At 45.6% G+C, this 72089-nt stretch overlaps 1 protein-coding gene across 1 annotated transcript; it reads right to left on the bottom strand.

Annotated features, from left to right (window-relative positions):
* Nucleotides 1–28849: 28849 nt before the first annotated feature.
* On the bottom strand, nucleotides 28850–46183 carry LOC140730230 (uncharacterized). The gene is made up of 3 exons (XM_073050404.1): nucleotides 45832–46183; nucleotides 32826–34070; nucleotides 28850–31416 (listed from the first exon to the last, which is right to left on the bottom strand). Exons 2-3 carry the CDS (start codon nucleotides 34050–34052, stop codon nucleotides 30607–30609), a joined length of 2037 nt encoding a protein of 678 aa, XP_072906505.1. The 5' UTR covers nucleotides 34053–34070; nucleotides 45832–46183; the 3' UTR covers nucleotides 28850–30606.
* Nucleotides 46184–72089: the final 25906 nt, after the last annotated feature.

The raw sequence follows: 72089 nt of genomic DNA, 5'->3' as shown, positions 1-72089 counted from the left end.
AATTTGAGTTTCTTGAAATTTTATAATAAATTATACATCCTGCGGAGGGAAGAAGAAGAAGAAGAAGAAGAAGAAGAAGAAGAAGAAGAAGAAGAAGAAGAAGAAGAAGAAGAAGAAGAAGAAGAAGAAGAAGAAGAAGAAGAAGAAGAAGAAGAAGAAGAAGAAGAAGAAGAAGAAGAAGAAGAAGAAGAAGAAGAAGAAGAAGAAGAAGAAGAAGAAGAAGAAGAAGAAGAAGAAGAAGAAGAAGAAGAAGAAGAAGAAGAAGAAGAAGAAGAAGAAGAAGAACTACTTTTTGCACGGCCCTGACATAGATTTACCAACTCAGAGAAAACTTTTAACATTTTTAACCCGGACCTGACTGAAAGGCAGCTCTTTTTACACAATGCCTCTTGCTAATTGGTTGCTTCTCAACTCAGAGAAAGTGCCGCGAAATACTGCCTTTAAAATCTTGATCACCGTCTGCATTAAAAGGTAGCTCTTTATCTGCACTCCTGACGTGGATTATCCTCTTGCTCTGGATATATGTATAAAATGTCTTGGAATTATCTTTCACCTCGCTTGCCGAGGACTTTTCATGGCCCCGCTTGGCTTTTCTAATTCCCTTCTTAAGAACTTTACTGGCTTCTTTATGATCCTGAGGGGCTCTCTCCTAAGCTTTATGAATTTTTCCTTTTTCTTCTTAACTAAATTCATCTCCTCCCTCAACATCCAAGGTTCTCTTTCCTTGCTATCCTTGTCCTTCCTCCTGACTGGAACATACAGTTACTGTCCTGTACTCTGTGCAGTTGGCCTTTAAAAACTCTCCACGTTGCATGTTGACTTGCCCAAAACAGCTGTTCCCAATTAACTCCCTAGTTCCTGCCTAATGCTCTTGTAATTTGCCCTGCTCCAATTTAATGCTGCCCAGCACAGTCCACACTTATCCTTATCCATAGCCATCTTAAAACTTAAAGGAGTTTGATCACTGTTCCCACTCACCCACGGAAAGGTCATTCACCGGGCCAGACTCATTACCCAGCACCAGGTCCAGTACAGCCCCCTTCCCTTGTGGATTATCTACATAATGAATTAAGGAACCCTCCTGGATGCATCAAATAAATTCTTCCCTGTCTAAACCTTTTTTTAATAAGAAGGTGCCCGTTTATATTAGGGAAGTTGAAGGCACCATGAAAACAACCCTGTCGCTTTCACACCTTTCCTTGATCTGCCTGCATATCTGTTAATGTCCCAGTAGCTATTGGGGGGCCTGTGGTAGAATCCCATCAGGGTGATTGCACCATTCCTGTTTTGAGTTCTATCTATATAAACTCAGTGAGCGAGCCCTCCATTATGTCCCCTCTGAGAGCAGCTTCCCCACTCCCCCCCCACCCAACCTTTTACCTCCCTCTCTATCTTTTCTTAAACATCAAAACCCTGGGTCATTAAGCACCCATTCCTGTCCCTCTCTCAACCAAATCTCCGTAATGGCCACAACGTCATAGTTCATGCACTGATCCATTCTCTAAATTATTCTCTGTTCCACATAAAACACCAAGCATTAAAATACACACACTTCAAACTATCCATCCTGTCGTGTCTATCACTTTGTTCCTGCCTATTTTTTATTAGCCCTGACATTGACCTTTCTTTCCATCCCTGAACTGCTGCTCTGATTCTTTTCCCATTGCCAAGCTTGTTTAAACTCTCCTGAGTTGCCCCAGTGAACCTCACAGCTAGGATATTGACTCCCTGATAGTTCAAGTTCAATCTGCCCCTCTTATACAGGCCACTCAACCTCAGAAGAGGTTCCAATGATCCAAGAACCTGAAACCTTGCCCTCTGCAGCAATTCCTCAGCCTCTTGTTCATCTGTGCTGTCACCATGCTACTGCCTTGACCAGCACGTGGCACAAGGAATAATCCAGAGATGACTACCTTGGAGATCCTGCTCTTTAGCCTCTTCCCTAAACTCACGATACAAAACCTCTTCCCCCTTTATAACTATGTCAATGATGTCGATGTGCACAATGTCTGGCCATTCACCCTCCCCTTGAGAATATTCTGCAGCCACTCTGAGATATGCTGGACCCTAGCACTTGGGAGGCAACTCTCCATCCAGCCTTCTCTGTCACAGCCACAGTACCTCCTGTCTGTCCCCCTAACTACTGAGTCTCCTATCACTATCACTTCATCTAACTTTACCTTTCTCTCCATAGCCTCCAAGCTGGTCACATTGCAACAGGTGTGGCTGCTGCTATGCCCTGATAGGTCATTCCCTGCACCCCAGGAGTATCCAAAGGAGTATACTGAGAGGAATGACCAAGGGAAACTCACCACTGACTTACTTTTCCTGCTCACCCAGCTACTATCTGAAGCCTGCACTCTGGGTGTGAACACCTCAGTAAAAGTTCATCGATGAGGTTTTCAGCCTCCCAGATGATCCTGAGTACATCCAACTCCAGCTCCAGTTCCTCGACCTGACCAGTGAAGAGCTGATGTTTGGTGAACTTCCTGCAGACGTAGTCATCAGGAAGATTGTTAGGTAAACTGATACCCCACACCCTACAGGAGAGAATTCCACCACCCTCACTACCACACTGCCTGCACTGAAAAAGGACATTGGGCTTTCAGGCATCAAAAAGAAACTTACCTGTGCCTTCTCTCTGAAACCTCTCAGTTTTATACTCACCTAGGCCACTTACTCAGCCTCTTCTCAGCTGAACTAGAGTTTTATGAAGCTGTAAAATAACTTCCTGAAATTTGAACTTACTGCCTCAACTAATAAAGGCAAATATACCATTTGCCTTATTACCATCTTCTCTAACTGTGCTACCACTTCCAGGGAGATATGAACTTGGACCCAACGTACAAAGAATATACTTTGTATCAAAAGGACAGGCAAGAAGGCATAGTCAGTGGTATGGCTCCGTTGGTAAGATATGGAATTACATCTTTAGAAAGAGGTGGCATAAGGTCAGAGAATGTTGTATCTTTCTAGGTGGAGTTAAGAAACTGCAAGGGTAAAACAAACCATATTGGAATCATATATAACCCTCCAAACAGTAGCCAAAAATGGGGTTGAGATTGCAAAGGGAGCTGGAAAAGGCATGTAATAAGAGTAATGTCACAATTGTAATGGGGAACTTAAATATACTGGGTAGTGGGAAAATCAGATGGTTGTCAGATTGCAAGAGAGGGAATCTGTCAAATGGCTTTTTAGAGCAGCTTGTGCTTGAGCCTACCCAGGGAAAGGTCATCTTAGATTGGGTGTTGTGTAATAACCCAAATCTTATTAAAGAGCTTAATGTAAATGAATCCTAAGGAGGCAGTGATAATAATATGATTGAATTCATACTGCAATTTGAGGAGACGCATAAGTCACATATATCGGTATCACAATGGAATAAAGGGAATTACAGAGGCTTGAGAGAGGAGCTTGCCCAGGTGGATTGGTGGGGGATACTGGCAGGGATGACAGCAGAGCAGAGGTGGCTGAAGTTTCTGAGAACAGTTCACGAAGCGCAGGATAGATATTTCCCAGAGAAGAAGTTGTTCTCAAACAGCAGGGCTAGGCAACCGTGGCTGACAAGCGAAGTCAAGGTTTGCATAAAGCTAAGGAAAGGGCATATGAGGAAGTTGGATGATTGGGAAACTTTAAAAACCAACAAAAGACAACTAAAATGTATAAGAAGAGAAAAGATTAAATATGAGGGCAGATGAGCCAGTTATATGAAGCAGGATACTAAAGGATTTTTAAAGTTATATAAAGGGTAAAAGGAAGGTGAGAATTGATATTGGACCACTGGAAAATGAATCTGGTGAGGCAGTATTGGGGACAAAGAAATGGCAGATGAACTTAATGGGTACTTTTCATCAGTCTTCACTATGGAAGACACTAGTAGTGTGCTGGGGTCTGTGAGTGTCAGGGAGCCATGGCTACTACAAAGGAGAAGGTGCTAGGCAAACTCCGAGGTCTGAAGGAAGATAAGTCACCTGGACCAGATGGACGACATCCCAGAGTCCTGAGAGAGGTTGCTGAAGAAATAATGGATGCATTGTTCATGATCTTTCAAGAGTCTTTTGATACTGACATGGTCCCGGAGGACCGGAAGATTGTAAATGTCACTCCATTCTTTAAGAAGGGAGGAAGGCAAAAGGAAGGAAATTATAGGCCTGTTAACCTAACGTCAGTGGCTGTGAAAGTGTTGGAGTCCATTACTAAGGATGATATTTTGGGGTACTTGGAGACTAATGATAAAATAAGTCAAAGTCAGCATGGTTTCTGTCAAGTGAAATCTTGCCTGACAGATCTGTTAGAGTTCTTCAAGGAAGTTTCAACAGGGTGGACAAAGGAGAGGCAGTGGATGTCATTTACTTGGATTTTCAGAAGGCATTTGATAAGGTGCCACACAGGAGGCTGCTTAACAAGATAAAAGCCTGTGGTGTTACAAGAAAGATACTGGCATGAATAGAGGAATGGCCGACAGGCAGACAGCAGCAACTGAGAATAAATAGGGACATTTCTGGTTGGGTGTCAGTGACTAATGGTTTTCCTCAGGGGTCAGTTTTGGGACTGTTGTTTGTCAATGATTTAGATAATAGAATTGATGGCTTTGTGGAAAAGTTGTGGATGATACGAAGATAGGTGGAGGGGTAGGTAGTGTAGAGGAAGCAATTTGATTACAGCAGGAATTAGACAAATTGGAATGGAGGGCAAAAAAGTAGCAAATAGAATACAGTATTGGAAAATGTATGATAATGCCCTTTGGTAAAAGGAACAATAGTGCAGACTATTACCCAAAAGGGGAGAAGATTTAAATATCAGAGGTGCAGAGCGACTTGGGAGCCCTTGTGCAAGACACCCAAAAGGTTAATTTACAGGTTGAGTCTGTGGTAATGAAGATAAATGCAATGTTGGCATTTATTTCAAGGGGAATAGAATATAAAAACAAGGAGATAATGCTGAGCCTTTATAAGACCCTGGTCAGGCTGCACTTAGAGTATTGTCAACAGTTTTGGCCTTATATCTCAGAAAGAATTTGTTGTCATTGGAGAGAGTCCAGATGATGTTCATGAGGATGATTCTGGGAATGAAGGGGTTAACATAAGAAAAGCGTTTGGCAGCTTTGGGCCTGTACTCACTGGAATTTAGAAGAATGTGGGGGTATCTCATTAAAATGTACCAAATGTTGAAAGAACCAGATAAGGACTAGATAAGGTGGATAGTCTGAAAAGTGAGGGGCGACCTTTTAGAACAGAAGTAAGGAGGATTTTTTAGTCAGAGAGTAGTGACTCTGTGGAATGCTCTGCCTCAGACTATGGTGGAGGCCAGGTCCATGGTATATTTAAGGCGGGGGTTGATAGTTTCCTGATCGATCAGCATCAAAGGATATGGCAAGAAGGCAGGTGTATGGGGATGAGTTTGGATCCAGGAATGGTGGAGCAGACTCGATGGGTTGAATGGCCTAATTCTACTTCAGTGTCTTATGGTTTTATGGTCTCTGTTCATCATCGCTGTTGAAGGTCTTGTCATTAACAGTGTACTGTTTCTTTACATTTGAACTACCAAAGTGCAACTCTCCATGTTAGTCTGGGTTAAACTCCCTCTGGAATTTCTCTGCCCACAGCAGCAACTGATCCGTATCTCGTTTATTACACCTCAGTCACTTCTGTGACTACTCCACGATACCTTAAACCTGTGTCCTCTTGTGGCAACCATTTCAGCCCTGGGAAAAAGCCTCTGAATATCCACACAATCAATGCCTCTCATCATCTTATACACCTCTATCAGGTCACCTCTCATCCTCTGTCGCTCCAAGGAGAAAAGGCCAAGTTCACTCAACCTGTTTTCATAAGGCATGCTCCCCAATCCAGGCAAAATCCTTGTAAATCTCCTCTGCACCCTTTCTATGGTTACCACATCCTTCCTGTAGTGAGGCGACCAGAACTGAGCACAGTACTCCAAGTGGGGTCTGACCAGGGTCCTATATAGCTGCAAAGTTACCTCTCAGCTCCTAAATTGAATTCTACGATTAATGAAGGTCAATACACCATATGCCTTTTTAACCATAGAGTCAACCTGAAAAGCTGCTTTGAGCATCCTATCAACTCTGACACCAAGATCCCTCTGATTCTCCACACTGCCAAGAGTCTTATCATTAATACTATATTCTGCCATCATACTTGACCTACCAAAATGAACCACTTTACACTTATCTGGATTGAACTCCATCTGGCACTTCTCAGCCCAGTTTTGCATCCTATCGATGTCCCGCTGTAACCTCTGACAGCCCTCCACACTATCCACACCTTCAACCTTTGTGTCACCAGTAAACTTACTAACCCATCCCTCCACTTACTCATCCAGGACATTTATAAAAATCAAGAAGAGTAAGGGTCCCAGAACTGATCCCTGAGGCACACCATTGGTCACTGACCTCCATGCAGAATATGACCCGTCTACAACCACTCTTTGTCTTCTATGGGCAAGCCAGTTCTGCATCCACTTTCTCAATAAGCCTTGCATGGGGTACCTTATCAAATGCCTTGATGAAATCCATATGCACTACATCTACTGCTCTTCCTTCATCAATGTGTTTAGTCATATCCTCAAAAAAAATTAAATCAGGCTCATAAGGCATGACCTGCCCTTGACAAAGCCATGCTGACTATTCCCAATCATATTATACCTCTCCAAATGTTCATAAATCCTGCCTCTCAGGATCTTCTCCATCAACTTACCAACCACTGAAGTAAGACTCAGTGGTCTATAATTTCTTGGGCTATCTCTACTCCCTTCCTTAAATAAAGGAACGACATCCACAACCTTTCAATCCTCCGGAACCTCTCCCGTCCCCATTGATGATGAAAAGATTATCGCCAGAGGCTTAGCAATCTCCTCCTTTGCCTCCCACAGTAGCCTGGGGTATATCTTATCCGGTCCTGATGACTTATCCAACTTGATGCTTTCCAAAAGCTCCAGCACATCCTCTTTCTTAATATCTACATGCTCAAGCTTTTCAGTCTGCTGCAAGTCATCACTACAATCACCAAGATCCTTTTCCATCGAGAATACTGAAGTAAAGTATTCATTAAGTACCTCTGCTATTTCCTCCGGTTCCATACACATTTTCCCACTGTCACACTTGATTGATCTGATTCTTTCATGTCTTCTCCTCTTGCTCTTCACCTACTTGTAGAATGCCTTGGGGTTTTCCTTAATCCTGCTCGCCAAGGCCTTCTCATGGCCCCTTCTGGCTCTCCTAATTTTCTTTTTAAGCTCCTTCCTGTTAGCCTTATAATCTTCTAGATCTCTAACATTACCTAGCTCTCTGAACAATTTGTAACTGTTCTTTTCTTCTTGAATAGATTTTTTACAGCCTTTGTACACCACCTGTCCTGTACCCAACCATAACTTCCCTGAAACATACCCGTACAGAACTCTACACAAATATCCCCTGAACATTTGCCGCAATTCTTCCGTACTTTTCCCTGAGAACATCTGTTCCCAATTTAAGCTTCCAATTTTCTGCCTGATAGCCTCATAATTCCACTTACTCCAATTTAATCGCTTCTCTAACTTGTCTGTTCTTATCTCTCTCCAATGCCATTGTAAAGGAGATAGAATTATGACCACTATCTCTAAAATGCTTTCCCACTGAGAGATCTGACATCTGACCAGGTTCATTTCCCAATACCATATAAAGTACAGCCTCTCTTCTTGTAGGCTTATCTTCATATTGTGTCAAGAAACCTTTCTGAACACAACTAACAAACTCCACCCCATCTGAACCTCTCGCTCTAGGGAGATGCCAATCGATATTTGGGAAACTAAAACCTCCCATATAACCATATAACAATTACGGCACGGAAACAGGCCATCTCTGCCCTTCTAGTCTGTGCTGAACGCTTACTCTCACCTAGTCCCACCGACCTGCACTCAGCCCATAACCCTCCATTCCATTCCTGTCCATATACCTATCCAATTTTACTTTAAATGACAATATCGAACCTGCCTCTACCACTTCTACTGGAAGCTTGTTCCACACAGCTACCACTCTCTGAGTGAAGAAGTTCCCCCTCGTGTTACCCCTAAACTTTTGCCCCCTAACTCACAGCTCATGTCCTCATGTTTGAATCTCCCCCACTCTCAATGGAAAAAGTCTATCCACGTCAACTCTATCTATCCCCCTCATAATTTAAAATACCTCTATCAAGTCCCCCCTCAACCTTATCTGCTCCAAAGAACGAAGACCTAACTTGTTCAACCTTTCTCTGTAACTTAGGTGCTGAAACCTAGGTAACATTCTAATAAATCTTCTCTGTACTCTCTCTATTTTGTTGACATCTTTCCTATAATTCAATGACCAGAACTGAACACAATACTCCAAATTTGGCCTCACCAATGCCTTGTACAATTTTAACATTACATCCCAACCCATATACCCAATGTTCTGATTTATAAAGACCAGCATACCAAAAGCATTTTTCACCACCCTATCCACATGAGATTCCACCTTCAGGGAACAATGCACCATTATTCTTAGATCACTCTGTTCTACTGCATTCTTCAATGCCCTACCATTTACCATGTATGTCCTATTTTGATTAGTCCTACCAAAATGTACCACCTCACACTTATCAGCATTAAACTCCATCTGCCATCTTTCAGCTCACTCTTCTAACTGGCCTAAATCTCTCTGCAAGCTTTGAAAACCTACTTCATTATCCACAACGCCACCTATCTTAGTATCATCTGCATACTTACTAATCCAATTTACCACCCCATCATCCAGATCATTAATGTATACGACAAACAACATTGAACCCAGTACAGATCCCTGAGGCACCCCACTAGTCACTGGCCTCCAACCTGACAAACTGTTATCCACCACTACTATCTGGCATCTCCCAGCCAGCCACTATTGAATCCATTTTACTACTTCAATATTAATACCTAACGATTGAGCCTTCCTAACTAACCTTCCATGTGGAACCTTGTCAAAGGCCTTACTGAAGTCCATATAGACAACATCCACTGCTTTACCCTCATCAACTTTCCTAGTAACCTCTTCAAAAAATTCAATAAGATTTGTCAAACATGACCTTCCATGCACAAATCCATGTTCACTGTTCCTAATTAGATCCTGTCTATCCAGATAATTATATATACCATCTCTAAGAATACTTTCCATTAATTTACCCACCACTGACGTCAAACTTACAGGTCTATAATGCTAGGCCTGTTTAGAACCCTTTTTAAACAATGGAACAACATGAGCAATACACCAATCCTTTGGCAATGTCCCCATTTCTAATGACATTTGATATATTTCTGTCAGAGCCTTCTATTTCTACATTAACTTCCCTCAAGGTCCTAGGGAATTATCCTGTCAGGACCTGGAGACTTATCAACTTTTATATTCGTTAAAAGCGCAAGTACTTCCTCTTCTTTAATCATCATAGTTTCCATAACTTCCCTACTTGTTTCCCTTACCTTACACAATTCAATATCCTTCTCCTTAGTGAATACCGAAGAAATTGTTCAATACCGAAGAATTGTTCAAAATCTCCCCCATCTCTTTCGGCTCCACACATGGCTGTCCACTCTGATTCTCCAAGGGACCAATTTTATCTCTCACTATCCTTTTGCTATTAATATAACTGTAGAAACCCTTTGGATTTATTTTCACATTACTTGCCAAAGCAACCTCGTATCTTCTTTTAGCTTTTCTAATTTCTTTCTTAAGATTCTTTTTACATTCTTTATATTCCTCGAGCACCTCATTTACTTCATGCTGCCTATATTTATTGTAGATATCTCTCTTTTTCCTAACTAAGCTTCCAATATCCCTTGAAAACTATGGCTCTCTCAAACATTTAACCTTTTCTTTAAACCTAACAGGAACATAAAGATTCTGTATCCTAAAAATTTCAACTTTAAATTACCTCCATTTCTCTATTACATCCTTCCCATAAAACAAATTGTCCCAATCCACTCCTTCTAAATCCCTTCACATCTCCTCAAAGTTAGCCTTTCTCCAAACAAAAATCTCAACCCTGGGTCCAGTCCTATCCTTCTCCATAATTATATTGAAACTAATGGCATTGCGATCACTGGACCCAAAGTGCTCCCCAACACATATGTCCGTCACCTGACCTATCTCATTCCCTAACAGAAGATCCAACACTGCCCCTTCTCTAGTTGGTACCTCTATGTATTGCTGCAAAAAACTATCCTGCACACATTTTACAAACTCCAAACCATCCAGCCCTTTTACAGTATGGACTTCCCAGTCTATGTGTGGAAAATTAAAATCTCCCACAATCACAACCCTGTGCTTACTAAAAATATCTGCTATCTCTTTACAAATTTGCTCCTCCAATTTTCGCTCCCCATTAGGTGGTCTATAATCAACCCTATAAGTGTTACTACACCTTTCCCATTCCTCAATTCCTCTCAAAGAGCCTCCTTAGGTGAGCCCTCTAATCTATCCTGCCAGAGCACCGCTGTAATATTTTCTCCGACAAGCAATGAAACACCTCTCCCTCTTGTCCCTCTGACTCTATCACACCTGAAGCAACAAAATCCAGGAATATTTAGTTGCTAATCACTTCCCTCCTGCAACCATGTTTCACTAATAGCTACAACAAAGTATTTCCAGGTATCAATCCATGCTCTAAGCTCATCCACCTTTCTTACAATGCTCCTAGCATTAAAATAAATGCATTTAAGAATTTCTCCACCTCTTACTCTCTGTTTATCACTAACAGTGCAAACAACTTTACTATCTTCTTTTTCTTCCTTCTCCCATACATCTGTTCCTACACTCTGGTCCCCCTCCCCCCTTGTATCTAGTTTAAATCGACTGGAGCCTCTCTAGCAAACCTACCTGCAAGAATATTTCTCCCCCTCGAGTTCAGATGTAAACTGTCCTGCCGGAACACATCCCACCTTCCCTGGAAAACTGCCCACTTATCTGTAAATCTGAAGCCTTCCCTCCTGCACTATGTCTTCAGCCACATGTTGATCTGTGCTATCTTACTATTTCTAAACCCGCCTGCACGTGGCACTGGTAGCAATCCTGAGATTGCTATCCTAGAGGTTCTGTCCTTCAACTTGGCCCCTAACTCCTTAAACTCACCTTTCTGGACCACCTCACTCTTCCTACCCACGTCATTGGTCCCTACATGGACCACAACATCCAGCTGCCCTCTTGAGACTATTGAGAACTCGATCCGAGGTATCGCGGACCCTGGCACCAGGGAGGCAACAGACCATCCGGGATTCTCGATCTCTTTCACAGAACCTTTTATCTGTTACCCCTAACTATCGAATCCCCTATCACTACTGCTCTCCTCTTTTCCCTTCTTCCCTTCTGAGCTGAGGGTCCAGTCTCGGTGCCAGAGGCGCAACCACTGCAACTTGTCCCTGGTAGGTCGTCCCCACCAGCAGTATCCAAAACAGTATACTTATTGATGGGAACGGCCACAGGGGTGCTCTGCTCTTCCTGTCTATTCCCCTTCCCTCTCCTGACAGTCATCCAGTTACCTGTCTCCTGACTCCTAGGGGTGACTATCTCTCTGTAACTCTTGCTTATTCCTGCCTCTGCCTCCCGAATGATCTGAAGTTTATCCAGCTCCAGCTCCAGTTCCCTAACTCAGTTTGTCAGGAGCTGCAGCTGGATGCACCTTTTGCAGGTGTAGTCATCAGGGACAGCTGTGCTCGCCCTGACTTCCCACATACTGCAAACGGAGCACTCAACTGCCCTCACTGCTGCCTCCATTACCTACTCCTAAGCTAATTAGATTTATTAAAGGAGCTTACCTGGCCTTACCTCACTGGGAGCAAGCTCGTCCTCAGCCTCTGCTTGCCGAAGCCTCTCGAGCCAAAACCTTGCTACTCTGTCTCCCACTACTCCGTCACTGGCTCCGTTAAACTGCTCGCTTTTTAAACTCTCCCGCTGCCTCACGGGCTGACTTTTGCTTGCGCAGTTGTGCCCCGTCCAAACTGCCGAAGAAACTTGCCCATCACGACAACTCTTACTATTACAATCTTTCCAGGATCCATTTCCCTATCTGTTCCTTGACATCCCTGTTACTATTGACCGCCCTATAAAAAACACCCAGTATAGTTATTGACCCCTTCCTTTTCTTAACCTCCACCCACAGGGACTCCGTAAACAATCCCTCCATGACTTCCACATTTTCTGCAGCCATGACACTACCTCTGATCAACAGTGCCATGCCCCCGCCTCTTTTGCCTCTCTCCCTGTCCTTTCTGAAGTATCTAAAACCCGGCACTTGAAGTAACTATTCCTGTCCCTGACCATCCAATTCTCTGTAATGGCCACCATGTCATAGCTCCAAGTACTGATCCACACTCTAAGCTCATTCACTTTGTTCACAATACTCCTTGTGCTAAAATAGACACATCTCAAACCATTCATCTGAGCGCATCCCTTCTCTATCAGCTGCCTATCCTCCCTCACACACTGTCTACAAGTTTCTCTGTTTGTGAGTCCAGTCTCTTCAGTTCTGTTCCCACCCCCCAAAAATTCTAGTTTAAACTCTCCCCAGTAGCCTTAGCGAACCTTCCCACCAGGATACTGGTTCCCCTGGGATTCAAGTGCAACCTGTCATTTTTATACAGGTCACACCTGCCCCAAAAGAGGTCCCAATGATGCAGAAATCTGAATCCCTGATGCTTGCTCTGATCCCTCAGCCAAGCATTTATCCTCCACCTCATTCTATTCCTATACTCATTGTCACGTGGCACAGGTAGTTATCCCAAGATTACTACCTTTCCACTCCTGCTTCTCAAATTCCTTCCTAACTCCCTGTAGTCTTTTTTCAGGACCTCTTCCCTTTTCCTACCTATGTCATTGGTACCAATATGTACCACAACCTCTGGCTGGTCTCCCTCCCTCTACAGGGTATCTTGGACGCAATCTGAAACATCCCGGACCCTGGCACCTAGGAGGCAAACTACTCTCTGAGTTTCTTTCCTGCATCTACAGAATCGCCGGTCTGACCCCCTAACTATAGAGTCCCCTATCACTACTGACTTCCTCTTCCTTTCCCTACCCTTCTGAGCCACAGGTCCATAATCTACCGGAGGCACGGCCACTGTTGCTTCCCCCAGGTAGGCTGCCCCCCTCAACAGTACTCAAACAGGAGTACTTATTGTCAAGGGGTACAGCCACAGGGGTACTCTCTAGTACCTGACTCTTCCCCTTCCCCCTCCTGACTGTGACCTACTTGTCTGTCTCCCATGGCCCTAGTGCGACCATCTGCCTATAACTCCTTTCTATCACCTCCTCGCTTTCCCTGACCAGACAAGGGTCATTGAGCTGCATCTCTAGTTCCCTAACGTGGTCCTTTAGGAGCTGCAGCTCGACACACTGGGTGCAGATATGACCGTCCCGGAGGCTGGGAGACTCCAGGACCTCCCACATCTGACACCGAGCACAGAAAAACCGGCCTCACACATATACTACTTCCTTTCCGCAATGAACACAGGTAGACCTACCTCGCCTCTTTACCGCCTAAGCTCGTTGAGCCAAAGCCCTACCACTCTGCTGCCTCTCACTCCACTGCCCACTGGATATGACTGGGCCGTCGTATTCCAGCTGCTGCCTTACTGGGAAAGGGATCAGGAATTGTCCAGTCAGACTTACAGACTGAATATCGGGGGTTGGACAGAAGTATGGAAAGCAGCTGCTTCTGGTCCGACCATGTAAAGGATTCAAAGTACATTTATTATCAAAGAATGTATAAATTATACAACCTTAAGATTTGTTTGCTTACAGGCAGCCACAAAACAAGAAACCTGAAAGAACCCAATTTAAAACAAGACCAATACCCAATGTACATTGAGAGAGGAAAAAAAAGTGCAAATCATGTGAACGAGAGCATTCCGAACCAAACTGAGCCCATAGTCCTGAATCCCAGAGCCTCAGTCTCAGTTCATCACACGGCAGACACGAAGCATGAAGCAGTCACATAGCCTCAGCACCGTGGAGAGGAGTCAATTTCACATTCTGCCTTTTCAGTCTAAGTGGGCCGGCATTTAATTCAGCCAAACACCAGGCCCCACTACAGTGATACGCTCTGGGCTGGTACCCACCTCCCAGAATTAGGTCATTCTCGTCCTTTCCAAATCGGCACAGCACTTTGATCAATCCAACACCACTCGTGGTTTAGGTGGGTGGGCTGCAAAATGCCTCTGCACCAACTCCTCTCTGCATCGCTCAATCCAACTCCACCTCAACTCCGGCTCCTTCTCAAAAATGTCTTGACTTCGCTTCTCCTCGAATGTGCAACGCTCGGACTTTGCAACGATCAACCCTCGAGTCAACCCCACCTTCTCTCACCTCTTCATTGTTTGTGGTGATAGTTTACCCCAATTTTGCACTGACAAGAGTTATTAATGAAACATTTAGTCATATTTCTTGCCTTATTAACCAGATGTAAACAGTCACCCAACTTCAGTAGTGCCATCTTAACTATCTTAAACCAGAACCTAGCCATGAAGGCTCACCAGCACCTCTACATCCTCAAGTCTGGGTGTGAATATCACCAATAGTCTGTCCTGGACCACCCACATTGATGTCATGGCCAAGAAATTTCACAGGCACCTCTACTTCCTCAGGAAACAAAAGAAAATTGGCATCTTCCCATCAACCCTTACCAATTTTTATTGAGGCAATACAGATGCTGTGTGACAACTTCTCTTCCTGTAATGGATCATTGTGACAATTGCTCTTCCTGTAATGGATCAGTGTGGTGACTGTTTTGCCCATAATGGCTCAGTGTGTGGCAACTGCTCTTCCCACCACGATTTGATGTGGTGACTGCTCTACCTGTGACCATATTTGTTTGTTTATTTATTTACTTACTTTTTTATTATTTGCATGATTTGCCTTCTTTACCATATTTGCTGTTTATCAGTCTGTGTGTAGTTTTTCATAATTTCTATTGTGTTTCTTCATTTTCTTGTAAAAGCCTACTGTTATGTACACACAATGGTTTAAAGACCCAGCAGCAATAGAGCACACCTGGAGTTTGGTTTCGATGTTAAAAACCACTATTTATTAGTAACTACTTAATACAGTAACTTAAACCAGGTAAACCAAAAGTTAGCAGTGATATGCATATATATGTATGTAAATATAATTCCCAAACTTGTTCAAGCTTGGGGGGCAAGGTTTAAAGTCTTATGATGGTACTATAACAAAGTTCAGTTCAATGCACAGTGTTGGTGTGAGATATTTGTAATCCTAATTGAAATTCATGATAGGAGAAGAACAAGTAAACAGGGGCTGTTGGTCCTCGTCTCCAGACTCTGAAACCATTCTCGAGTTAGCCAAACATAGCTTATCACTTCAAGGGAACACTACCACCCAGGCAAGGGTAAACATACCGGTAGCCTCCACAGGGTCAGCCCTTCTACACACCGTGATAGCTATTAATCGATTCTCCTGATTGATCCTCAACCCACCCTTGTGGGCACTCAGAAGTTCTATCCAGTGACTCTTTGTTACTGGTGTCCTTCCACTGTCAATTCCAGCTGCGACTCTGACTATGTGTCTGTGTGAGAGTCATCTGACCTTGCTTAAATAAACATGTTGTGAAGCAACTTTAAACATTGATTGTCCATCCAAATAACTCCACCTCTCTCTTCTCCATAGCAACCTAGAAATGGGCAGCAGTTCTGTAGTCAATTTCTTGCTCATTCTTTTAAAGGCACAGTCCATAGCCATCACACCTCCCTCCAAAAGAGAAAATTTTGATCAAGGAGCAAAATTTTAACCGTAAATTACAGAGTATGACGTAAAACATATGTGATTATCATGTAGCACATTACAGAAGCATATACAAACTTTAACTTAACACCTGGATAAACAATCTATGATTATATTATCGGTACCTTTTACATGTTTTATTACCATGTCATATTCCTGCAAAATCAGACTCCAGTTTAGCAACCTTCTATTCTTGTCCTTTATCTTACTCAAAAACACTAACTGATTATGATCAGTGTAAACCATAAGTGGTTTCTGCGTGGGGGAAATGTAGACATCAAAATGTTAAAAGGCCAAAATGAGTGACAACGACTCTTTCTCGATAGTGGAATAATTCTTCTGATGTTCATTAAATTTCCTTGAATTCCAGAACATAACTCAACAAGCTGACATGCACCTTCTCATTGGACCACTGTTACCTCAGAAAGGTCAAGAAGCCCCTTACCCTATAATCGAATATGAGTTCAAATGGGCTATGCCCTAAAGATTCATGCACTGAGTCTCTTACAACAAATAAGATCAAATGCACCCGCTCATCCCAGTCTTTCTTATGTTCAACACAGTATTTCTTAATCATTGTCTTAAGGGTAGAATGAAATCTCTCCAAAGCTCCTTGGGATTCTGGGTGATATGCAGATGATGTAATTTGTTTAGCTCCCAGTTCGTAAACTATCTGCTGGAATACTCCTGATGTAAAATTACTGCCTTGGTCAGATTGAATCTCTTTGGGGAGACCAACCAAAGTAATAAACCTAATGAGGGCTTTCACCAGTTTTACCCTTAATATTCATGAGAGGGATCACTTTGGGGAACCTAGATGCAGTGCACATAATGGTTAACAAATACTGATGGCCAGCTGCAGTTTTTGGCAATGGGCCAACACAATCCACTATGATTCTGGAGAAAGGTTCTCCAAAAGCAGGTATTGGCCGAAGTGGAGCCACTGGGATGGCCTGGTTAGGTTTACCAACAACTTGACAAGTGCGACAGGTCCTGCAAAAGGTCACATCTTTCCTTAAATTAGGCCAGTAAATTTCCTTCATAATCCTGTTCACAATCTTATTCACTCCAAAATGTCCACCTAAAGGCATACTTTGGACCTGTAAACTTTTGGGACCACAACTTGGTGTACAATTGCCCAGTCCTCACTCACAGGCACATTAGATGGTCTCCACTTCTTCATTAACACTGCGCCCTTATCATAATAACCTACTGGCATATTCTGAATCTCATCCTCTGAGAGAGCTGTTTCTTTTAAAGCTTCAATCTCAGGATCTCGGTTCTGCTCCACTATAAATTCCTTCCTGGATGAATATAAACCTTTCTTATCAGACTTACTACCTACATCCTGTTGAAACATAGAGGGTAGTAAAGTCTCTGTTAAATCATCATAACGTGAACCCCAATTTTGGCTATCATGGGCATCAGAATCAAACTGTCCAGAATTGTCTGTGTTGGCAGACCTTTTAGTCATACTTCGGGTTACTGCGCAGTTGGGATAAATATCAGAATCTGTGTATGGATCGTCAGTAGCAGGCTTGCTTGTTAGCTGCACTGCTGGATAAACTTCACCACCTGAAAGGTCATTGCCCAACAGCAAAGAAACGTTCTTCAGCGGTAATTCAGGTTGTACCCCTATCTTAACCTGTACTGATGCCAATCCGGACTCCAAAATCACCTTATGCAGAGGCACGGAAACAGTCCCTTTCCCAATACCTCTAACAATATTGATTTCACCAGTTTTTGTCTCATCACCTAACTCCATAATACTGTCCAATATTAGGGACTGAGAAGCCCCAGTATCTCGATAGATCCTCACTGGGACCCCAGTTGACCCCTCCTTTGTGGACACAAACCTATCTGATATGAAATGGTCGAATCCCTCTTTAACTTGGTCAGACCCCTCCGTCCTTAGTGGTGCCTCAACAGGCTAAACACAGGCATTCGGGACTGCCTCCTTTTCCTTTCTCTTCTTCAGAATGGAACAATTAGTCATCATATGACCAGGCTTCTTACAAAAGTAACAAGTAAGACTGGAAGATTTCTCCCTCGACTGCTTCCCTTTGTCCTTGTCCCTGATTTAATTTCCAATTTACCCTGTGGGTTATCCCTGCTACTCCCTTGGAAGCTCTTGTTCAGGGTAAACCTAACCTTGTGGGTTAAAGCATACTCATCTGCTAATCTGGCAGACTCCTGCAAAGTGGTAGCATCCTTTTCATCTAAATATGACTTTATCTCATCAGGGACACACCTTTTGAATTCTTCAATCAAAACCAACTCTTTCAAGCTGTTAAAATAATTATTTACGTTTTTAGATGTGCACCACCGATCAAAATACACAAACTTCTCTTAAGCAAATTCCACATAAGTTTGGTTCATAGATTTCTTCAAATTTCAAAACCTTTGTCTGTAAGCTTCCGGAACCAGCTCATAACCTTTAACCACTGCCCATTTCACAACATCATAATCAGCTGCATCTTCAAGTGATAGGGCCGAATAAGCTTGTTGGGCTTTACTCTTAAATACACTTCGTAACAAAACAAGCCAGTTGTCTTTTGGCCACTTTCGATTCTGAGCCACTTCTTCCAAAATGCAGGAAGTATTTATCAACTTATGCTTCATCAAATGGAGGTACCAACTTAACTTCTCGACTGGCACTAAACCTATCACGAAGGTCTAACACTAGACCTCCTTGCTTCAATCTCTCTATCTTTTCCAGCTCAAACCACCTCTGTCTTTCTGCTTCTGCCCTCAGTTTGTCCACTTCCTCAGCCTCAAATTGTTTTTGTCTATCCTCAAACTGCCTTTGCTTTTCCTCAGCCCCTAACTTCAGTTGTTGCAATATTATTTGTTCCAACTGTAACTGCTGCTCAGAGTTAACTGGTTTACTTTCAGGAACAATTCTAACTCTGCCACTTTAAACACATCTGTAGATACATAGAGCTCAGCTATTATCTTCTGAATCTGTGCCCTTCTCATTGTCGATTTCACCTTAGTAAGTTTTAACTTTTTAGCAATACTCAACAACTCAAACCTTCTGGTGTCCTCTAATGCCTCAGAGGTTGGCGCTTCCATAAATTTATCAACATCTATTGCAGCTGATTTTCCCACACAAATAAATCAAAAGGGATTTCCCAATCAAATTGGTATTTGATCAATCAATAAGCCCCCAAATTTGTTCATATCCCGGACGAGCCCCCAATTATGTTACAATACGCAACGGTTTAAAGACCCAGCAGCAATAGAGCACCCTGGAGTCTGGTTTCGATGTTAAAAACCACTATTTATTAGTGACTACTTAATACAGTAACTTAAACCAGGTAAACAAAAAGTTAACAGTGTTATGCATATATATGTGTGTAAATATAATTCCCAAACTCGTTCAAGCTCGGGGGCAAGGTTTAAAGTCTTATGATGGTACTATAAGAAAGTTCATTTCAATACACAGAGTTGGTGTGAGATATTTGTAATCCAAAATGAAATCCACGATAGGAGAAGAACAAGTAAGCAGGTACCGTTGGTTCTCTGTCGCCGGCCTCCGAAACCACTCTCGAGTTCGCCAAACATAGCTTATCACAAAGGGTACCATCTTCAAGGGAAAACTACCACCCAGGCAAGGGTAAACGCACCGGTAGCCTCCGCAGGGTCAGCCCTTCTACACACTGTGATAGCTACTGATAGATTCTCCTGATTGATCCTCAACCCACCCTTGTGGGAACTCATAAGTTCTATCCAGTGACTCTTTGTCACTGGTGTCCTTCCATGGTCATTTCCAGCTGTGAATCTGACTGTGTGTCTGTGTGAAAGTCATCTGACCTTGCTTAAATAAGCATGCTGTGAAGCAACTATAAACATCAATTGTCCATCAAATATCTCCACCTCTCTCTTCTCCACTGTAACCTAGAAGCAGGCAGCAGCTCTGTAGTCAATTTCTGTCTCTCTCTCTCTTAAAGGCACAGTCCATATCCATCACACTACATGAACAAAAATCTCAAGGTAGAATATGGTGACATATTTGTACTTTGATAAGAAAAACACTTTGACTTTAACTATCTCTGGAAAACAATCTCACATGCAAAGTAGCATCCCGGACCAAACTGGAATCACTGAAGGATGCTCGACAGATTAGCAGGAGTTGAATGCTATCAGTTCCAACAAAGTAAAACCATTTGTACATGCCTGGTTCATATTGTTACTGTTATGCTGTATGTATTTCATTTAGCTGCTCTGTAAGAGGAGTCAGTTCTGTTTTCAGCTTGTTTGAATTACTGTTGAAGATAAGAGATGAGGAGAAATTGGTGCCATCCAATTAGGATGATTGAATTAAGGTAAGGTTTCTCTGGTGAGGGATACTAATGGGTAGGAGATTTTGTTTGAGGGGAGATGAAGAGGAAAGATGCAGGAGAGAAGATGTCATAGAATATGACCCAGAACGTGATCATGATGTGACAGAGCCAGGGGCAAGATCGATTGAGGGTTGGTGACTATAGAGAAACTTTAAGCTTAAACTTGTGTACATTTGACTGTTTCATTAAAATGGGCCCTTTTCCTTTTTTTTGTTCTTTTCTTTACTAACCCTTTAGTCAAATGAAATTTATAAATCTTTTAATCACTGTGAGGAAGTGCTTTCAGAGGTCAGGTGTTGAAACGTATCAGCTCATACTTGGGAAGTGACTCAGATCAACTCCGATTTGCCGACTGACAAAATAGTTAACAGCACCTGTAGTGGCATCCACACTGGACTTCAAGGTGAGTTGTTCCTGGTCTGAACCCTGCTGTTCCTTGCACACTATCCATCCATACTGGGTTGAACATTGAGCTAGCAACTCAGCCTCATGAAAAACAAATGCTAAAGAAATGGTCAGGCTGCTGCCCGAAGTGCCATGGGGCACAGAAAGACACAACAGCTACAGATGCCAATCAACTCACTTTTCGAGAACTCTTCATCTCATATTCTTGATGCCTATTGCTCAAGTTATTTTTATTGTTATTTCTTTCTTTTGTATTTGCGCAGATTGTTGTCTTTTGCACATCGCTTGTTTGTCCATCCTGTTGGATGTGATCTTTCATTGATTAGATTATGGTTCTTGGATTTACTGAGTATACGTGCAGGAAAATGAATTTGAGGGCTTTATATAGTGAGATATATGTACTTTGATAATAAAATTACTTTGAACAAAGTTGCCATGCAAGTTGATATGGTTGCTAAGAAGCTATATGGTGTGTTGGCCTTCATTAGTCAGAGGGTTGAGTTCAAGAGATGTGAAGCAATGTTGCAACTCTATAAAATCCACCTGAAATATTGTGTTCTGTTCTGAATACCTCACTGTAGGAAGGATGTGGAAGCTTTAGAGAGGGTGCAGAGGAGATTTACCAGGATCCTGTCTGCATTAGAAAGCATGTCTTACAAGGATATGGTCCACGAGCTTGAGCTTTTCTCTTTGGAGTGAAGGAGGTTGAGAAGTTACATTGTAGAGATGATAAGAGGCATAGATTGAGTGGTCAGCAAGGAACTTTTCCCCAGGGTGGAAGTGGCTCATACCTGGGGGCATAATTTTAAGGTGATTGGAGAAAGTATGTGGGGGTGAGGCCAGAAGTAGGTTTTTATCACACAGAATGGTGAGTGCGTGGAATTTCTATGGGCGGTGGTAGAGGCAGATACATTAGGGACATTTAAGAAACTCTTAGATAGGCACTTGGATGAAAGAAAAATGTAGGACTATGGGGGAGAGAACCAGTTTTGTTATCACTAACGTGTCATGACATTTCTTATTTATGCAGCAGCAGTGCAGTGCAGTAATAAAATATATTGTATATTATAACAAGAAATATATTCTGTATGAAAATCACAAATACTGTGAATAGTGTACAATTGTGAGGTCGTGTTCATGGGTTCAGTGTCTGTTCCTAAAATGTTGACTGTGTGGCTTCAGGCCCCCGTAAGTTGTCTCTGACGGCAGTAATGAGAACAGAGCATGTCCTGTGAGTTGGGGTCCTTAATGATGGATGCCACCTTTTTGATGCATTACCATTTAAAGATGCCCTTGTTCGTGGGAAGGGCTGTGCCCACCATGAAGCAAGTTGTAACTTCTGTAAAGAAAGACGTAGAACGTTGAATACAGAAGAGTACAGCACAGGAGCAGCTCTGGAAAGAGTTCCTCATTCTCAATTCACTGTGAACTCAGGGATAAAGTGATGTCCAAAAGACTTAGAGCCTAGAACATTGTCATCTTGAGTCAGTTTTGACCAAAGCAAGGATTCACAGAGCTGCAAAGTTACTTCCTTATTCTGATTCATAATGCCCAACCAATAAATGTAGACATGCCACTCACCTTCTTTCCCATACAGTCTTTTAGATCATACAACATGGAGCACTACAACACGGAACAGACCCTTTGGCCCATGATGTTTTGCTGACCTTTTAATCTTCCCTCCTCATTACTACCTTCAGCAAGGAAGTACAGGAGCCTGAAGACACTCACTTATCATTTCAGGAACATCTTCCCCTCCAGCATCAGATTTCTGAATGGACAGTGAACCCATGAACATTTTTTCAGTAGTTTTCCTCTCTCTTTTAGCATTACTTATTTAATTTATTTTTTATATATACTTCTTATTGTAATTTATAGATTGTGCGGCCAGTGACATTAGATTTGATTCTGATTCAGTTCCTTGGCTCCTTCAAACTTTGCTTTTCGAGAGATATTGAGACCTTGGTTAAGAAGATAGAGGTGCATAGCAGGTAGAGAGCACATGGAACTAACAACATACTTGAGGAGTATAAGAAATGGTAGAGAACACTTAAGAGGGAAATCAGCAGGGCTGAGAGAAGGCATGAGGTTGCTCTTACAGACAAGGTGAAGGAGAATCCCAAGAGCTTCTACAGAAATATTAAGAGCAAAAGGATAGCAAGGAACAAAATTGGTCCGCTTGAAGATCAGAATAATCATCTATGCACAGAGCAGAAAGTGATGGGGTATATATCTTAAATATATTTCTTTGCATCTGCATTTTACTCAGGAGACAGATACAGAGTCTATGGGCTTCCATTCCTACAACTATTCTCTCAAGCACCACTGAGAGTGTCCTGTTTGGCTTCATGCACCCTGATAGGCCACAGCCCAGTTCAGGAGGATCCTTGCCAAGGTAAACCCATGCAAAGCTGTGGGGCCAAACAACATGCCTGGTCAGTTACTGAGCGATTGTGTGACCCAGTAAAGGGGGTCTTAATGGATGTCTTTAACATCTTTCTGAAACTATTCACTGTCCCTGCAGGCTTCAAGGCAGCCGCCATCATTCTGGTGTTCAAGAGGGTGAGGATAATTAGTTTAACTGATTATCGCCCTGTGGCATTGACTCCAACTAACATGAAGTGCTTTGAGTGGCTGGTAATAAATCGTATAAAATCCCACCTTCCAGCTACATAGGACCCTATATAGTTTGCCTCAAACTGGATTCTTGACGATAAGACCATAAAACATAGGAGCAGAATTAGGCCATTCCGCCCTTCAAGTCAGCTGTGCCATTATGTCATGGTTGATCCCAGATCCCACTCAACCCATACACCTGCCTTCTCGCCATATCTTTTGATGCCCTGACTGATCAGGAAATGATCAACTTCGGCCTTATATATACCCATGGACTTGGCCTCCACCACAATCTGTGGTACAGCATTCCACAGATTTACTACTCTCTGGCTAAAAGAAATCCTGCTTACCTCTGTTCTAAAGGGTCGCCCCTCAATTTTGAGGCTGTGCTCTCCAGTTCTGGACTCCATCACCAGAAGCATTGCTAAGGATTCCCCCACCACCCATCCCACAATTTCTTTGACCCACTGCCATCAAGAAGGAAGGAGTATCAGGACTCGGACTGCCAGACTGGGTAACAGCTTCTTCCCTCAGGCTGTGAGATTAATGAATACCCTGCCACCACCAAGGTCTCGTAACTAGGACAGCGAGCTGTTTACCGGTGCTGTGCACTTCATGCATTTTTGAATTATATTTATTGACCTGCTTATGGTACTATTTTGTTTTTTGTGCTGTGTGTGATATATGCTTTGTGGGTGCACTGTGGTCCAGAGGAATGGTGTTTCGTTGGGTGTGTGTATGTAGTCAGATGACAAGCAAATGTGAACTGTTTGCTGTCTTTAGAAAATTAGGTTGGATAAATCCCCAGGGCCTGACAAGGGGTTCCCTCGGACCTTTGTGGGAGGCTAGTGCAGAAGTTGCAGAGATCCTCCAGTAAGGGTGCTGGTGACTAGTGGTGTTCCACAGGGTTCTGCGTTGGGATCAGTTATTTTTACCGTACATGTTAATGATTTGGATGATGGAATTAATGGTTTTGTTGCAAAGTTTTCAGACAATATGGAAGTTGGTGAAGGGGAAGGTAGTTTTGAGGAAGTAGAAAGGCTACAAAAGGACTTCGACAGATTAGGGGAATGGCAAGGAAGTGGCAGATGGAATACAGTGTCTGGAAGTGTATGGTCATGCACTTTGATAGAAGAAATGAAAGGGTTGACTGTTTTCTAAATGACAAGAAAATACTAAAAACTGAGGTGCAGAGGGGCCTGGGAGTGCTCGTGTAGGATTCCCAAAAGGTTAATTTACAGGTTGAGTCTGTGCTGAGGAAGGCAAATGCAAGGTTAGCATTCAAGAGGACTAGTATATAAAAGCAAGGATGTAATGTTGAGACTTTTTAAAGCACTGGTGAGGCCTCATTTGCAGGATTGTGCACAGTTTTGTGTTCCTTATCTTAGAAAGGGTGTGCTGAAACTGGAGACCATTCAAAGAAGGTTCACGAAAATGATTCCAGGATTGAATGGCTTGTCATATGAAGAGTGTTTGATGGCTCTGGGCCTGTACGCACTGGAATTCAGAAGAATGAGGAGTGACCTCATTGAAACCTGTCAGATGTTGAAAGCCCTCCATAGATTGGATGTAGAAGAGAATGTTTCCTATGGTGGACAGTCTAAGACCAGAAGACACAGCCTCAGAATCAAGTGGCATCCTTTCAAGATGGAGATGAGGAAGAAATTCTTTAGCCAGAGAGAGGTAAATCTGTGTAATCGTTGCCACAGGCAGCTGAGGAGGCCGAGTCTGTATGTATATTTAAGGCAGAGGTTGATAGGTTCCTGATTGGTCAGGGCATGAATGGATACAGGGGAGAAGGCAGGAGTTTGGAGCTGAGAGGACTGGAGGATAGCTAATGTCGTTCCATTGTTTAAGAAAGGCTCTGAGAACAAGTCAAAAAATTATCAGCTGGTGAGCCTGATATCAGTTGTGGGTAAGTTATTGAAGGTATTCTAAGGGACTGGATATATAAGCCTTGGATAGACAGGGACCGATTAGGGATAGTCAACATGGCTTTGTGTGTGGTACGTCATGTCTAATCAATCTTGAGCTTTTCAAGAAAGTTGTCAGGAAAGTGGATGAAGGCAAAGTAGTGGATGTTATCTACATTGACTTTGGCAAGGCCTTTGATAAGATCCCTCAAGGCAGACCGGTCAATAATAGCAATCATGATAAGGTATTAAACTGGATGAGATATTAACTTTGCAGGAAAAGCCACAGATGGGCAATAAATGGCTGCCTCTCTAAATGGAGGCCTATGACTAGTGGTGTGCTGCAAGGGTTCGTGCTGGATCTGATATTGTATGTTATCTACATCAACGATCTGGATGATAATGTAGCAAATTGGATGTTCAATTTTGCAGATGACGCCAAGTTCGGACAGCAGGGAAGAGTATCAAAGCTTATGAAAGGGAATCTGGACCAGCTGGAAAAAACAGGCTGAAAAACAGCAGATGGAACTTAATGCAGACAAATGTGAGGTGTTGCTGTTTAGGAGGACAAGCCAGCGTACGACTTATAGTGGGCATTAGAGCTCTGAGGAGTGCGGTTGAACAAAGAGGCATCACAGGTAGATAGGAACATAAAGAGAGCTGTTAGCAGTTGGCCTTCATATATCAACATATTAAGTACAGGAGTTGGGTGTTATGTACTGTGCAAACGTCTTAGGCACATATACATAGCTAAGATGCGTAATACTTTTGCACTGTACTGTAGTCATTTTGTGTATTGCATACAGCTTTATTCCTTCTACCAAAGTGCATGACCATACATTTCCTTAGTTTGACTTTATGGCCCAAAGGGCCTGTTTCTGTGTTATTGTGCTCTTTGAGTCTCAGGAACCAAGGTGAGTCTGGAAGTGTATTCATGAATTAGCAGCAGGAGGAGTCCACTTGGTCCATCCACCCTGACCCAGCATTCGGTAAAGTCACGGTTGATCTGATGGTGACCATAGCTTCCCCTTTCCATTTATTGCTGGCTTGTCCACAGATATCAGGCTCGTGTTAATTACTCTGAGTGTAGGTGGTGTCAAAGAAACTGGGTGCTCAATTATCAGTATAAACTCGGTGGGTCAAAAGTCACTTCCTGCACTGAACGACTTTCTGACTGGACTTTTACAGATGATCCCCATGGCAATCCTGACCTTGCTCCATTGGGGATGTTCCCTTTGTCTTAGCTGTCCCTGCCAACTCTTCAACTTAACACCAACTTACCTTCTCTCTTTCCTCATTCTGAGAAAGGGCTCTGAACAAGGAACATTAAACTGCCTTCCCTCTCCACAGACACTGCCTGACTTGCTGAATATTTCCAGCAGTTCCTATATTAAATCACATATTGGCAACCCTGTGTTGGCTGGGGAATGACCACTGATATTGTGTCCTGGCTGTCTATGTAATACGAAAGCTAGGGCAGTCTGATATGGACAGCAAGCTGTTGCCCATGTAAAAAGCTCCCCTCTCCACGCAGCTGATGAATCCAAAGGAACGGCAGAGACCAATACAGTTTGGCACCAGCAGTGTCACAGGAGTTGCCAGTCAGCATTGACCTGCCTTGGGGAATCCAGCTCCAGGTTTCCCCCTTGGGGTTCACTCCCAAAGCCTTTGCTATGAGTGGGTGTAACCACAAGACAGTGGAGGCTCGAGATCAGTTTTCCTTCTCAGTGATGAATTGCCAACCATGACTGACGAGCCCCATCTGCCTGACGTGACTGGTTTTAAGGCGCCAGTAAACAGTTCTGTCAGGATTAGTAGCTAAGCCACACATGAAGGCCAGGAACCAGATTTGGTTGTCCGAGGCTATTTAACCACCTTAAAAGAACCTGTAATAAACGTTTCATTTGATATCAAATTTCACAGTAAGATGCACAACATTGGGAGCACTACCTCCGTACACCCCACCCCAACCTTAAGGAACCATCGTACACCTATGAACCTGTAAGACTAAATTAAAAAAAAGCTTTCCGGAGAGACAGAGTAGAAGTTTCAGATCGAGCACCCTCCACCAGAACATTGCTCCAGGTGCTCCTGTTTCCTCTCCCACCCTACAGGTGTGTAAGATCATTGTCCCCCAATATTGGTGGGAGGAAGAATCCTGGGGCAGCTGATGAGAAGACCATGAAACATAGGAGCAGTATTAGGCCAAAACGTCTTCACCATTCCATCACGGCTGATTTATTTTCCCTCTCAACCCCCATACTCTTACCTCCTCCCTGTAACCTTTGACATCCTTATATCAATATTGATTCAATCACAAAGAAGACATGACAACAGTTATATCTTATTAGGAGTTTGCGGAGACTTGAAATGTCACCAATAACACTTTTTCTGTGGAAACTGTGGTAAACGATCAATGCAAATGATGAAGAGGTGAGGCTAACTCAAGGATCAAGGCATGCAGGTACAATGCAAGATCAGAGCGAGGTCAAGGCATGTTCAAAGAGAAGTGGTTGGAGCAAGGTTGAGACAGAATTAAGGAGTGCAGAGCCCAATGAAGGAATAGAGGCTACCTCAGTAAATATATTTTCGACAAGGTTGGATAGATTTTTTACATAGTAGGGGAATTAAAGGTTATGGGGAAAAGGCAGGTAAGTGATGAGTCTGTGGCCAGATCAGCCATGATTTTATTGAATGGCAGAGCAGGCCTGACGAGACAGATGGCCTACTCCTGCTCCAATTTCTTATCTTCTTATGGAGGAGTTTCTGAACCCATCGACCTACACAGAGAGCGAGGCTAGATCAATCCAAGTACCAGGATGATTTGGAAAGGTCGAGGACAGGATAGAATGTGGCAGCGGGGTCCAGGCCCAGATCGTATCAATGCGACAGGGCCTGGGTCCTAAGCGAAGGACAACCCAATGTTTGGACAATTTAAATGCTGGGCCAGATGGATTGAGACCGGAAACGAGCGCTGGGCCAGTTCTGCTCTCCACTGCAGTGAGGCTGAAGCTACGGGCCTCGTGTCCGTAAGCTCCGCAACCCTTTGCTCCATTGTGTGATGACCTGAGGCTGTGGGCCTGCTCCAGGCTTTGTTTCTGTGCACTCACTTTCATTCTGAAGGCTATTTGCTTACTTTTATTGTTTGCATGATTTATATCTTTCTTCTCTCTGCACTTTGGGTGTTTGAAGGTCTTTTGGGTTTCATGCTTTGTGGCTGCCAGTAGGCAGACAAATCTCAAGGTTGCATAATAGATACATCCTTTGATAATAAATGTACTTAGAACTTTGAAGGACACTGGCAAATTTTTACAGATGTACCATGGAGAGCATTCTAACTGGTTGCATCACTGTCCGGTATGGAGGGGCCTCTGTACAAGACTGGAAAAAGCTGCAGAAGGTTGTAAACTCAGCCATCTCATCATGCGCACGAGCCCCCCCATCACCTTCTCATTACCACCATCGGGGTGGGGGGGTGGGGGGGGGGAGTATAGGAGCCTGAAGTCACAAATTCAATGTTTTAAGGACAACTTCTTCCCCTCCACCATCAGATTTCTAAACAGTTCATGAACATTACTTCTGCTCTTTTCTTGCACTACTTTTTAAAATATATTTCTTAATTACAATTTTTAGTACACTTTATGTATTGTACTGTACTGCTGCTGCAAAACTACAAATCTCACAAATGACACACTATCTGTCAATGATAATAAACCTGATTCTGATCCACAGGCCAGACTGGAGCAGATGGAAGTAGAAAAAAAAACAAAATAATAAGAAAGAAGTGCCTTTAGATTATTTATTGAAGTATTCCTTTGGAGACAGAGATGCACATTCAGTGGTCCACTTTCATGTTGGGAGCAAATAATCGTTTTGCCTTATTTCTACATTTTCAGAGAGGCTGGAACCAGCATTTCCAAGTACCCAGAGTACATTCCAGATAGCCCTCCAATTTGAGCTTCGCCTCACTCTGGCAGTGGAGAAGGCCGAGGACAAACAGCTTGGTGCGGGAATGCTGAGGGGAGTTTAAAAAGTCGTGCTTTGGGAGAACTGGGTGATGATGTGGTCACAGTTCACCCAGCCCCACCAATGTGTCTTCTACAGTTTACCTTCGTAAAATTGATACCCCATCACATCTCCTCTCCAACTCACACGGACGGTAGGCCCCTGTGTCGACCTCGAGGTGTCCTGACACTTGGGCTGGGATTGTCACATGGTTTCCTGGAGTTAATCATTCAGTCACAGGGTACAGTGTGATCAACAGCACTCCGCTGGTCTTAGCTGGGTTGCTACTTCAGTGGTGGCCGCTTGCAGTGAAGCGTGGCGACATTTGTCCCCTGCACGTCCTTGTGCGCGTTGGCTGTTAATACAAGCTATGCGTTTCAATGGGGCGACGAACAAACTGAAAGATGACCCATTCTACCGTGACTTTGCCCATGGGATCTGTCTCTGCAAAGGTTCCCACAGTCTCGCCTCCAGAACGCAGAGTTCCCCCAACATTTTCCAAATCAATGCCACATGCCTAGAACCTCTGCTGCCAAGCTGACATTGCAACCGTGTCTAAACTGGGAAGTACTTTTGCAGCAGTAGAGCACAGGGATCTCTCAAGGACACAAGAGCTGCTGTGGAAATGCTGGGCAGTGCCTTGGGTCTGACTCAGTGATGATTACGCTGCTGTTACGCCTGCCTAAACCAGGACACAGCATGTCTTCCCTTGGCAAGGGGGAACTGTGCAAGACCTTCATCAGTGCTACAAGCAATGGGGTGAACACATTCTGGAGGATCAAATCCATTTGTACCTGTAAAACAAAACTCTGCCCCATCATGAATCAGGAGGAGGGACTGCCAATAGGACGTCCAGCTGGGTCATTACAAGAGGGACAGCACAGCCGAGTAGCGGTCAGCACACCACTTCACAATGAAGATCAGGTTTCAATTCTCGCCGCTGCCTTTGAGGAGTTTGTACGCTCTCGCTGTGACCGTGCGGGCTTTCCTCCGAGTGGTTCAGTTTCCTCCCCCAGTACAAAATGGACGGATTCGGGTTGGTCATTTGTGGGCACGCTATGTTGGCACCAGGTGTATGGTGGCATTTGGGGGTTACCCCTGCACAACCCTCGTTGATTTGACCCGACGCAGTACGATGCATTTTGCTGTATGTTTCTATGTTTCAATGCACACACGACATAAAGCTATTGGGCTTCTTTCTTGGGAATTATTGGAAGCTGTCCGCTGCCATAGGACGTCCAGACAACCCCTGGCACCTGCCGAGAAGGGACAGTGGTGTGTGCACTGAGCTCCCAGCACCAAGGAGTCTTCATATCTGTCAGTCTGTGCACAGAACCCCGAGGCGTTACCTGGTGGATGGGGGGGGAAGGAGGGAGGGGACCATGAGTAACCGTGTGTTGACCTGCTCAGTGCGCAGTGCACAAGGAAAGGCTTCACATGGGTTTGCACTGCAGGGCAGCTCATTCACACTCTGGTGGAGGGCTGGCTGCTGGGGGTGGGGTGGGGTTGCGGGGAGACAGTGCTGGGCAACTGTGACCTACTGCTTCATTGCCAAAGGCGTGACCTCTTGCAGCGTCGAGTTGATGCGGTCAATCCTCTGCTGTATCTGGGCCTCAAACTCCTCCTTGTTCTTCAGGACCAGCTGCCTGACGGCCTCCTGGGCGACGGTGTAGCCCTCCTGGAACTTGGTGCGCTCCACGTTGAAGAGGGGGTCCGAGGGGCTCAGGCTGATGTAGGTCTCCAGGCTGATGACCTGGTCCATCAGGTGCTTCGCGGAGACATCGACATAAGTGCTGGCGATGAGGTGGCAGAGGCTGGCCACGCTGCAGGCCTGGAAGGCCTCGGTGTAGATCATATCCTTGACGAAAGCATCCTGGGTGTAGCCGGGGATCAGCTCACAGCCCTCGCTGTCGCTGGCAAACTGGGTGACGGCATCATTGAGGGAGACCTGGATCAGGTTAGACATCATCTGGAAGAAGTTGGTCATCTTTGCCCACTGCGCCTTGACCTGGCTCAGGGCACCCAGACCCGTCACCAGCAGCTTGAGGGTGGTGTCATAGTCTATCTCCTTCACCTGGCACCTCTTCATGGTCAGCAGCACCTCATCGAGCTCCTTGGTCACCTTCTCCTTGCTCTCGGCTACCTTCTGGTAGTTCTCCCTGCTGATATCCAGCTGACACTTGGCTTGCTCCACCCTGAAGCAGGCCTGCTCCAGCACCATCTTGGACAGTCCCTCCTGCAACTTCTCCACCTTCTCCTCCCCAGCAGCGCTGCTCAGGTTGGGCGGCTGTGGTGCAATGGCTGGAGCCTTGATTGACTTCTTGACGTCCAACAGATACGCCTGCACCTGTAAGGAAAGAGTTACATTTGATTCCTCCTTGGTCTATGCTAAGATGTGTGACACAAAATGGCAGTTTGTCAGTCTGGGACATGGCAACGATTTGGGAAAGTTCATGGGGACCAGTCCACAGGGAGTGTTTTGGGAATTTAATGTGAGTAGCAGTCTACAGTAGATCATGGAGAAGTGACAGTACATATCATATCTGATAGTCAATGACAGAGTATAATGAGGCAGCATGGTAGCACTGTGGTTAGTGCACTGTTCTACAGTGCCGGCCAGTAAACACCGACCAGGGCTCAATTCCCTGGGAGGAGTCTGCACATTCTCCCTTTCACCGTGTGGGTGTCCTGCAGGTGCCCTGGTTTCCTCCCACATTAGAAAGATGTACAGATTCAGGTTAATAAGTTGTGGCATGCTGTGTTGGCACCTGAACCACGGCGACACTTGTGGGCTGTTGTGCTGAATGGATTTGACGCAAGTGACGCATTTCACTGTGCGTGTGACACGTGGCAACCAAGCTAATCTTCCTTTCGAGAAAATGTTTGCCTGGGAAATAATTAAAGGGTCTTGCGGGGTAGAAAAAGGGCCAAATCCATTGTGCATGTGCGAATCTTCTCTTAGGCTGGCTCGTGACTGGTGCTAAGACCTGGAGATAGAGACAAGGACATGGGGAGAGAGAGGGACTGGGAAAGCTGCTGGCCAGTTGTGGTTCCTTCTGGCAGTGGATTGTATGAAGTGGCTCAGTGATTGGTTGATAAGTACTATTTTGTCTCTCTTACGAATATATTAATCAGTTTTCCTTTTTTAAAAATTCTTTATACAGAATATATAGATGTGGCACGGGAGCATGGTTGTTAGCACAAGACTATTACAGTGCCAGCAGCCCGAGTTCAATTCCCACTGCTGGCTGCGAGTTTAGATATTCTTCCCATAACCATATAGGTTTCCTCCCATATTCACAGGTTAGTAGGTCAACTGGTTGCATGGGTGTAATTGGGTGGCTTGGGCAGGTTAATAATTAGCCCTTAACTCCTGGTGGAGTCGTCGGGGCGCCCTCATGACAAGCTTTTTGCACCGATTATTTTGGTGATTGCTCATCACACGGCATTTCTTTTGCAACTGATATTTTTTACGAGGTCGAGTTGCTAGCTCGACGCTCAACCCAGCACGGATGAAGAATGTGCAAGGGAGCCGGCCGGATTCGAACTCGGGACCTCTCACCCCGAAGTCCAGCGCTGATGCCACTACGCCACCAGCCGGCAAGCTTGGGCCGTGCTGGATCTCTGAATAAAATTAAGTTAACTCTGACCTCTTACAACTTTTAACACATGTTCAGTGACTTTTTCCGTTTCTGGATATCTCTTGAATCAAAAACGAACAAAGGAGTAAGTTTTAAGATCTTTTTGTTCCAGTACCTTGGTGTTCTGCTCCTGCACGGAGGAGGCCAGGTCCCGCAGCTGGGCCTCGCTCGGCTTCTCAGCCTGGCCAAGCTGCTCCAGCCGCTGGCACAGATCGACGCCAACCTGGCACAGCTCCAGGCCGGCATTCCTGGTGTCTCCCTCCTTCTCCTGCTTCAGCTGATCCATGCTGCTCTGGAACATGGCCCCACTGTCCGAGGGGATGGTGCCCAGCTTTTCCGGGTCCAGGGTCCCACCGTCCGACACCAGGTCCTGGAGCAGCGCGCTGCCCATCACCATCTCCATGGCTCTCAGACAGAGTCCCACAGAGCTCCCGGGGCCCCCGTCCCCCTTGGCCTCCGCCTTCTTGTTTTGCAGCTTCTTCTTGAAGTGCTGCGTGGCCGCGTCAGTGATCTCCAGGGCCAGGCCCACGGGCTCAGTCAAGCCCGCCGCCACCAGTTCAGTGGCCAGGCTGCTGGTGAGGTCCAGCAGGGACTGGGTCACGTAGACCCCCACCAGGTTCTTCCCGCTCGGGATGGCCCGCACAGCTTTCCGGTACAGGGCACGCGTCTCCTCCATCCCGGCACAGGCTTCAACAAACTGGGCCTCCAGCCGCCCTTTGTCCCTCTCGGCTGCCGCCTTCCGCGCCCGAGCCTCCTCCAGCGCCTGGCTGACCTCCTTGGCCTGGCGGTGGCACTCCGTGCGGGAGGCGGCACACAGCTCCAGCAGCTCCTGCACCAGGTCCATCAGCGTGGCAAACTCCCCCTCGACGGACGCCGCCAGGCCCTGGCACTGCTCAGCCACCTTCCTCAGGCTGTTCAGCCGACTGGGCAACATGGCCTTGACCACACTGGGTGGGCGGGCCAGAACTTGGACTGCGCTGGCCAGGTGCTTGGGGGCCGTCATTGTGTACAGGCGGATCTGGTCCATCTTCTTGTGGGCCTGCTGGAAGGCCTTCCATCCCTGGTCGCTCACCTGCATCAGGCAGGCGTGGAAAGAATCTGGCTGCCGCAGGGACTGCGACGAGCCGCCCACTGTGCCCAGCTTCACCTGGAAGGCCTCTGCCGCAGAGATGAAAATCAGCTCACCCAGGACGGCAATGGAGAGGGGCCCCGGCGTCAGAAACTCCTCCCAGTTGGCGTACGGCTTCATGATCAGCTCCAGGTCCTTCCTGGCGTCCTCCGCCGCATCCAGCATCGCCATGCTGCTGACCTTGGCCAGGGCCTGGGGCCTGTCCGCTGCCATGGCGACCAGGCTGTTCACCTGGCAACAGAGATGGGAAGATTGGGATGAGTCAGTAACCCAAAGATAAAGGGCAAAGTATTAAAGATTAAAGATTAGCTTTCTCAGTTATGTGCCTATTAAAATACCAATACAGTGAAATGTGTCACCCTGTTTCTACCCACTCTATCTGTTCCTCACTCCACTGGGTCCCCAGCCCCTCATGATTCCATCTGCCCTCACCACCTCCCTCCCTCAATTTCACTCTACCTTCCTCTCCTATCAGATCCTACCATCTGCAGCCCTCTAACACCTCCCAGCCTCTGTTGCTATGTACACACTCTCCTCCTCCGTCTCCCTATCACCCCTCCTCACCTCGATGCACCCATTGTCAGCCTGCCTTTTGAAGGAAAAGACAGACCTATTAGCTTCATTAGGTAGAAGGTACAGGAGCCTCAGGACCCACATCATCAGGTTCATGAATAGCTATTACCCCTCAACCATCAGGTTCATGGACCAAAGGGGATAAATTCACTCACCTCAACACGGAACTATTCCCACAACCTATGGACTTACATTCATGGACTCTTCATCTCATGTACTTAATATTTATTTATTATTATTATTTCTTTGGCAGACTGGTTGAACATTCAATTGGATATGGCTTTTCATTGATTCTACTATGGTTATTAGTCTATTATGAACTTATTGAGTATGCTCGCGAGAAAATGAACGTTTGGGGTTGTATGTGGTGACATACATGTACTCTGAAAACAAATTTACTTTGAATTTGATTTGCCACATGTACACTGAGTGGAACACATCGTTTGTGTTGATGATCAACAGACTCCGAGGATACGCTGGGGTCAACTGACAAGTGTCGCCACACTTCCAGCACTAACGTAGCACGCCCACAACTCACTAACCCTAACCGGTATGTCTTTGGAATGTGGGAAGAAACCCGAGCACTTGGTAGAAAGCCACGTGGTCACTGGGAGAATATACAAAGTCCTTATAGATGGCGGTGTGAACTGGAACCTATCCTACAGCTGGCACTATCGCGTGACGCTACAGTGTCCGTTCTGGAGTGGCGGAAGAGCGCTGGTTCACGTTGGGCGAGCGGAAGGCTGTGGCATTACGTCCCTCACCAACACACACCAGTACCCCAAGCCCCACCATTGAGGGATGTCCTTCAGACATCACCCTCTTGAGCTGTTGGATCTGTCACTATAAGACCACCAAAGGCCACTGGGTCTACTCAGTCATGACTGATCCATTCCCTCTCAACATCAATCTCCTGCCTGCTCCCCATAACCTTTCACACCCCGACTTATCAAGAAACTATCAACTGCCACCTTAAATACACTCAATGACTTGGCCTTCACAGAGACCCATGGCAACAAATTCCCGATTAACCACCCTTTGGCTAATGACATTCCTCATCTCCATTCTAAATAGACATCCCTCCAACCTGAGGTGCCCTCTGGTCCTAGGCTCCTACAATATAGGAGACATCCTCTCAACATCCACTCTATCAACATTCGATATTTCAGTAAGATCACACCTCATTCTTCTAAATTCCAGTGAGTACAGGCCCAAAGCCATCAAACGCTTCTCATATGATAAGCTTATCATTTCCAAAATCATTTTGTGAACCTCCTCTGAACTGTCTCCAATGTCAGCACATCCTTTCTTAGATAAGGGGTTCAAAACTGCTCACAATTCTCCAAGTGAAGCCTCACAAGTGCATTATAAAGCCTCAGCATGAAATATGTTTTTATATTTATATGCTCTTGAAATGAATGATAATATTGCATTTGCCTTCCCCACCTCAGATTCAAACTGCAAATTAACCTTTAAGGAATCCTGCACAAGGACTACCAAGTCACCTCTGAATTTTGAATTTTCTCCCGACTTAAAAAAATAGTCCATACTTTTATTCCTTCTACCAAATTATATCATCACAAACTTTCCAACACTGTATTTCATCTGCCACTTCCTTGTCCATTCTCCTAATCTGTCAAAGTCCTTCTGCAGCCTCCCTGCTACCCTCAATACTACCTGCCCCTCCACCTATCTTCATATTGTCCACAAACTTGGGTACAAAGCCATCATCCAAATCATTGACATATAACGTAAAAAGAATCGGTCCCAACACAGACCCCCGTGGAACACCACTAGTTACCGGCGGACAACCAGAAAAGGCTCCCTTTATTCCCACTCTTTGCCTCCTGCCACTCAGCCACTGCTTTACCCATGCTGGAACCTCTCCTGTAATACAATGGGCTCGTAGCTTGTTAAGCAGCCTCATGTGTGGCACTTTGTCAAAGGCCTTCTGAAAACCCAAGTACAGAACATCTACCAACTCTGCTTTGTCTATCCCGCTTGTTATTTCATCAAAGAATTCCAACAGATTTGTCAGGCAAGATTTTCCCTTGAGGAAGACATGCTGACTACGGCCTATTTCGTTATGTGCCTCCAAGTACCCCAAAACCTCATCCTTAACGATCGACTCCAAAAGCCTCCCAACCACCGAGGTCAGGCTAATTGGCCTGTACTTTCCTTTCTTCAGCCTCCCTCCAGTGCGGAATGACACTTGCAATTTTCCATTCTTCCAGAACTATTCCAGAATCACACGATTCTCAAAAGATCATTACTAATGCCTCCACAATCTCCTCAGCCACCTCTTTCAGAACTCTGGGGTGTACACCATCTGGTCCAGGTGACTCATCTACCTTCAGACCTCCCAGTTTCCCAAGCCCCTTCTCCCTAGTAAAAGCACTGCATTCACTTCTGTCCCGACACTCTCAAAATTCCGGCAACACTGCTAGTATCTTCCAGATAGAAGACAGATGCAAAATACTTATTCGGTTCACCTGTCACTTCCTTGATCCCCTTATTACCTCTTCAGCCTAACTTTTCCAGAGGTCTCAGATCTACTCTCGCCTCTTTTAACTTTATATATTTCAAAAACCTTTTGGCATCCTCTGATATTATTGGCCAGCTTACCTTCATATTTCATCTTTTCTTTCCTTATGGCTTTTTAGTTGCCTTCTGTTGGTTTTTAAAAGCTGCCCAATCCTCTAACTTCTCACTAATTTATTTTTACTCGATTATATGTCCTCTCTTTTGCTTTTGTGCTGGCTTTGACTTCCCTTGTTAGCCACATTAGTGGCATCCTGCCTTTGAAGTGGATGGCCTAGAACAGCAGAAGACCCAAGGTCTGCTGCTGTAGCTCATCCTCTTCAAAGTTTGATATATTGTGTGTTCAGAGATACTCTACTACACACTACCATTGTAACACTTGATTATTTGAGTTATTGTCACCTTCCTGTCAGCTTAAACCAGACTGGCCGTTCTCCTCTGACTTCTCAAAAACAAGCTGTTTTTTCCCCCACTGAACTGCCACTCACTGTTTTTTTTTGTTTATCACACTATGCTCTGTAAACCCTAGAGATAGAGGTTTTCGAAAATACCAAGAGATTCTGAGATACTCAAACCACCCTGTTGGACACCAACAATCATTCCACGGTCAAAGTCATATAGATCACATTTCTACCCTGATCTGATGTTTGGCCTGAACAACAGATGACCCTCTTGACCATGTCTGTGTGCTTTTATGCATTGAGTCGCTGCTACATGGTTGGCTGATTAGATGTTAGCAACAACAAGCAGGTGTATCTAATAAAATGGCTACTGAGTGTGGAACGGTACAGAGCAAGGACAGGCCCTTCAGCCCTCAAAGTCTGTGCTGAACACAATTCTAAATTAAACTGACCTGACTGCACGTGATCCTCATCACTCCATTCCCTGCACATTAAAGCTTCTTGCTCCCTGCCATCTCATTTGCTTGCATTTGCATCCCTGCAGCCTGTTCCAGGCACCAACCACTCCACCCACAACCGTGAAACTTTACCTTATGTTGACACTCTGACTGTCTACCTTATGTAGACGTTCCAGAGAAAACAACCCAAGTTTGTCCAGCCTCTCCTTATAGGTCATACCCTCTAACCTAGGCTGTTGCCTTGTGAACCTCTCCTGCATCCTTTCCAAAGCCTTCCAATTCCTTCCTGTAATTGGGCAACTGGTAATGAACTAAGTGTGTTAAAAAATAGTTTGTTAAAAAGGCTGCTGCTCCCTAGCATACTCCTGGCTAAAGTTCAGTCCCTGGAAAATAAGCTGTGTGAACTGAGAGCCTGAATCTCCTACCAGTGGGAAACAATGGAATGTAATGTTTTGTGCTTCGTGGAGACCTGGGCTGACGGAGGAGATACCAGATCATGCCACGGAGCCCTCTGGGTTCTCCATGTTCCGGGCAGACAGGTCAAAAAGCCTCTCTGGGAAGAGGTGGGGTATGCTTCACGGTCAATAATACTTGGTGCGATCCCCTGGAATGTGCAAGCCCTCAAGCTCTTTTGTTCCCTGGATCTGGAGTACCTGGTGATGCAGTGTAGACCTTTCTGGCTGCCCAGGGAGTTCACGGCAATTATTATCTCAGCGGTGTATATTCCGCTGCAGGCTGATACTGACCTGGCTCTCACGGAACTGTACGAGACCATCAGCACCCTGGAGACTGCACAGCCAGAGGCTGCCTTCACTGTCGCCGGTGACTTTAATAGAGCATCACTGACTAACGTCTCTCCGAAGTTTTGTCAACACATCCAGGTGAGCGCACGGGGAGACAGCATACTCAACCACTGATAATCTCCCTTCCACAATGCTTACAAAGTGCTCCTCCGTCCACCGTTTGGGAAGTCGGATCACTCCTCCATCTTGCTTCTGCCGATGTACAGGCAGAATCTGAAACAAGAGGCATCCATATTTAAAACCATCCACTGTTGGTCCGGCCAACGGCCTCCATGCTACAGGACTGCTTTGATGTCATCAACTGAAATGTCTTCCATGAAGAGGATGTCTCCGAGTTCACAGATGGGGTCACGAGTTTCATACTGAAGTGCATCAAGGACGTTGTTTCCTTCCCCCCCCCCCCCCCCCCCCCACCAAAATCAGTCAGGGTCTATCTAAACCAGAAACCCTGGATCACAGTTCCGTGTGAGCAGCCCTTACCATGCGAGATAGAAGTTACATTGCCGGTAATCAGTAGGAACTCCAGAAATGCAGCTACGATCTACACAAAGTCATCAAGGCAGCGAAACAATACAGGGACAAGATCTAGACACAACTCTCCACCAACAACTCACGCAGCTTATGGCAAAGTCTGCACACTATCACGGACTTCAAAGCTAAGTGCAGTGGTGCTGTCAGTGTCACTGCCTCTCTCCCAGATGAGCTAAATCTTTCTTAAACTCTATTTGATGTCGTCAACACTGATCCCGAGGAGAGTGGCCGAAGAGACCTACACCATGGTCATCTCTGAGGCTGAGGTACGCAGGTGTTTCCAACGAGTGGACAGTCGCAAGGCTGCGGGACCGGACGGCATCCCAGGGCGAGTACTCAGGGTGTGTGCAGCACAACTGGCAGGTGTGTTTACAGACATTTGTAATCTCTCTCTCTCCCAGTGTAGAGTGCCCTCTTGCCTCAAAACGTCCAACATTGCCCTGTACCCAAAAAGACCAAGGTAGCATGTCTGTATGACTAACGTCCTGTCGCACTCACCTCAATAATAAACAAATGCTTTGAGAGGCTGGTCAAGGATTACATCTGCAGCAAGCTACCACCCACACTGGACCCCCGACAATTCAACGACTGACAAAACCGATCAACAGATGAGACAATTGCCACAGCTCTACACACTGCCCTTACACATCTAGAGAAGGATGCTTATGTGAGAATGCTGTTCTTGGACAACAGTTCAACAGCATAATTCCCGCCAGGCTCAAGAAGAAGCTCTGAGACCTTGGCCTTCACCCTGCCTTGTGTAGCTGGATCCTGGACTTCCTGTCAGATCACCGGCAGGTGGTAAGAGTGGGCTCCCTCACCTCTGCCCCTCTCACCCTCAACACAGGAGCCCCTCAGGGCTGTGTCCTAAGCCCCCTCCTTTGCTCTCTGTATACCCATGACTGCGTTGACACCTGCAGCTCCAATTTGATAATTAAATTTGCTGATGATACTACACTGATTGGCCTTATCTCAAACAATACTGAGGCAGCCTACAGGGAAGACGTCATCACCCTGACACAGCGGTGTCAAGAAAACAACCTCTCCCTCAAAGGAGCTGGTTCTGGACTCCAGGAGGAATGGAGACAGGCTCACCCCTATTGATATCAATGGATCTGCAGCTGAGAGGGCGAAGAGCTTTAAGTTTCTCATCATAAACATCTCTGAGGATCTCACGTAGTCTGTACACACCAACTGTGTGGTGCATAAAGAAGGATCACTGGGGACCCCAGTCACTCCAACCACAACCTGTTCCAGCTTCTACAGTAACGGTACTGCAGCATAAAACGGTAAACGGTACCGCAGCATAAAAGCCAGGACCAACAGGCTCCGGGGACAGCTTCTTCCACCAGGCCATCAGACTGATTAATTCACGCTGATACAATTGTATTTCTATGATTTTTAGCTGTCCTGGTGTACATACTATTTATTACACATTACTATACATTGCACATTTAAACGGAGACGTAATGTAAAAATTTTTACTCCATGTATATGAATGATGTTAAGTAATAAAGTCAATTCAAATACACCAGCAGTCTACATTATCTATGCTTCTCATAATCTAATGAAACTCTGTCAGATCTCCCCTTAGCCTTCGCTGCTCTGGAGAAAACAACCCAGGTTTGTCCAGACTCTTGACGATAGAACATGCTCTCAAATCCAGGCCAAGTCCTGGTGAACTGATTCTGCACCCTCTCCAGAGATCTACATCTTTCCTACAATGGGGTGACCAGACTAGCAGGCAATACTCTTAGGTGCAGCCTAAGGGTTTAATCCATCTACAATACGATTTCCTGACTGTTAAACCCTATGCCCCAGGCGACGAAGGACAGCTTGCCAGAGATCTAATGGAGGGTCTCGCCCCGAAACATATTCCTTTCCACAGATGCTGACTGACCTGCTGACTTCGTCCTGCATTTTGTATGTGTAACCCTTCACTATCCTGTCTACTTATGTTGACATGTTGAGGGAGCTATAAACTTAGAGCCCAAGGTATCTCCCCATGATTTTGGGAATTGCTTTTTAGTTAATTGACCTTCTGCCCCATCCTATAGAAAGTAACTTCAAATCCTCCAAGCCCCCAAGTCCCATATAATCAAGAAAGAAAAGATACAGTACAGTGTCTCCTCTAATGCCATGGTGAGAAGCACCTCATATTCTGTCTGGACAGCCTCCAACCTGACAGCATGAACATTGACTTCTCCAACTCCTGGGAATTTCTCCCCTCACCCCTTCTGCCATCTTGCTCCCCTCTTACCCCTTCTCTTCTGCTCACCTTCCTATCACCTCCCTCTGGTGCCTCTCCCCGTTTCCTTTCTCCCATGGTCCACCTTCCTCTCCTATCAGATTCCTTCTTTTTCATCCCTTTACCTTTTCCACCTATCACCTCTCAGTTTCTCAATTCATTTCTCCCCACCTCACCCTCCCATCTTCCCCCTCACCTATCAACTGCCAGCATGTACTCCTCCCCCTCCTCCCACCATCTTCTTCCCCCAGTCCCAATGAAAGGCCTTGGACCAAAATATTGGCTTGTTATTCCTCTCCATAAATACTGCCCGTCCTGCAGAGTTTCTCCAGTATTTTGGGTGAATTACCGTAAAGTTTATTTGGTAACCGAGAGACAGACTTCTGATTCACACTGACTCCAGTCCAAGGACAGAATGTGGGAACTAAACACCCACTGGGACATCCGAGCAACGATTTCTCCAGAACCTCATCCGCCCTGATAGGAGTCCCAACACCCGACTCTCAGCACATACAAGATGGGCCCAAGGGCCTGTTTCTGTGCTGTAGCATTCTATGACTCTTAACGTCACCCACACCCGCTCTCCAGTGGGTGAAGGACACTTTGAGATCAACAGCTGCATTGAGCAGTTAACATGAATTTCAAAAACAGATGCCATGTTTGACAGAAGCTTCTCTGAGGCTCCACCAAGCAGAATGGAGAAGGGAGAACAAGCGATATAATCAGATGGAGACAAGCCAACAAGATTAGTGGCTGAGATGGGAACATGAGCACCATCCAAAGGGACATCAAGGGCAGTTTCTTCATATAAAGAAAGGAGTAGTACAACGCAGTACAGGTCTTTCAGCCAACAATGTTATGCTGACCTCTTAACCAACTTAATCTGCCCCTCTCCTCCATTTTCCTTTCATCTATGTGTGTATTTCGAATGAGCCATCAGAAATAGTGGATGAGGTGGGCACATTTGAAAGTTATCCAGATAAGCACTGGCATAGTGCTTAGTGCATACAACATTGTGGGGGGAGGAAGGGGTAAGATGTGGACCTTAACAAAATATAGGACCAGAACTAGGCCATTTGGCCCATCTAGTCTGCTCTGCCATTCAATCATGGGCTGATCTAATTCTTCCAGTCATCTCTGCTTTTACCCCATATCCTTTGATGCCCTGGTTAATCAAGAACCTATCTATCTCTGCCTTAGATACACCCAATGACTTGGCCTCCACAGCCACTCGTGGCAAGAAATTCCACAGATTTATCACCCTCTGACTGGTAATTTCTCCGCATCTCAGTTCTAAAAGGACGTCCTTCAATCCTGAAGTTGTGCCCTCTTGTCCTAGAATCACCTAACATGGGAAATAACTTTGCCATATCTAATCTGTTCAGGCTTTTTAACATTTGGAATGTTTTTATGAGATCCCCCCTCATTCTCCTGAACTTGGGAATACAGCCCAAGAGCGGCCAGGCATTCCTCATATGGTAACCCCTTCATTCCTGGAATCATTCTCGTGAATCTTCTCTGAGCCCTCTCCAATGTCAGTACATCCTTTCTAAAATAAGGAGCCCAAATCTGCACACTATACTCCAAGTGCAGTCTCACGAGTGCCTTATAGAGCCTCAACATCACATCCCTGCTCTTATACTCTATACCTCCAGAAATGAATGCCAACATTGCATTCGCCTTCTTCACCACCAACTCAACCTGGAAGTTAACCTTTAGGGTATCTTGCACAAGGACTCCCAAGTCCCTTTCTATCTCTGCATTTTCAATTCTCTCCCCATCTAAACAATAGTCTGCCTGTTTATTTCTTCCACCAAAGTGCAAGACTATGCACTTTCCAATATTGTATTTCATTTGCCACTTCTTTACCCATTCCCCTAGACTATCTAAGTCTCACTGCAGGCTCTCTGTTAGTATCTTCTTTAATATCAGTCGCCTGCTTCCTCTGATATTCATCTTTTCCTTCCGAATGACCTTCTTAGTTTCCTTCTGCACATTTTTAAAAGCTTCCCAATCCACTATCTTCCCACCAGCTCTGGCTTCCTTGTATGCCCTCTCTTTTGCTTTTACTTTGGCTCTGACTTCACATGTCAGCCACGGTAGTGTCCTTCTTCCCTTTGAAAATTTCTTCTTATTTGGAATATATCTGTCTTGTACTTCCCTCATTTTTTGCAGAAACTCCAGCCATTGCTGCTCTGCTGTCTTTCCTGCAAATGTCCCTTTCCCGTTAACTTCAGCCAGTTCCCCTCTCATGCCATTAGTTAACTGACAGGGGAGTGCAGCAATAAAAGGATTCTACAACTGTGACTGGCAGGGCGCTGCAGGGGCGGCTGGGCTGGTGTTCCCGACTGGCATCAGTGACCGGGCAAAAGGCTCAAGTATCACGATTCCAGGTTTACTAGTGATGCAACACTGGGCGGAAGGGTGACCATGTGGTGGATGTAGGGGGGCTTCGGGGCAATGACAAAAGGGAGACAAGGACATTGCAGATGGAATATAATGTCAACTGCAGGAAAGAATACAAGCAAACAGGAATAAGCCACTAGGTCTCTCAAACCTGCTCCACCAGTCAATCTGATGATGGCTGTTTTACCCCAATCTGCACTGTTTTCTTGGGTCTCTTCCCTATAATTCTCAAGTCCCTAATTTTTCAAAACTGTCTCCACTCCAGCCTCAGAGTAGGACGATCACAGAATAGAGATGAGAAGGAATTTCTTTAGCCAGAGGGTGGTAAATCTGTGGAATTAATTGCCACAGACAGCTGTGGAGGCCAAGTCACTGGGTGTATTTGAAACAGAGGTTAATAAGTTTGCGAACAGTCAGGAAACAAAGGATTACGGGAGAAGGCAGCAGAATGGGGCTGAGAGGGTTAATAAATCAGCCATGATGGAATGGGAGAGTAGTCTTGATGGGCCAAATGGCCTAATTCTGCTCCTGTGCTTTATGGACATGTGGAAGTAGTCAGAAGATGAGATAGTTTTGAAACAGAGTGGTGTTGATGTTCAGCTGGACCTGGCTGGCCTTGGACACATTTAATCGGAGATTAACATGTCTGCCCATCTTTATTGGGAGAGGACCCAGCACAAGGCCAGAATCATTTTGTTCCACTCACATGGAGGGAGGCCGCTGGAATATTCTGCACAGGTCCAGTCTCCTCACCTGGGGAGGGTTAGACTTCCCACCGGGAGGGCAACAGAAGGTTGTTCCCTGGGGTAACCACGAGGAAATCTGCAGATGCTGGAAATTCAAACAACAACACACACAAAATGCTGGTGGAACACAGCAGGCCAGGCAGCATCTATAGGGAGAAGCGCTGTCGACGTTTCGGGCTGAGAACCTTCGTGTTCCACCAGCATTTTGTGCGTGTTCCCTGGGGTACTGCGTTTGTCACACAAGTAAAGATTCTGTGTACTCAGTGTCTCAGAATGGGAGTTGATGGTAGAGAGTGAACATCTCTCCCTGATTGGGGTGTCATAGGTTGATGGGGAAAAGGGGTGGATGTAACACTCGGGCAGAGACGAGAAGACAAGGAGAACCTCCGCTTCAAATAGACCCAGTGATTTGGCCTCCACAGTCACCTATGGCAATGAATCCCACAGATTCACCACTGTCTGGCTGCTGGAGAGAACTCCAGGATCCCTGTATTTGCCTAGGTTGCTGTGTGTGCATTTCTAGACCGGTTCCATAAGGCAGTTATAGCCAGGGTGGCAATGGGACAAACTCCCCCTGCCTATTAGACGCTTCCAATGGCATGCCACTCAAATAGCCTGACAACCAAGTCCAGCTTTTCTCACCGCAAATCCATTCTCCAGTCATTCCCCTCCCATCTCCCCTCCTCACTCTCTCTCTCTACCCCCTCACACCATCCCCTTTCCCTATCCCTCTTTCTACTACTCCCTCCCTGTCCTCTCCTCTTTCTCCCTCGCTATCTACCCTTCTGACCCCCCTCCCCGTCCTCCCTCCCCTCTTCTCCTAACCCCCTCTCCACTTCTCCTTCCTCCTTTCCATCTCTCCTCCTCCCTCGCTTTCTACCTCCCCCTCCCCTTCTTTCCCTCTTCCTCCTTCTCCCTCCCTTCCTTTCTCCCTCCTTCTCCCTCCCTTCCTTTCTCCCTATCTCTCCCCATCTCTCCCCTTCTCCCTCTCTTGCTTCCCTATCCTCTCTCCCTAACCCCCCTCTCCTCCCTCACTTTCTACCACCTCTTCTCCCTCCCTACTTCCCCTTCTGTTTCCCTCTCCCTCCCTCCTCTCTCGCTCTCCCTCTCCCTTTTCCTCCCCCTGCTCTCTCCCCCCTCCGCCTCTCCCTCTTCCCTCTCTCTGTCTCTCGGACACAGACACGTACAAACACTGCCTTCACATGTCGGCGTCTGCCCGCTGTATCCAGGGCGGGGCTGCGTACAAGAAGGGTAGGAATAGCAGGATAGTACAGGAATAATGTACCTCGGGTTCCACAGACGGGGTGAGGATTGCGCTCAAATTCAGCGAGGTTCACGCCGCGACCGCTGTCCACATACAGAGTCTCCAAGTCAGGGCTTGCCGAGGCTCCCGGCTCCTCCCAGTCGCCCGCTGCCAGGGTCGGCTGGGCGGTCTGATTTCCTGTCACATGCCCAAAGGCCTCGCAGCTGCTTGTCCTGAAGTTTTAAAAAACCTTGCCGGTCCGGTTTCAGACCTCTCCCTTCTCTCATCCATCCGCAACTGCAAATCACACCTGCAAAACCGGAACCATTGCAGCTGAATTTATTCTCTCTGATGACGTGAACTTTGCAACGGCTGTGCGGTGCGGACATAAAATTACTATAGATTACAAAATAAATAGCGCGAAAAAGAAGGGAATGCCAAGGTAGCACCCGCAAAATGCTGGAGGAACTCAGCAGGTCAGTTCTGATGAAGGGTCACAGCCAGAAACACCCGTTTCCATCGATGCTGCCTGACCTGCTGAGTTCCTCCAGCATTTTGTGTGTGTTTCTCTGGATTTCCGGCGTCTGCAGAATCTCTTGTGTTTAGGGATATTAAGAGTTCAATGGGTTCATTGTGGATGCAGAAATCCGATGGCAGAGGGGAAGAAGCGGTTTCTGAAGCATTGAGTGTGTGTACCTCCTCCCTGATGGTAGTAATGGGGAGAGAGCAAGTCCTGGACCAGATGGTGTACACCCTGTTACCGTTGTCCAGGCATCGGTAATGATCCTTCAAGATCACTAGATTCTGGAATGGTTCTGGAAGACTGGAAAATTGCAAATGTCACTGTACTTTTCAATGAGGGAGAGAGGCAGAAGAAAGGGAACTATAGGCCGGTTATTCTGACCTCAGTGGTTGGAAAGATGTTGGAGCTGATTATTAAGGATGAGGTCTGAAGGTACTAGGAGACACGTGGTAAAATAGGCTATAGTCAGCAGGATTTCCTCAAGGGAAAATCAACACCTAACAAATCTGTTGGAATGCTTTGAAGAAATAACCAGCAGGATAGACAAAGGTTGATGTTGTGTACAGTACTTGGATTTTCAGAAGGCCTTTGCCAAGGTGATATACATGAGGCTGTTCCCACTTGCTTCAAAAAGGCAACAATGTTACCAGTGCCTAAGAAGAATATTGTGGCTGTCTTAATGACTATCGCCCAGTAGCACTCACATCGACAGTGATGAAATGCTTTGAGAGGTTGGTCATGTCTAGACTGAACCCCTGCCTCAGCAAGGACATGGACCCATTGCAGTTTGCCTATCGCCACAATAGGTCAACAGCAGACACAATCTTAATGACTCTTTACACGGCCTTAGATCACCAGGACAACACAAACACCTACGTCAGGATGCTGTTCATCGACTATAGCTCAGCATTTAATACCATCATTCCCAAAATCATGATTGATAAGTTTCAGAACCTGGGCCTCTGTACCTCCCTCTGCAATTGGATCCTCGACTTCCTAACCGGAAGACCATAATCTGTGCGGATTGGTATAATATTCCTCCTTGCTGACGCACCTCAGGGGTGTGTGCTTAGCCCACTGCTCTACTGTCTATATACCCTTGACTGTGTGGCTAGGGATAGCTCAAATACCATCTATAAATTTGCTGATGTTACAACTATTGTTGGTAGAATCAGGTGATGATGAGAGGGCGTACAGGAGAGAGATATGCCAACGAGTGGAGTGGTGTCACAGCAACAACCTTCCACTCAACGTCAGTAAGATGAAAGAGCTGATCGTGGACTTCAGGAAGGGTAAGACAAAGAAACACATGCCAATCCTCAGAAGGATCAGAAGCGGAGGGAGTGAGCAGTTTCAAGTCCCTGGGTGTCAAAATCTCTGAGGATCTAACCTGGTCCCAGCATATTGATGCAGCTATAAAGAAGGCAAGACAGTGACTATACTTCATTAGGAGTTTGAAGAGATTTGGTATGTCAATAAAAACTCAAAAACTTTTATAGATGTATCGTGGAGAGCATTCTGACAGACTGCATCACTGTTTGGTATGGGGGGGGGGTGCTACTGCACAGGATTGAAAGAAGCTGCAAAGGGTTGTAAATTTAATCGGCTCCATCTTGGGTACTAGCCCACAATGTATCCAGGACGTCTTTAAGGAGTGGTGTCTCAGAAAGATAGCGTCCATTATAAAGAAATCCCAGCGCTCAGGCCATGCCACTTTCTCACTGTTACCATCAGGTAGGAGGTACAGAATCTTAGAGTTATATTGGCTTGTCATTCCTGACTCCTGGAAGAACCTTAAGGATCAGAAAATAATCAGAGATCCGACAATTGGTGCCCAAATGCAGGACGATGACTTGAAAAAAAGGCTGAGGAAGGAAGTTTTAGGCGAGCAGTGGGAGGCAGGAATTTCCTCTGTTCCTTAATTGTCCATGAAAAAATATGTTCAGTGCATCATTTAAAGGGAGTTTAAGAATGAGCAGAGTCATGGTTGTACAACCCGTGTCGGGCCGGTATGAATTATTGGAAACCCAGTGTCTGATATTATAGTTACAACTGGGTGATGTGAGTTGTCTGACAAAAGGCCAACAAAAGTTTTAAGATATTGGACGAATGTTTATTTGGTTGTAACCTGATATTTTAGTCACCATGGGGTTGTGAGTTTTGTGAGATTTTTGGTGTTTAAAAGTGAAGAATACTCCTTAAGATCAAACTAATACAATGGCCAAAGCTTTAAAACAGACCAGTGGTGGGTCCCATGAATTCTCAGCTGAGAGGGACAAGTTAACTGAAATCTTAAGCGCTTACTTAAGTGATGCATATAAACTTGTTACCATTGGTAAAGAAATACAGAAGAAATGTGCTAGCGATGCTAAATTTAGTGAGGACCGGTTTACAAGTGATGCTAAGGCTGAAATTGCTAGCACGAGCGGGCATAGTTTTAAGGTGCTTGGAAGTAGGTACCGAGGAGATGTCGGGGTAAGTTTTTTTACACAGAGAATGGTAAGCACGTGGAATGGGCTGCCGACGGCGGTGGTGGAGGTGAAAATGATAGGGTCTTTTAGGAGACTCCTGGATGGATACATGGAGCTTAGAAAAATAGAGGGCTATGGGTAAGCCTAGGTAGTTCTAAGGTAATGACATGTTTGGCACAGCTTTGTGGGCCAAAGGGGCTGTATTGTGCTGTAGGTTTTCTATATTTCTATGATATCCTAGAGGATCGAAAAGACGTGGTTGGGAACTAAGTAGACAGCTTGGATCTAGCACCCTTAACAGAGTTGCAAAGCAATAAGTGTAATGAGTTGCAAGTCCAAATAGATACATTAAAAGGAGAACATAGCGATTAAAAAAAAATCAATTGGATGAAAAACATAACATGCTAAAAGGGATAATAAATCAGCAAAAAACCCCTCATTTCTGCATTAACAGAATGGGTAAAAAGATCGTATACAAAGTATATGCGGAGTGGAGAGCTTTGTTCAGAGTTGCAAAGCAAACTGACTCAAATTTGTGCCGTGAGAAAGGCAACATACTCATCAGCAGCAACACACCCAAAATGCTGGAGGAACTCTGCAGGCCAGGCAGCATCGACGGAAAAAAGCACTATTGATGTTTCGGGCTGAAACCCTTTGGCAGGACTGGAGATAAAGAGCTGAGGAGCAGATTTGAAAGGCTGGGGGAGGGGAGAGAGCAATGCCGGGCCAGAGGTGAGCTTTTTTCCTCCGGTCCTGCCGAAGGGCTTTGGTCCGAAATGTCGACTGCACCTTTTTTTTCGGAGATGCTGCCAGGCCTGCTGAATTCCTCCAGCATTGTGTGTGCGTGCGTTGCTCGGATTTCCAGCGTCTGCAGATTTTATCTTGCAGATTTTCTCTTGTTTGTGCAAGAAAGTGGGCGGTGTTAACAGTCATGTCAATCATGTTGAAGTGCAGCCAACACTGACTAGTCCCCGGAAACAGCGAAGCCTTTGAACTGCAGTGATTCTGACTTAACAGAGCCTTCTAGTGGCTGCGGTGATGATGACAGTATGGCAAGAATTGCCCCAATAAAAACTTCCACACAAGACTAATGATGGAGGGTACGAAAGGAAACAGGAGGTTTGCTATCGACCACCAGATCTTTGGCAAATGGCCCAGGGAAGTTCCACATCCTGAAAAAGGTAGCAAAGACTTCAGAACCAGAATCTGGTTTATTACCACCGCAAGTGTTGTGAAACGTGTTAATTTAGCAGCAGCAGTTCACTGCAAGACATGATAATATAGAAAGAAATATATAGATGGTATTTGAGCTATACCTAGCCACACAGTCATGAGTATAGAGGGAGTAGAGCAGTGGGCTAAGCACACACCCTTGAGGTGCACCAGTGTTGATCATTCAGCTTGGGCTGAACTTCAATGAATGAAGAATAGATACAAATTGCATCCACGTGATGGCATTCATGTTTAAGCTACCATGGCAACAACTCAGCAGATAAACCAGTTGACATGGTGAGTTGGAGATAGTATAGGAGAGGATAGATAGAATTTACCAGTTGGTTGGGAAGCAATTAAGGCATGGTTGGAGGAATGAGCCCCAAACCAGATTGATTGGAAGAAAGTGGTCGGCTGCAAACTAAAACCTTCAGAGGATATTTCTGAATATGAAGACCGCTATAGGACAGTTTGCCTCAGTTACTCAGGAGTTCCAGAAATAAACAAAGATAATATCGAAGTCGCTAAATATGGCCCTCTCAGGCCGACTTTCAATGGTTTAAACCAGATGTTGCTTATATGGTGAAGCCTACTAAAGCAAATTGGAGTAAAACTGAGTTTTTGTATAGTGACCTAGTACAAGCTGCTAAACAAGTGGAATGGGATATCGGTGTTGGAATAAAATCAGTTCAGACGGGTCAACGGTCTCAACCTGCTGACCAACAGAGCAAGTGGAGTTGGATATGCAATTGAGGCAGCACAGTATTGCAGTGGTTAGCACAATGCTTTATGGTCAAGGCAACCCGGGATCAATTCACACCGCTGTCTGTAAGCAGTTTGTATGTTCTCCCTGTGCCTGTGTGGGTTTCCTCTGGGTGCTCTGGTTTCCCTCATTGTCCCAAAGGTTGGTAGGTTAACTGGTCATTTTAAATTGTCCCGTGATTAGGCTAGGATTAAATGGTGGGATTGTTGGGCGGCGTAGCCTAATCTCAATCAATCAATAATACAGTAGAAGGGGATATTGGGCTAGATCCTGTTGGCACAAGAAATCGTCTTCAGCACAAGGACAGTAATAATATCAATGGCAAGCTCGACCCCCTACCTCACAGGGGTAGGTAAACATTGAATGGATAGCACAACTTCAGGCTACAGTTGCAGATGTAATAGAGACGTTGTTAAAACTGCAAAACCGACTGGGCCCAAGCCTTGCAACCTTCGCCTACAGTGGTAGCGCAAAAATTGGATGGTTTGTATACGCTGTTGTCAGTGGACACAGATGATTAAAATGGTCATGACTGTGGAATAACAATAACATGCCAAGAAGATGCAAATTTTCATAAAGAAGCTCCTTTATTGAACCCAGATCTGATTCTGTACCCAGATCTGATCAATGGCTCCTCAACCACTGAGGGAGGAATTAGAATGGCCATCACGGAAACAGAAGTGGTGGTCTCAGGAAGCATGGCTGCTGGTACCTCGGCACAGCAGGCAGAACAGGAAAGTGTAAGCTAGCAGAGGAAGATCAGCTAATATCTGTACGGATTCTCCAAATGCTTTCAGAGTTGTTCGTGACTTTGGAAACTTATGGAGACAGAGGATTTCTTACAGCCGTGGGAATTCCAATCAAGAGTGGTGAACTGGTACAAGAACTCGTGGAAGGCATGCAACTCCCATCTGAAGTTGCAGTATTAAAGTGTAAAGGTCACTCTAAAACAACCACCATGGAAAGCCGTGGCAAAGCATTTGCAGGTGAAACTGCGAAAAGGGCAGCGAGGGAAGGAATAAAGAAGACCAGAGAAATGGAAGAAAACCCGATAACGTGTCACCGGTGACCATGCGGGATATTCAAGAAATGCAAGATCGGTGCTCAAATGAAGGAAAGTGGTACTGGATGGAAGATGGAGGTTATGTAATGATGATGGAGCATGGAGATACAGCTGGTAGCCCCAGCTGGGCTACTTCCTTCCCTGGCACTCCTTAGGACACAATGGGGTGCAAAGGTGGATGACATTTTCTCCCAGTGGTGGTGGAATCCAAAGTTCATGATGCAAGCTCAACAAACAGTTGAGAGATATATGACATACCAGAAGACAACCTACAGACCAATGGAGAAGCTGCCCGCCCCTCCTGGTCCATTTTTACATCTACAAGTGGACTACATTACTTTATCAAAGTGCCAGGGATACTCAGATGTGTTAGAGGACATATTTTCAGGGTGGGTGGAAGCTCTCCCAGCAAGAAATGCCGCTGCCTCACATACAGCCAGAACTCTGAACAAGGTCTGTATTCCTAGATGGGGATCGCTAAGCCACATTGACTCTGAACAAGGAACACATTTCACTGGAAATGCTTGTCAAGAATTATCTTGAGTGATGAACGTTGAATGGTCTTGTCATTGCCCATATCATCCAGAGTCATTCGGATAAGTTGAAAGAATGAATGGCATCCTCAAACAACGGCTGATTAACTATGATGAGGAACATGTACCACAGCCTACAGCTCATCTGTTGCTTTTATACAGCAACAGGGCAACCTCCAAAAAGAAACCAAAACTGAGTCCATTTGAAGTGATGAAGTAATGACAGGATGACCTATCTCACTACTGGGAGCTCTCAATATCAGAGAGGCCGATGTATAAGTGATGTTAGATAGTTCAGTTGACTATTGTGCAAAACTAACACAAGCTATTCGTCTGCTTGGAGTGGTCCATTGGAAGGAGAACACACCTCAATTCCTGGCAAGTGGGTTCTGGTCAAGAAACTTCATGAGGAACCCCTGGGAGCTCAGTGGGAAGGTCCTTACTGAGTCCTTATTCAGCCTTTAAGGTAGAAGGTAAAGGTAAAGTGGATGCACACTAACGTGACTCCCAATAAAGACAAGTACTGACAAAGACTTCAAGCACAATTATAATTATCGGATATTTTTATTGGACATTATTATCATAATCTACATTTTTTATGGTTGCTTAAAAGCAATTATTACCAGAATAACTCAAACTGGTATAATGCAGTCCAAATGTATCCAATCATGATGCAGTATTAAGATACTTTTGAAAAGTAGTTTTTGATAACTCTGTAACATAGATACTTTTAAGTTTTTTGCCTCTGAATTTTCAGATTTCATTCTGCCAGAGTCCCTTATGAAATCAAAATGGGAACCACTGTTTTTAAATAATACTTTTTATCAAATACTTTTTAACAAACATACGTTTTTCACAGTACACTGTGGTTCATTGCCACTCACTGGCAGAAAGTGGTATAGCATCTAAATTAAATTTAAAAAACTTGAAATAAAAAAAAAGAGTCCTGACGAAGGGTCTCGGCCCGAAACGTCGACGGCGCTTCTCCCTGTAGATGCTGCCTGGCCTGCTGTGTTCCACCAGCATTTTGTGTGTGTTGTTGTTTGAATTTCCAACATCTGCAGACTTCCTCGTGTTAGCATCTAAATAAATTTATTTTATCACTTTTCTCATCACGTGGCTAAGTATTAGTGCATTACCCACATGATGCAATTGTTTTAATTATGTTATCTATTAACTAGTTTACATCTATCTTAAGAATTTATTGTCTATAAAAGTGGTGGATTTTCAGAGGCGCCATCTTTATCCTTCTGTCCTCGCCATTCATTCACTTCTTGGCATTGTTTCTCAGCTCTTTATTTAATTTGCTTCTTATTTGTATGTTTGCTTTTGCTTCAAAATAAACCAAAATCTTAGAATTAAGACTACGCATCATTCCTCATTCCTGGAAGAACCCTAAGGATCAGAAAACGCGACAGAAATCCAACAACGTCAATGTTGTGAAACTTCAAGATGCTCACCCTTTCCAACGCTGACCCCTGTTAAATTGCTCAGCTGTGACGGTACTAACTTGTGTTTTGGAGAAGGTGATTTAGTGAAGAGACTAGTGTTTTAACAACAAATTACCACCCTCTATCCTCTCTCCCCTTCCTTGTCAAGGTATAGATTAGATGCCAATATCTTCTACAAACCACCATCTTCCACAGTTACCTTGACCACCCCTCTTCCCACTCTGTCCCTTGCAAGGATGCCATTCCCTTTTCTCTATTCCCCCTTATCTTCTCAAGAGGAGACCTTCCACTCCAGGACATTTGAGATGTCCTCCTTTGTCGGGCAAAGTGAGTCCCCACCCTCTGCTGCTAATGATAGAGCTATCACCAACATCTGCTCTATTTCCCATACATTTGCTCTGGCCCCACCATCCCTAGACAGAACAGGGACAGAGTTCACCAACACTCCACCAACCTACGCATCTAACACATTATTCTTGGCAACTTCTGCCCCCTACAATGGGATCCCACCACCACTTTTGTCAAGTTCCACCCCAGCAGTGGCTGGATTCTGCTGGAATTCTATCTAGAAAGTTAGCAGACACACCACAGTAGTGGGCTGCATCTCAAATAACAGTGTGTCAGAATACAGGAAAGAGATAGGCAGCTTAGCTACAGGGCAACATGACAACAAATTTCCCCTCCATGTCAGCAAAACAAAAGGGCTGGTCTTTGACTTCAGGAATGGGGGGTGATGCACAAACTTCAGAAATAGTGGGGGGGGGGTGATCCACATACTTCAGGAACAGGGGGGTCCACATATTTCAATCTATATCACCAGAGCTGAGATTGAGAGTGCTGAAAGGGTCAGGTTCCTCAGAGTGAACACCAACTGACCATGGCTGAGAAAACTCACCAGTATTTTGACTTCCTCAGGAGGTGAAAGAAATTCATCATGTTCCCTTTGAACCTCCGTCACCAACATTTATCAATGCACCATAGAAAACATCCTATCTGATGCATCACAGCTTGGTGTTGCCAGGGTGTTGGAGAAGCTGATAGGGGTGTCGGAGGAGCTGATCGGGGTGTCGGAGGAGCTGATCGGGATGTCGGAGGAGCTGATCGGGGTGTTGGAGGAGCTGATCGGGGTGATCGGGGTGTCGAAGTAGCTGATAGGGGTGTCAGAGGAGCTAATAGGAGTTTCAGAAGAGCTGATCGGGGTGTCGGAGTAGCAGATCGGGTGTCGGAGGAGCTGATCGGGGTGTTGGAGGAGCTGATCGGGGTGATCGGGGTGTCGGAGGAGCTGATTGGGGTGTCGGAGGAGCTGATCGGGGTGTCAGAGGAGCTGATCGGGGTGATCAGGGTGTCGGAGGAGCTGATCGGGGTGATCGGGGTGTCGGAGGAGCTGATCGGGGTGTCAGAGGAGCTGATCAGGGTGATCAGGGTGTCGGAGGAACTGATCGGGGTGTCAGAGGAGCTGATCAGGGTGATCAGGGTGTCGGAGGAGCTGATCGGGGTGTCGGAGGAGCTGATCGGGGTGATCAGGGTGTCGGAGGAGCTGATCGGGGTGTCGGAGGAGCTGATCAGGGTGTCAGAGGAGCTGATCGGGGTGTCAGAGGAGCTGATCAGGGTATCGGAGGAGCTGATCGGGGTGATCGGGGTGTCGGAGGAGCTGATCAGGGTGTCGGAGGAGCTGATCGGGGTGATCGGGGTGTCGGAGGAGCTGATCGGGGTGTCGGAGGAGCTGATCGGAGTGTCGGAGGAGCTGATCAGGGTGTCGGAGGAGCTGGACAGGGTGCAGATCGTGTTGCTACCTGCTACTCAAAAGCATCGGAGATGGTGTGCAAAGGTTCCATGCAGTGTACCCATGGGTGATTGTCCTGGACGTTTCTCTTGTGATCACGTCCCGGACGTTTCTCTTGTGATCACGTCCCTGTTGGATTATGATAATTTAAAATGCCGCAGCCTGCTTCCCTTGTTTTGTGGTCCGCAGCCTCAGTTGTAGCGAGGATTAGGCCTCAAGCCTGAGGTGGTACAGAGTGGCATCCATGCTCGGTTGGGGGCTGGCCTCTCTTGTCAGTGCTTCCCTCCAGTGTTCAATCAGTGGAATGACAGGCTGAATTGCAGCGGCTGTGCACGGTACCATTAATTTGTGGACTTGTTGCTCTGGGTCTTGGGCTATACATGTGACAGATTTTTTTTTTGCTGGCTATTTTGAATGTGCTGTTTATGTTTTTCACCTTGGCCCCAGAGGAACGCTGCTTTGTTCAGCTGTATTCATGTAGGGTTGAATGATAATTAAACTTGTATTCGATTTGATTTGAAGTGATCTGCGCAAAATTGTACGAAACAGCAGGGCATTGTGGACATAGCACATCCAGGGGAAATCAGTATCCCTTGAAAGAACACGTTGAGTCTGTGGTGGCCAGTGCTATCATGTTTGCTGTTGTGTGCTGGGGCAGCAGGCTGAGGGTAACAGACACCAACAGAATCAACAAACTCATTCGTAAGGCCAGTGATGTTGTGGGGGTGGAACTGGACTCTCTGACGGTGGTGTCTGAAAAGAGGATGCTGTCCAAGTTGCCTGCCATCTTGGACAATGACTCCCATCCACTCCATAATGTACTGGTTAGGCACAGGGGTACATTCAGCCAGAGACTCATTCCACTGAGATGTAACACTGAGAGTCATAGGAAGTCATTCCTGCCTGCGGCCATCAAACTTTACAACTCCTCTCTCAGAGTGTCAGACACCCTGAGCCAATAGGCTGGTCCTGGACTTAATTCTACTTGGCATGATCAACTTATTATTATTTAATTATTTATGGTTTTATATTGCTATACTTCTACACTATTCTTGGTTGGTGCGGCTGTAACGAAACCAGATTTCCCTCGGATCAATAAAGTATGTCTTTCTGTTAAACTGGAAGGCAGAGTAAAGGGTTAATGGCAAGATTCTTAGGAATATGGAGGAAAGAGGGATTTTGGGGTCCAAATACGTAGATCCAGCAAAGTTGCTGCACAGTTTGATAGGATTGTTAAGAGGGTGTCTGGTGTGTTGGCCTTCATCAGTCGGATAATTGAGCTCAAGAGCCGTGAGGTAATGTTGCAACTCTAGAAAACGCTGGTTACACCACCCATGGAATATTGTGTTCAGTTCTGGCCACCTCATTATAGGAAAAGTGCAGAAGCTTGAGAGAGGGAGTAGAGATGCTACCTGGATTAGAGAGCATGTTTGTCAGGATAGGTTGAGTGAGCTAGGGCTTTTCTTCTTCGAGTGAACGAGGGTGACAGACAATTTGATAGAGATGTACAACGTGATAAGAGGTATAGATAGAGTGGTCTGCCAGAGACCTTTTCCCAGGCAAAAATGGCTAATAGGAGAGACAATGAGATCATAAGACATAGGAGCAGGGTTAGGCCATTTGGGCCATCAAGTCTGCTCTGCCTTTCAAACATGGCTGATCCTTTTTCCCCTCCTCAACCTGTTGCAAGGGGCAACTGAGGAGAACCTAAGTGCAGGACACTGGCACATTGACTGAGTTGGGGAAGCTGGCATAGACCTGAACAAAGAACAGGAAATGGGAGGAATCTTGACAAGTAGACGGGATTTGCAGGGACTCTCTAGAAACTAGAGAAGAACTTAGAACTAATGGTTCTAATCAGACAAGGGAATGAAGTATCACACGAGAATAGACCAACAAACTGGCAACCTGTGATAGAGTCGCCATCGTATTTATTTCAGTCTCTGATGAAAACCAGGTGTACGGTAATTGGGTAAACTGGCAGCAAATGAAGATCAAATGACTGAAATTGGGGCAGAATCAAGGAGAAAGAAGTGTTAAAGGGGAACAGCCAACCGGACTCATGACAGTACCCCTCCCTCAATGGGAGCCTCCAGGCGACCCCCAGGCTTGTCTGGATGGTCCCGATGGAAATCCTGGATGAGAGAGGGGTCCAGGATGAAGGAGCGGGGGATCCAGAAACATTCTTCCGGACCGTACCCCTCCCAGTCGACCAGATACTAGAGACCCCTGCCCCGACAGCGAGCATCCAATAACTGCTGGACTGTGTAAGCCGGATGGTCGTCAATGATCGGGGGGGGGGGGGGTGGTGGGAGGGGGTTCAGTCGGCGGGCACAAGGGCTGACAGAAACCGGTTTTAACTGGGAGATGTGAAATGTAGGATGGATCTGCATTGATGTAGGTAGTTTGAGCCAAACTGCCGTGGGATTGATAATGCTCTCAACCTCGAAGGGTCCCAGAAAGTGGGAGGCGAGCTTCTTGGGCTTGTTCTTGAGAGGAATGTCTCTGGACGAGAGCCAAACCATCTGCACAGGTCAATACTCGGGAGCAGGGGTACGATGGCAGTGGTCAATTTTTCGGTTGCTGTTGACTGAGCGAAGCAGGGCCGTGCGTGTGTCTTCCCAGATTTTCTGGTGCCTGTGTATATGGGCCTGGACTGACAGCACCACAATCTCCTCTTCCTGTGTGGGAAACAGTGGGGGTTGATACTCAAGAGAGCAATCAAACAGAGATTTTCTGGTAGCAGTGCTGACCAGAGAGTTGTGGGCGTATTCTCCAGATAGACCGGTTGTTGGCTGTTATACGACGTAATGCCACCTCCAACTCCTGGTTGACGTGCTCCGTCTGCCTGTTCGTCTGTGGGTGAAACCCGGACAACAGGCTAACTGAAGCACCAAGGGCTCGATGAAAGGATCTCCAAACTTGCAAAATGAATTGAGGTCCCCGGTCGGAGACAATATCCGAAGGGATTCTGTGAAGCCGGAAAACGTGGGTGACGAGAAGGTCTGAGGTCTCCTGCGCGGAAGGTAGTTTAGGGAGGGCTACAAAATGCACCGACTTGGAGAAACGATCTACCACGCTGAGTATGGCAGTGTTTCCATGTGAAGAGGGTAGACCAGTGATGAAATCTACAGCGATGTGGGACCAGGGACACCCAGGGACAGGTGGGGACGGAGTAATCCTGCAGGTGGCTGATGGGAGGCTTTTCCACGGGTGCAGACGGAACATGCAGAAACATAGGAATGGGTGTCAGCATCTATGGAGGGCCACCAGAGTCGCTATCGTATTTATTTCCCAGTCTCTGATGAAAACCAGGTGTACGGTAATTGGGTAAACTAGCAGCAAATGGGGATCAAATGACTGAAATTGGGGCATAATCAGGGAGAAAGAAGTGCTAAGGGGGAACGGCCAACCAGACCCATGACACAACCCTGCTTTCCCAGCATTCTCCCCATAACCTTTAATGCTATGTCCAATCAAGAACATATCAATCTTTGCCTTAAGTACACCCAATGACCTGGCCTCCACAATTGCCTGTGGTAACAAATTCCACAAATTCACCATCCTCCGGCTAAAGAAATTCCTCTGCATCTCTGCTTTAAATGGATGCCCCCCTATCCTGTCTGTGCCCTCTTGTCCTAGACTCTCCCACCATGGGAAACATCCTTTTCACATTTACTCTGTCTAAGCCTTACAACATTTGAAAGGTTTCAATGAGATCCCGCCTCATCCTCCCGCCTCACTCCAGCAAGTACAGACCCAGAGCCATCAAACAGTCCCCGTATGATAACACTTTCAGTCCCGGAATCATCCTTGTGAACCACCTCTGGACCCTCTCCAAAGCCAGCACATATTTCCTTAGATGAGGAGCCCAAAACTTCACAACACTCAAAGTGAGGTCTCATCAGTGCCTTGTGAAGCCTCAGCATCACATCCCTGCTCTTGTATTCTAGACCTCTTGAAATGAATGCTAACATTGCATTTGCCTTCCTCACCACAGACTCAACCTGCAAATTAACCTTTAGGGTGTTCTGCACAAGGACTCCCAAGTCCCTTTGCGTCTCAGAGTTTTGGATTTTCTCCGTTTAGAAAATGGTCTGCACATTTACTTCTTCTACCAAAGTACATGACATTGCGTTTTCCAACACTGTATTTCTTTTGCTATTTTCTTGCCTATTCTCCTAATCGGTCTTAAGTAGTTCTGCAGCCTACCTGTTGCCTCAACCAATCTTCGTATCTCTGGAAACTTGGCAACAAAGTCATCTATTCAATTCTCTTAACTCATTCTTAAAGAGTGAAGCAACATTTGCAGCTTTCCAGTCCTCTGGCACCATGCCATAGACCAATGATTTTTGAAAGATCATTTCTAATGCTGCCACAATCTCTAACACTACCTCTTTCAGAACCCTAGGGTGCAGTTCATCTGGTCCAGGTGACTTATGTACCCTTGAGCACCTTCTCTCTTGTAACAGTAACTGCATCCACTTCTCTTCCTTCACACACTACAACATCTGGCACACTGCTAGTGTCTTCTACAGTGAATACTGATGCAAAATACTTATTTAGTTCATCTTCCATCTCCTTGTCCCCCATCATTATTTCTGACCTCATTTTCTAGCTGTCCTATATCCACTCTTATCTCTCTCTTTTTTTTTTTTTACATATTTCTAAGAACGTTTATTACCCATTTTGATATTGTTTGCTAGCTTGCTTTCATAGATCATCTTTTTCCTTCTAATGATTCTTTTATTTGCTCTCTGTAGGGTTAAAAACTTCCCAGTCCTCTGTCTTCACACTAATTTTTGTTTTGTTGTATGCCCTCTCTTTTGTTCTTACATTAGCTTTCACTTCCCTTGTACTATTTTGCCATTTGAGTATTTCTTTGTTTTTGGAATACCTTTGTCCTCATTTTTCCCAGAAACTCATGTCATTGCTACTCTGCTGTCATCCCTGCCAGCAGCTCCTTCCAATTTACTTTGGCCAATGATGCAGCTCTATAAAACTCTAGTTAGGCCACACTTGGAGTACTGTGTCCAGTTCTGGTCATCTCACTATAGGAAGGATGTGGAAGCATTGGAAAGGGTACAGAGGAGATTTACCAGGATGCTGCCTGGTTTAGAGAGTGTGCATTATGATCAAAGATTAAGGGAGCTAGGGCTTTACTCTCTGGAGAGGAGGAGGATGAGAGGAGACATGATAGAAGTATACAACACATTAAGAGGAATAGATAGAGTGGACAGCCAGCGCCTCTTCCCCAGGGCACCACTGCTCAGTACAAGAGGACATGGCTTTAAGGTAATGGGAGGAAAGTTCAAGGGGGATACCAGAGGAAGGTTTTTTACTCAGAGAGTGGTTCATGTGTGGAATACACTGCCTGAGTCAGTGGTGGAGGCAGATACACTGGTGAAATTTAAGAGACCACTAGGCAGGTATATGGAGGAATTTAAGATGGAGGTTTATATGGGAGGCAGGGTTTAAGGGTTGGCACAACATTGTGGGCTGAATGGCCTGTACTGTGCTGTGCTATACTGTGCTACTGTGCTGTGCTAACTCTTCTCTCATACCACTGTAATTTCCTTTACTCCACTAGGTCAGACTTTACTTTTTCCCTATCAAATTTCAAGTTGAACTCAATCATATTGTGATCTCTGCCTCCTGAGGGCTCTTTTACCTTAAGCTACCTAATTGCTTCTGGTTCATTCCACAACATCCAATCCAGTTTAACTGATTCCCTAGTAGGCTCAATGACAAACTGCTTTAAAAAGCCATCTCATAGGCATTCAACAAAGTCATTGTCTTGGGATTCATTACCAACCTGATCTTCTCTATCAACCTGCATGTTGAAATCTCTCATGACTATCATAACGTTGCCCTTTTGACTCAGCTTTTCTATTTCCTGTTGTAACCTGTGGTCCACCTCCCAGCCACTGTTGGGAGGCCTGTAGATAACTGCCAGCCATGTCCTTTCACCCTTGCAGTTTCTTAACTCAACCCACAAGGATTCAACGTCTTCCCTTTTTATGTCACATCTTTCCACTGATTTCATGCCATTCTTTACCAGTAGAGCCACACCACCCCCTCTACCTACATTCTTATCCCTTCGATACAATGGGTAACCTTGGACAATCAGCTTCCAACTTTCCTACAACTATCCTTCAGCTACAATTCAGTGATGGCCACAACATCATCCCTGACAATCTGTAATACTGTACCAAGATCATCCACCTTATTTCTTTTACTTCTTGCATTGAGACATAACACGCTGAGTGCTGTATTTGCTACCCTTTTTGATTTTGCATTCCTAATGGACTAGTACTCAACCTGTTGACTGGAATTTTGTCCTATCATCTACCTGTCTTTCCTGATGTTCTGACTGCATGCTATCTTTGCTTTTTATTTTACCATCTATCCTAGCCTGAGTCCCTTCATTCTGGTTCCCACCCCGCCCTGCCAAATTAGTTTAAACCCTCCCCCAATGGATTTAACAAACCTGCCCATGAGAATATTGGTCCCACTTGGGTTCAGGTGCAACTGATCACTTTTGTACAGGTCATACTCCCACTAAAAGAGATCCCAATGATCCAAGAGTCTGAAGTCCTGCCTCCTGCACCAGCTTCTCAGCCATGCATTTATCTGCCAAATCATTCAGTGTCTACCCTCACTAGCATGTGGTGCAGGTAGCAATCCAGAAATTACTATCCTGGAGGTCCTGCTTCTCGGCTTTCTGCCTAGCTCCCTAAATTATCTCTCCAGGACCTCATTGCTCTTCCTTCCTATGGCATCGATACCAATATGTACCAAGACATCTAGCTGCTCTCCCTCCCTCTCCAAAATACTGTAGATGTGATCCGAGGTATCCCTGACCCTGGCATCTGGGAGGCAACATACCATCTGGGTGCCTCAATCACATCCACAGAATATCCTGTCTGTTCCCCTGACTATTGAGTTCCCTTCACTACTGCGCCCCTCTTCTTCCCTCTTTACCTTTTGCACCACAGACCCATGCTCAGTGCCAGTAACCTGGTTTCTGTGGCATTCCCCTGGGAGCTCATACCCCACAAGAGTATACTTATTTTTGAGCGGAATGGCCACAGGGGTGCTCTGTGCTAGCTGCCTATTCACATTTCCATTTCTGCTGACAGTAACTCAGTCACCTGCCTGCTGCAGCTTCGTGGCGACTACTTCCCTGTAACTTTGATCAATGATCTCCTCACTCTGTTTTTCAAGCTGCTGCTCCAGATCACTAACACGGTCCTCAAGAAGCTGCAGCCGGGTACACTTCACGCAGACGTAGTTCTCTGGAGACTCTGCGTCTCCCAGGGCTCCGGCATCTGGCATGAAGATCCCACAACAGCCATTTACTTCGCTCGGTACAGTAACAGAAAAAAAAGGGAACCTTAACAGAAGCTTACCCAGAGACAATGCCTCTTCCAAGCAGAAGCCTCTTTTGAGCCAAAGCTTGACACTCCTACTCTCACCACTAGCCCACTCCCAACGATATCCGCCCCGCTTGATACTTCTATACCTTTATTTAATTTGCTATGATCTGTTCCTGCCACTGATTAGGCCTCCGGAATGCCTGAAGACTGTGAGCTCTCCTTTTAAACAAGCGTTGCTGACCTGTGAGAAACTTCATCGCTGTGTTCTGCGCCTGCCGCTGATTGGGCATTAGACATAGGAGCAGAAATAGGCCACTCGGCTCTCCAAGTCTGTTCCACCATTCGATCATGGCTGAAATATTATCCCTCTCAATCCCATTCTCCTGCCCTCTCCCTGTAACCTTTGACACCCTGACTAACAAACATCTACTAAGCTCCACTTTAAATATATATTCACAGCCGTACATGACCAGATTTGGCATGTCATCTGAAACATGGAGAGAATAGTTACTGCTTGCATCACAGCCGAATATGATAACCCTTGAACAAAAAAGCCTACAAAATGTGGACTGTTTATTCCCCTCCATAGACTGCCTGACCTGCTCAGCTCCTTTGGCATTGTGTGTGTGTGTTGCTCTGGATTTCCAGTACCTGCAGAGTCTCTTGTGTTTACAGAAGTGGATACAGCCCAGTCCATCACAAGTAAAGCCCTCTCCACCAATGAGCTCATCTAGAAAGACCACTGTCGCACGAAAGCAGTGTCCATCATTAAGGGCTTGTTCCTGTGCTGTACTGTTCTACATTCTAGGTTAAGTTCTTCAGTGATGGATTATCTGCTGAGTCAGAGTGAGCTGAAGTTAGAAACAGCCAGTCACTATTCATTCTACACAGAGTATGTCATAGACTCTCCAATAGCTACAGAGACACTGAGGAGAAGATCAGGAGGCAGATTTTGGAAAGGTGCAAAACAACAAGGCTGTTGTTAGGGGTTACTTCATCTTCCTTATATTGATAGGCACCTACTCAGTACAAAAGGTTGAGATGGGGCAGAATTTGTTAGGAGTACCTAGAAGGAATCCTGACACAGTAATCGTGTAGGTCAGCTAGAGGAGAGGGTATACTGGATCTGCCTAAAGAGTTGATGTAGGAAGGAGGGCATAAGATTTTTTGGATTATCGGGCTCTCTTCCAAGGAAGGTGGGACCTGTACAGAAGGGACAGTTTGCACCTGAACTGGTGTGGGACTAATATCCCAGCAGGAAGATTTGTTATTGTTGCACCACACACAAAATGCTCGTGGAACACAGCAGGCCAGGCAGTATCTATAGGGAGAAGCACTGTCAACGTTTCGGGCCGAGACCCTTCGTCAGGACTAACTGGAAGGAAAGATAGTAAGTGACTTGAAGGTAGGAGGGGGAGGGGAAAATGTGAAGTGATAGGAGAAGACCGGAGGGGGTGTGGTGAAGCTGAGGGCCGGAAAGATGATTGGCAAAAGGGATACAGAGCTGGAGAAGGGAAAGGATCATGGGATGGGAGGCCTTTCAAAACAGCACTTTGTGTACGTTGCTTGAATTTCCAGCATCTGCAGATTTCCTCGTGTTATTGCTGCATGGTGGGGCTTAATCTAGAGTTGCAGGAGGATGGAAACTAGAGTGCCAGAACAGTTAGCGGAGGTAGATGTTGGTAAGACCTCAAAGTTAGGAATCGAAAGGTTGAGCATGGTGTGACGAGTAGAAGAGAGAGATAATAACACTGAAGGTAAGATAGCTGGTTTACAAACAGAGGTAATGTGTAGTGAGAAGCTGTTGATTGACAAAATTGCAGAAACAGAATGAGTTGCAATGTACAAGGTGGTCAAATCAAAAAAGGTAGGCATCACTGAATCATGGCTGAAAGAAGATTATATCTGAGAGATTAAGGTCCATGGATACATATTATATCGAAAGGACAGGCAGGAGGGCAGAGGGGATGGCATTGCTCTGTTGTTAAAAAGTTAATTCAACTCATTAGAAAGAGGTGATACAGGATTGGAAGGAGTTGAATCATTTTGCATTGAGCTAAGGAGCTTCAAGGGTTAAAAAGAACCCAATAGGAGTTGTATTTGAACCCCCAAACAGTACTGAGGATGTGGTCTACAAATTACAATGGGAGATGGAAAATGCATGCTAAAAGGGCAATGTTACAGTAGTCATGTGGGATTTCAATCTGAAGATAGATTGGGAAAATGAGTTTTATGCTGGATTCCACGAGGGGGAATTTCTAGTGTGCCTACAAGACGGCTTTTTAGAGCAGATTGTGGTTGAGCCCACTAGGGGATCAGCTGTTCTGGATTGGGTGTTGTGCAATGAACCAGAATTGATTTGAGAGTTTAAGGTAAAAGTAATATAGTACAATCATGGCTGAGAAGGGAAGTCAAAGGAATTGTGAAAGCAAAAGAAAGGGCATACAACAAAGCAAAAATTAGTGGCAAGACAGAGAACTGGGAAGTTTTTAAAAACCAACCGAGAGCAACTAAAAAAATCATTATACTGTTGGTGGCCAGTAAAAAGACTCTTACTAAGAAATGGTTATCGCAGGAGAGCCCAACTTTAAATGCATGGATGGAAATTACAATGGACATTTACAAAATGGAGAATATAACAGCATCTGTTAATCATAAGCTGGAACAATTTGATTCATACTGGTTTAACTACATATTGCCTCATAGGCCTGATTTTATTCTCACAAATCAATGAATATGTTGTAAAAAAAGATCACTCCCTACTTGTATATAGTTTTTTTCCTTTTGCTTGTTTTCTCTTTCCACTTTTTTCTTTAAGTATATACCTCAGATAAATACTATATGGAGATTTGTGACATATATGACTATATGATATATATGTACAATGTCTGAAATACATCTTATGGTTTGTTTGATGATGAACTTCAATAAAAAAATTACAAAAAAGGGAAAAGAAGAAATATGAATTTTGGAAGGAAAAATCAAGGTAGAACATACAAGGTAAATGGTAGGGCACTGAGGAGTGCAGCAGAACAGAGGGATCTGGGAATACAGATACAAAATTCCCTAAAAGTGGCGTCACAGGTAGATAGGGTCGTAAAGAGAGCTTTTGGTACATTGGCCTTTATAAATCAAAGTATTGAGAATAAGAGTTGGAATGTTATGGTGAGGTTGTATAAGGCATTGGTGAGGCCAAATTTGGAGTATTGTGTGCAGTTTTCATCATTGAATTACAGGAAGGATATTCTTTGGCAGTTTAACGGGGGCACGACTGCGCAAGCGCGTGTAAGTCGGACCGTGAGGCAGCGGGAGTATTTAAAGAGAACAGTTAGATGGAGCGGGCGACGGAGTAGAGGGAGACAGAGTAGGAAGGCTTTGTCTCGGGAGGCTTCGACGAGCAGAGGCTGAGGACGAGCTTCACTTCAAGTGGGGTAAGGCCGGGTAAGTTCCTTTAAAAGGAGAACGTTTCAAAAGTTATTTGAACTTTGAACAGAGCTAACTGTGAGGTTTTCACCTAGGGAGATCAAATGTAAAGACTTTTTGACAAGACTCTTGATGAGCAGAGAGCAGCTCCCTGAAAGTGGCTACACAGGTAGACAGGGTGGTAAAGAAATCATGTGGCATCCTTGCCTTCATTAGTCAACGAACTGAGGTCAATAGTCTGGAAGTTATGTTGCAGCTTTATATAAAATCCCCTTTGAGCCTCTGGCTAGGTGATATTAAACCTGATTCAGAATCTGATCTGGGAATTGCATTGAGTTCTGGTTGGAGTTCTGTCGACATTTGGAGAAGGTACAGAAGATGTTTCCCAGGACACTGCTTGAATGAGAGGGGATGCACCATAACAAGAGTTTGGACAGATTTGGTTGTTTTCTGAGACAACGACAGCTGAGTACAGATCATGATATATATGCCCCTCAGCATAGATAGATTACCCAATATTATCTTTTCCTGGTTTGTGAAAGTCTTATACCTGAGGGCATGTATTTGACATGAGAGGACACAAGCTGAAAGGAGGTGTGTGAGGCATGATTTTTTTTGCACACAAAGATCTGTGGGTGACTGGAATGTGCTGTCTCAGGAGGTATTGAAGAGGCTTTTAGTATGTGAATGTATATGAAATCAGAGGATGTGGCATCGTACAGGCAGAGGCGATTAGCTTAGTTTGGCATTTCATTAATTCATTTGATTAATCTGGCACATTATGGAGGGAGAAGGACTTTTTCCTGTACTGTACCCTGCTGTTCTATGTTCAAAGGATTTTATAGCTGAATAGATGTTTCCTGTTTATTAGTTTGCAGCATGATACCAAAACGGAAATAGAATGTTGAGCTGCTTTTCTGAGAAACTGCAGCGGACAGGTTTAATCTCGTTTACAAGAAAACAAAACTCTCACTCTTGTGTTTACTCCTGATCGCCTCATTATAGGAAGGATGTGGAAGCATGTTCCGACAGAGACATGTTCCCAGGGCAGAAATGGGTAATGCAAGAGATCAAAACTTTAAGGAGATTGGAGGAGAGTATTGTGAAGATATCAGGGACAAGTTTTTTTAAAGTAAAAACAGGAAGTGTCAGTGCATTTCATTCACCCACCTGGGGATGTGGTATATTCACTGGGGATGGGGTATATTCAGATGCATTAACGACATTTAAGACACACACACACACACACACACACACACACACACACACACACACACACACACACACACACACACACACACACACACACACACACACACACACACACACACACACACACACACACACACACACACACACACTTACAATTTTTCAGTCTCTACAATCTCTTCAGCCATTTCTTTCAGAGCCCTGGGCTGTACAGCAGCTGGTCCAGACCTTTCAGTTTCCCAGGAATCTTCTCGCTAGTAATGGCAACTTCACATATTTCTGACCCGACACTCTCAAACTTCCAGCACACTGCTGGTGTCTTCCATGGTGAAGACTGATGCAAAATACTCATTCAGTTCATCCACCATTTCCTTGTCCCTCATTACTACCTCTCCAGCATCATTCTCCAATACCCACACTTGCCTTTCGTTTACACGTTATGTATCTGAAGAAGCTTTTAGTAGCCTCTTTAAGATTATTGGCGAGCTAACTTTCGTATTCCTTCTTGCCTTCTCAATGTTTTTTCAGTTGCCTTCTGCTGGTTTTTGAAAGCTTTCCAATCCTCTAATTTCCCACTAATTTTTGCTGTTATTTGCCTTCACTTTGGCTTTTATGTTGGCTTTGACTTCACTTGTTAGCCACAGTTGTGTCAACTTTCCATTAGAATAATTCTCCTTTTTGGAATGTACATATCCCGTGCCTTGCAAGTTGCTTCCAGAAATTCCAGCCATTGCTGTTCTGTTGTCATGCCAACCAGTGTTCTTTTCCAATCAATACTGACCAACCCCTGTCATGCCTCTGTAATTGTCTTTACTCCACTGTGATACTGATACATCCGACTTCAGCTCTACTTCTCAAATCTCAGGGTGAAATCCATCATATTATGATCACTTGTCCCTCAGGGACCATGAACAAAGGTTCAGAAGCCCCTTTAGAAGCCTCCTCTGGGCTCTCTCCAATGACAGCAAAATAATGAGGGGTATCGACAGGGTAAATGCAATCAGGTTTTTTCCACTGAGGTCGTGTGAGACTTGGATCAAGAGTTAAGGGTGAAAGGTGAAATGTTTAATGGAAACAGGAGAGTAACAGTTGTAGCAGGCAACAGAGTAGAGGAGACAGAGTAGGAAGGCTTTGTCTCGAGAGGCTTCGGCAAACAGAGGCTGAGGACGAGCTTTACTCCAAGTGAGGTGAGGCCGGGTAAGTTCCTTTCAAAGGAGAAAGTTTCAAAAGTTGAGGCAAGTATTGGGTAGGTTATGGCAGCTGAGATTGGCCCTGTGGTTTGTTCATCCTGCAGCATGTGGGAAATCAGGGATACTTCCAGTGTCCCTGACGACTGTGTGTGCAGTAAGTGTGTCCAACTGCAGCTTCTGGCAGACCGCATTGAGCATCTGGAGCTGCGATTGGATTCATACTGGAGCATCCGTGATGCTGAGAAAGTCGTGAATAGCACGTTCAGTGAGTTGGCCACACCGCAGGTAAAGGCTACACAGGCAGAAAGGGAAGGGGTGGCCACTAGACAACGTAGCAGTAGGCAGGTAGTGCAGGAGTCCCCTGAGGTCATCTCCCTCCTAAACAGATATACTGTTTTGGATACTGTTGGGGGAGATGTCTCATCAGGGGAAGGCAGCAGCAGCCGAGTTCATTGCACCGTGGGTGGCTCTGCGGCACAGGAGGGAAGGAAAAGGAGTGGGAGAACTATAGTGATAGGGGATTCGATTGTAAGGGGAATAGATAGGCGTTTCTGTGGCCGCAAACGAGACTCCAGGATGGTATGTTGCCTCCCTGGTGCAAGGGTCAAGGATGTCTCTGAGCGGCTGCAGGACATTCTGGAATGGGAGGGTGAACAGCCAGTGGTCGTGGTGCACGTAGGTACCAATGATGTAGGTAAAAAATGGGATGAGGTCCTACAGGGTGAATTTAGTGAGTTAGGAGATAAACTAAAAAGTAGGACCACGAAGGTAATAATCTCTGGATTACTACCAGTGCCACGTGCTAGTCAGAGTAGAAATAGGAGGATATTTCAGATGAATACGTGGCTTGAAAAATGGTGCAAGGGGGAGGGATTCAAATTTCTGGGGCATTGGAACCAGTTCTGGCGGAGATGGGACCGGTATAAACAGGACGGTCTGCACCTGGGCTGGACTGGAACCAATGTCCTAGGGGGAGCGTTTGCTACTGCTGTTCAGGAAGATTTAAACTAATGTGGCAGGGGGATAGGAACAAGATCAGAGAGACAGAGGTGTGTAAAATGATGGTAGAAGCAAAAAGTAGTAAGGTGAAAAGTAAAAGTGGCTGGCAGGCAAATCCAGGGCAAAAAGCAAAAAGGGTCACCTTTCAACATAATTGTATAAGGGCTAAGAATGTTGTAAAAACAAGCCTGAAGGCTTTGTGTGTCAATGCGAGGAGCATTCGTAACAAGGTGGATGAATTGAATGTGCAGATAGTTATTAATGAATATGATATAGTTGGGATCACAGAGACATGTCTCCAGGGTGACCAAGGATGGGAGCTCAACATCCAGGGATATTCAATATTCAGGAGGGATAGACAGGAACGAAAAGGAGGTGGGGTAGCATTGCTGGTTAGAGAGGAGATTAACGCAATAGAAAGGAAGGACATTTAAAAAAAAATTAAACAAGATATACTTTATTCCAAAATAAAATTATATACAATAACCATTCAAAGACTTTCAATTCTTTACAGTTGGTACCATTACTGTCCTTACATTTTCCAAGTTCTAATGTTTTGCCACCCATGTGGCACTTTGTTCTTTCATATTTACATTCAGGGGGTATACCCCCAACCCCCCACACCTCAACTCCCGCGGGGGAAGAACCCTAGACTGTGGTCCTTCCCCACCGGGCCCTTGCGGTGGCTGCACCGAGTTTGAGTGCATCCCTCAGCACGTACTCCTGCAGCCGAGAATGTGCCAGTTGGCAGCATTCCCCCACGGACATCTGGTAGACCATCAAGTTTCAGGCCGACCAAAGAGCGTCTTTCACCGAGTTGATGATCTGCCAGCAGCACCGGACGTTGGTCTTGGTGTGCATCCCTGGGAACAGCCCGTAGATCAGAGAGTCCTCTGTTATGCAGCTGCTGGGGATGAACCTCGACACTGTCCCTTGCATCCTCCTCCACACCTTCTCCGTGAACCCACAGTGTGCAAAGAGGTGGGTCACCGACTCCTCCTCACTGCAGTCCTCCCATGGGCAGAGGGGTGTGGAGACGACGTTCCGGGTGTACAGGAGGGATCGGACTGGGAGGGCCCCTCTCACCACCAGCCAGGCGAGGTCTTGGTGCCTGTTGGTGCGGTCTGACGATGAGGCATTTTGCCAGATGAACTGGACAGTCTGCTCAGGGAACCACCCCACTGTGTCCATCACGTCCTTCTCCTGCAGTGTCTGCAGGACCTTACGTGCTGACCACTGCCAGATGGCCCTGTGGTCAAAGGTGTTGACCTGAAAGAACTTCTCTATGAAGGAGAGGTATGGCGGCAACTACCAGCTGACAGGGGTGTTGCGCGGGAAAGGGGCCAGACCTATCCTTCGTAGCCAGGGCGACAGGTAGAACCTGGGCACGTAGTGGTACTTGGTGCCCACGTACCTGGGATCCACACACAACCTGATGCAGCCATACACGAAGCTGGCCATCAGGGTGAGGGCGACATTGGGGATGTTTTCTCCCCCGTTGTCCAGGGACTTGTGCATGGTGGTCCATCTGACCCGCTCCATCTTGGATCTCCAGACGAATCTGAAGATGGCTCGGGTGATGTCCGAGCTGAAGGAGTGGGGGACTGGCCACACCTGCGCCAAGTACAGCAGCCCTGAGAGCACCTCACACCTGATGACCAGGTTCTTGCCCACTATCGATAGGGAGCACCCTCCCCACAGCCCCGGTTTCTGTTTCACCTCAGCAGTCCGCTCCTGCCAGTTCTTGTTGCACGCCTCAGCCCCTCCGAACCAGATCCCCAACACCTCCAGGTGATTGGCTAAGATCAAGTGGAGTTCCCTTGGGATACGTGAGGATTGGAAGGCGGAGAAGGTTTTGCGCTGACGCAGGGGTGGATCCTAATGCTGATTGGTTCCCAATCTAACACCCCTTTCCAGCGACAACAACGACAGTGGTGAACAGGATGGCTGAAGAGAACAGCGCATCGGCCCGAGGCCTGGGCATCAAGAACACTGTCCGGCTGTCAGTGCGACGCCAGAGCGAGGGCAACGGATTTTCGAGAGTGACCTTCATCCAGAAGGTCCTGATGGACTGTTGTGGATTCACAATCGACAACATCTACTGCGTCCAGGACTTTGCTGGGTTCTTCGGTGTCACCTTCCGATGACCCGCAGGGTGGCAGAAACTGCTCCAGCTGTTCCAGGAGAAGGGGAGAGAGGAGCCGCTGTCACTGCTGCAAGCACAGCCCCTCTTCGCTGCCGCCCAGCAGGAACCGACTGCCACCGTGCACATGTTCAACCCGTACGTGCCGGTGACCGACG

Source organism: Hemitrygon akajei, chromosome 7, assembly GCF_048418815.1.
Source record: "Hemitrygon akajei chromosome 7, sHemAka1.3, whole genome shotgun sequence".
In the NCBI taxonomy this organism is placed as follows: domain Eukaryota; kingdom Metazoa; phylum Chordata; class Chondrichthyes; order Myliobatiformes; family Dasyatidae; genus Hemitrygon; species Hemitrygon akajei.
The sequence above is the reverse complement of the archived record's forward strand: the minus strand, read 5'-3'. Positions and strand labels throughout refer to the sequence as shown.

Excerpts from the sequence above, each read along its gene's own strand:
- LOC140730230 (XM_073050404.1), bottom strand. The coding sequence starts at position 34,052 with ATGGCAGCGGACAGGCCCCAGGCCCTGGCCAAGGTCAGCAGCATGGCG. Across the intron at positions 31,417-32,825 it reads TGCAGGAGCAGAACACCAAG|GTGCAGGCGTATCTGTTGGA; the intron begins GTACTGGAACAA and ends CTTTCCTTACAG.